Source organism: Myripristis murdjan, chromosome 4 (assembly GCF_902150065.1).
Source record: "Myripristis murdjan chromosome 4, fMyrMur1.1, whole genome shotgun sequence".
NCBI classification, from domain to species: Eukaryota; Metazoa; Chordata; class Actinopteri; order Holocentriformes; family Holocentridae; genus Myripristis; species Myripristis murdjan.
In genome coordinates this window covers 5,943,523-6,008,964 of record NC_043983.1, presented here as the reverse complement: position 1 = coordinate 6,008,964, position 65,442 = coordinate 5,943,523, and the positions used below count along the sequence as shown (strand labels likewise).

The window sequence follows — 65,442 nt, the reverse complement described above, 5'->3', positions numbered from 1 at the left end:
ATACTTGCACTCGATTAATGTGCCACCCATGGTCACAGACTGCAGAGCAGGGCTCTAATTTCTGAAATCAGTGACCATGTCTTTTGGTTTTGTGTTGTTTAAAATCAGACAAAATCAGACGCCTCAGCTCTGTTGCCTTCCTCAGTGTTTGTTAAAAAGCCCTTAAGGGCAGCGTCATCAGCAAACTGAATTCGTATGAGGTGGTCATGCAGCTGATACAGTCACTTGTTTACAAAGTAAATAACAATGGTGACATTATACACCCTTGTGGCACTGCAGTGTTTGTGGTTGATGACTGACCTCGACCTGTCCACACATACTGTTCTCAACCTGTGAGGACATTCAGGATCAGCCGTCCACATTATGGACCTGTACAGGTCCATAATGAGGCATGCTCAACCTACAAGCACCAGTACACACTGCAGTGGTCGTATTGGTATTTTGCCTACAGTTGACATTACTGTACTCTATAATTTCTTATCGCCCTTTGGAAAACCAATATTAATAACAACATAGCCTCAATAAAACATCAAGGATGTTTTTGTAAAAACATACTGATTATCATAAATAGCATTGTGGGCCACTGAAAAAGTCCCCATAGGCTGAATGTGGCCTGCAGGCTGTCAGCTGAATAGCCCTAGGAAACAACAGTCACTGTAAATAACTTCTTCTTTTATTTCAATTGTTCTAAATAAACAGTAATTACAATGAAAAATTATGAAATTTTGCTGTTTTTCTTTTTTAGGGGGTTTAACATCAACAAATTTCACATTGCGGAGGTGGAGAATGTCCTACTAACATGGCTCTAGTGTCCCTGCAGCCATTCCTATTAAGTTATCTGAGGTGGAGTAAGGCAAAATTCAACAACAACAACAACAACAACAACAACACAATTCAAACTGTGTGAATTAAAAAAAAAATCATAAAAAATTTCCAAGAATATGTATGGTGCAATTTCCATGCCAAGTGATGGCAGTTTCGGGTAGCCTCACTTGTCCTGAAAAAGACAATATAAGGCATGCCTGGCTGAGACATATAGTGAGTATGCCATAAGCACAGACATTAAGTGACTGAAAAATGAGCAAAACTAGCCTGGGTTAAATAATGAGTTCCTGCTTCTTTTGCTTGTTTTTGGAGAAGGCTGGTATACAGTAAAGTTACTGCCTGTTACAGACATACAAACTTAACTGCCGCTTTGACTGACATGTGGGTGAGAAAATAATTGCAAAAGTTTCATTTTGCGATGAACTATGACTTTACAAATGAAAGGTCTGACCTTGATCTTTGTCACATCATCTTTTCATCTTTTCTGACTCTATAGTACTGGCTGTCCCATAAAGCAGAAATGTTTAACAACCTAACATCCTTTTTAAATAACATACTGGATTCCTTAATGTTATTGATTTTTAAATTCTATTTTAATAAATCATAAGGGTTCATTGAGTCATTCCAGCTGTTTAGACCCCTACCCTCGCAGGAGAACCATTGTGGAGAGAAACCGTGTTTTTTCAGGGTGTGGTGGCAGTGTGGTCGATGTCAGCCCACAGCGCTAGAGCCTTACAGTTAGAGGGTTGGACCGCTGAGGGCTTGAGGTCTCTGGATCAGACCAACCACAGCTGGCTGCTGAGAAAGTCAGGCCTCCTCCACCAAATGTCACACTGCTGTTTTAGGCTTGCTTTAACCAGCACCATTATTTATGGTAGCAGTGGTCTTCATTGTTCTATTCAATGGGGTGTGACATTATGTCCTGTGCTGCAGGTAAAAAACAGGTCACTGGCTGACAGTGGAGATTTTATATTACTGTTCATCATGTCCATCAACCCAAAGATCACCAATTTATTCTGCTCAGGAGAGCAGGAGGGGAGGTGGGAGTGAAGAATAGAGGAGAACAAGAGAAAGAAGAGAAGAGTTGTGCTGTATTGTAACTTCCAGAGCGCTCAGTAATGGAGAGGCAGCCTGCCACACACATGCAAACTAAAACACAATCTTCTAATTAGTAGTCCAATCAATCCCAAGCTCCCACCCCCTCAGCTAATTAGCCTCCCCCAGATAAACAGCCAATCAGGCTTATACACGGCAGATCTCATCCAATTGCAATGTTGGTCTGAAAAAACAACAGGAGGTGGAGAGAGAAAATTACAGGACAGATTATACATACACACACACACACACACACACACACACACACACACACACACCATATCCCAAACCCCTGTGACAGACCTCACACAGACTGTAAATCAGAATAAACAGGACACAACAGACAAAACACAGCGTTTCTTTAATGTTCTTACCTGCTAAAGCTCTGCTGATGAATGTTATCTCTAATTGGTGTCATTAGATGGTTTTCATCCAAACATTTTTTGAAGAATCAAATCAACAAGAATGACTTGAAACGGCAACATTCAACAATTTCCTGTACATTACCAAAAGGTTTTTCATACATGCTAGAAGCTGATCTTTCAATCAATAAAGAAATCATGCAATAATGATGGAAATGCATTTGTTGAATAAATCATACATGCTTGTCGTAATCAGCTTGATTTAGTTTCACTACGCACAACTGTTGAAAAGTGGCTGTGGACTTGCTGAAATGTTTTCTGAAAAATCTCTTGAAAAATATTTGTCCACCATAACCTCCACAAATGCCATATCTGTTGTTTCTAATGTATGCATGTTCAATTATGGTTGTATGGCCATTAGTTAGTACACAGCAGCGTAGATGTTTCTAAGTCTGTATACAGAAATCATAAAATCTGGATAAAATTAGCTGACACTAAATAAAAGCTTACCCAATATTCATCAACACCAAACAATACTTGCTGCATTTAGCTGCATTTTTCTGATGAATGATTTTTTCTTTTCAACCAGTTGACGGGAACACAAATGATTCACGTTTAATATTTGTGACATGTCATAAGTATGTACAATATTCGTAATACAACAATGCTGTAAGAATGCTGTAAGATACAATTATTTACGCCTTAAGAGAACCAGCAAAACAAAGCAGGTGCAGGTAGAGGCAGATCTAGAAATTTTTACATGAGGTGGCAAACAGAGTTTTGACAGATGCCTTAGGGAGTGGGAGGGGTGGATTTAGGCAACATCAATGTAAATTAGTTTAATTTACTTAGACTGGAGCATCAATAATAATAATTACCTACAGTTACTTACAAAAAATCCCCTCACTAAGAAAGATGCCTCAGAGAACATCAAAGAATACTGTTAATTTACATAATTTACATTATGTTATATACTATTCTAAACCTGTAATACACACCATGTGCACTGCAAAGCTACCTCCCCTTAACATCAGATCTCATACAAACCAATCAGTTTTGATTAATGACCTTACTGTAAACCTAGCTGTCTTGAACATTAGTAATACTAACACTAAAACTAACAATGCCTTATTCTTACATGTAACAAGTGAACCGACTTGAGTTGGCTGACTCAGTAGTGAGAGGAACACACACCAAGCACTCACAGGTCCGGTCCTGCTGTGTCAAGCACAGACCTGGAGAAAGACTCAGACATGTCCAATAAAGTAAAACCTAAAACAGTAAAACCTAATGAACAGAGAGGATGATGGCAAAATGCCGCTGTCACACATCTCACTGAACAAGGCGGTCCAAGCTGCTGCACTTGAGTGAGCACCAACAACTGGGGGAAGGTACGGGTCAGCAACACATAGGCTTGTGATTGCAAAGCCAGTAGGCAAGTTTCTGTTCAGACAGGGCTGGTGTGTGTTACATGTGGCATGCCAACCCATGCACTGGGCACAACCAATACAGTCTCTTCTTTCTTTCCCATCATGAGGAGAGGGATCAAATCCATTCAAATGAATTGTCCTTGACCTAAATGAGCTCTTTATGTGTACGTTTTAGGACATCCTCAGACCGTAGCTTCAGTTCTCAGACATCAAACAAAATGGTATCATTCCTCAAACTAAAGGGCTTCAAGTCTTGAGAAAAGCAAACTCAGACCAAACTCCATCAGACAAAATGGTAAAATTCAAAATTCAGTAAAGCTAAAATGGGTGTAATATATTCTCCTTTCCTAGTATTAGTTAAAATTCTAGCTTATCTATGTTTTTTTTAGATAGTCTTTTAAAAGAATACAAAAGCATGGATTATGTATAGTCTAATTAATACAATATTTCTAAAAAAAAAAAAAAAAAAAAAAAAAAAAAATACTGTTGAAGTGAAGTGTGTAGAGTCAAGAATAACAACCAGGTTCTCTACCCCAGGCTTACTCTGTGGAGCCCGACTTACAAGAACAACTTTTATCTGTGTGCATTTTCACCAACTTTAAGAATTTACATTTTGTCTTCATTTGGCTCAAGGAAATTGTTACTCATCCATTGTATAATATTGGCTAGACAATAGCTCAAAGGATTTAGGGCATTGGTATCATCTGGTGCTAAAGATGTATATAACTGAGTGTCAGTGTCAGTGTTGACACAACAATGAAAATTCACTCCATGCTCACAAATTTCCAAGTGTGAGCACATTTAGAGAAAACAGTGGAGGACCAAGAATGGTACCCTGTGGAACCCCAGACAACAAGCCATGCTTGTCTGATGCATAATCACCTAAATTAAAACCAATTCAGGGCTGTGCAAGAAAGACGATTCCAATTCCCAAGCCACCTTAAAAGTATCCCATGATCAACCATATCAAAAGCAGCACTTACATCAAGAAGTAACAATAGACATTTTATTATCAGTACTCTCTCTTAGACCATGGATTACTTTTACTAGTGCTGTTTCTGACCTGTGATCCCATCTTAACCCAGACTGAATCTCACTGACCTGCAGAAACTCACTCAGCTGTTTGAACAGTACCTTCTCCAATATCTTACCCCCATAAAAGGAATAAAAGGCAGATTTGAAATAAGAGCTATAATTGCTCAGGAAATAATCAAAACTGGGACTTTTGACAAAAAGGCTTGACTATAGCTGTTTTGAGCAAGACAGGGAAGATGCCAGACACCAGAAAGCAATTTAAAATTCCCAATGCACCATTAATCAAACTGTCTAAGACCTTTCTAAAGAATGTGATTAAATTTCACCCAGAGAGTAAGTTGACAGCTTCATCTGCAAATAATTTATTTTACCAAATGAATAAAATTGAAGATCTGCTCAGTTCCGCTGTCAATAGTCACAATACCAGCTTGAATATTTACAATCTTTTCCTCATATTTAAACTGTTAGGTCTCAAATAGGCCCAATTGCTCAGAAGGCAGGGGAGGATTTAAAAGGCAACCAATAGTGGAAAGTAAAATTCTAGGATTGTTTTGCTTTCATTGATAATCTTAAGAGAAATAGTCTTGCTTCTCACAGTCTAATGTTATAAACATGTTATGAGGATGTCCCGATGGATTGACAGTTTAGGTTTCTCCAAATTTACCTAGTTTTATGGCATTCCCTTTTTGAGCAGATGTATATTCCCATTTATTCAGGACATTTCTTTTGTCTGTATTTTTTTTTTCAGAGGTACTGAAACTGTAAGTCAATAGTAGATTTTAGTTTACTGCTGAAGTGATTCATTTTTTCATGTACTGATGAGATTCAACTGAGAGAGGTGAACCATTCACAAAATAGGAGAACTTGGCAGCTGCAGATGGGTTTAACAAGTGCCTAATGAGTCCCCCCGTATCAATGTCAGGTTGCAACTTCCACTAGTCGTCCAGGGGCCTGCCCCTCTACATGAGGTCAGTGCTCACCAGGCCTGGAACATACAGTGCCTTGCAAGAGTGAAGAGTACATGTGGCCCATAGCCACAGGTTTTCTAAAGCCTTAAACACAGTTGTGGAAGGGATCCTACCTTGCCTGTTGATTTAGGTCTCCATGATGGGGTCTTCACCAACATATCTCTCCTGTTTATCAGTATTTTCAAGTGTTTCAGATTAATCAACACTGCTGTCAGCTCCAGCAGATTGATGTGACTGTTTTTCTCTGAAGGTCACACACCACCTACGGACCTTGCAATGCAAGTCCCCCCTCATCCTGTATCTACCCCAGTGGTGTTTCTGCTGCCAGTATTCAAGGGTCCGCCCCCATTCGTGAAGTTCTACTTCAACCAGCGAGTCGATGGTTATCACGTGATGTTTGCATCATCTCAGGCCTAAACGTAGGCTGACAGATGCACAAAATACATTGTTGTCCTTTCTGAAGCAGAATGGGTTCCACTAACTGAGCCAAGAGGCAGGTCTCCAGCAGGGGTCCAAGGCCAGTGCAGAGCGCAGTGTCACAGAAAAGACTGTCATCCACAAAGTGCTGGAAGTCTAACACTGCTGGCATCTCACCACTGGCAGCACTGTTCAGTTACACTGTCTGCGGCATGCTCAAGGTAAGGCACTCAAAGCATTGCAGGACGGAGGCTGACAGCAGCGATTGGTAGGGGGTAAGTCAGGCAGTACTTGAAAGAGGTGCTTCAGATGATGCCATCCTAGGCAATGTTGTCATGAGAGCTGAAGAAAAGTCAGTGAGGAGAGGGAAGCTCTCCTGAGTTCCATAGCCGAATAGCTTTTGTTTGAGATTTCAGAGCACAGAATGCAACACTGGTGCTGAAAATGTGTGCCGTTTGTGAATGCAAGCCTTTTCCCTTGTCTCTTAGACTCCACTTCCTCAGAGATACAGACAGAAATTATGTTGTCATAATTTTGATGTGCCAACAGGAACATATGGTGTAATGAAATTAAACTTGAAAACAACAAAACAGCACTGCAGTCACTAGGTAAAATGGGCATATTTGTGCAAAACATTGCTTCACTATACAATGAATTTCTTTGGCACCTCATAAAGTGTGTTTATCACAGCTGAAGCTACAGCTGAAGAAAAGTATCCTCCAGTGCCACTCTACTGTGTTGTACAGTACTCCAAATGCCATGTTCCAGTGAAAAGGTTCAAGTTGGATTGAAGTGTAAGCTTTAGCAAAAGAATTTTTCCAAAACTGAGAAAGACAATCAACTTCCAATATGACAATGAAATACTCTATCTCAAAATGTGAACTAAAGCAGTCCTTAGAAACAAAGAAAGAATTTTTTTTTAGCTTGACAACCAGGCATTTTTCAGTTTATCCAGCGGATTCAGAATGGTTGCATAAGGCAAAAGATCCAAAAGCCGAGTTATCAAACTGATTACACTGTAGCACTTCTGTTGAACTGCTGCTGTTGCCAATTTCTGCTTTATTTAAAAGTAACACTGTAGAGACACAGAGGATGATGTGACGATAGTTTTGGATCACTTTATTTGTTGCAACCCAGATCTCCTTGGCAACTTTTGCGTGGCTACTCTGGCTAACTTTGCTAGCTTACTGTTCTCTCCTCTTCTGACAAAGCTGCACCCCTGTCTCAGATTAGCCATACTCTGACAGAAACCACTGGTCTAGGCCTTGTGTGCAGTGCTCATTGTAGCAAACAGGATTTTGGGAAACTAAACATATAGCCAGTTTGTATAAGCTGACTACCCTGTGTCTCCTGCTTTCTCTGCACATTGGTGGTATATGGAAAAAAAACAAAAAAACAAAAAAAAACTTTGTGTCCATTCTTGGCCAATATGGAATTTATTGGCATCACAAGGAATAGCCTTTACCTGAATTCACCTTTCATGAAATTAGCAGGCTGTCGTAATGTTTTATAAAATGAACACTGGCTCTGAAGAAATTCACTATGGCAGTGAGTTTCATACTTGTTAAAAAACACTTTACTGTATTTTCCATAGACCTGGAAATTATCGAAATCACAAATCATTGGTTACACTTTTATTTTCTATTTACATTCAATTTGTTATATAAATATAATACAATTTTCAGAAAAGCAGTTGAGTAAATACAACAGCTAGATCACAATATGGACAGGTCAAACACGAGAGTTGGGGGGGTAATATATTGATTCGACTGATTGCAGTGTTGGTTTAAAATTAAATGTATTTGCATAAGACATCTTATTCTATAGAATCAACAGAGGGCTCGACAGGTACACGCAGATGGCTGAATGGGCAGTAACATGGGTTTGTCAGCCACAGGCAGGCTTTAAGTGGTTTAGTGGTTGGGTGGGGGGTGGGGCTCTCATCCAGGATATTCAGGAAGTAAACAGTCCACATAGCGTCGTCATGATAACTAAAAAACAGAAAATTCAAAACTACTTTGATACCATTGCAAACGATAGAATTAAATAAAGAATTTTATAAACCAATTTTTTCATCAAATGTCTTTTGCCAGCCAGAATTCCATTACAGTGTCAGCCCCAATACTGTGTATGTGCAGAATGGAATAGTTAAGGAAGAGGAAGGATCAGAATAGACAAAGCATCAGTCCGGTTCTTGACAGCGGCCTGCAGTCAGAGTGAAACAGCTGAAAACATGGCAGCAGCATCAAACAGTCCACCATGTCTTGAACTGGATCCCAGTCTGCTGAAACCAAATGTACAGAGCCAATAAAGATGGACATCCAAATGACTTCATAACTCCAGTGCGGTTTCATGTGCAATCCTGTATCAAGTTTCCGCCGGTCAGTGTGAAAACACAACACGAGCTAGGACTGTCCAGTTGAAACTCTTTGATGCTTGGTTGCTGAGACATAAAACAGACACTTGAAGTTCATAAACCGCCTGACCACTGCATCTGCAAGCTCAATTGATCCATGATACATTCTCAAAAAAGTCTAGCTGTTCATTTTAAATAAGCCTTCTTCCATTTTACTACGAAGTACAAAACAACTGTTTTTCCTGCTGTCCATAGTAGAGTATTAATAGTGAAGAAGGAGAGGAAAACTGGTCAAGTGCGTGGAGAATTAGCTGAAGACCAGGGCTCCACAACATCCAGAGACCCCAAGTCCTTATGTCTGCTGGATGATGGACCTGCCGTGTTTCACGATGCATGGCTCAGGCATTGTTGATGATGATGAGTGCAGGACTGGCTGTCTGCTGACTGGTCTCGCACATGACGCCTTGGTTGGCTGGCTTGGCAAAGACTCGTGGTGTGTTGAGGTTATAAACGCCCGTCTGAAGGAAACATGCCCGCAATGCCAGGCACAGCACCTCCTGAGCCTTCAGCTGCAGCTTGTACTGCGTCTGACCCAGCCAGGTGAAGGAACTATGGACCTCTAGAGACTCAGGATTGAAGGAAGGAGGGCTGGACGGAGGGGGGAGAGAACAGGTGCGGGTGGTGGGGTGGGTGCAGGACACAAGATGACAGGAGAAGAGAAATCAGGAGAAATTATGACAGAGTGCAATGAAGTCACTGGCAGACATTCAGGTACAAGGAATGTTTCACTTAGAAATTAATTCTTTCCTTAACATTCAAGATTGAAGATTGCTAAGATAGTTGACTGCACTTTGCTTTGATTTGGTCATTGAAAAAAAGAAAACATTAGTTAGTGCATGCAGCAAATTAAATAATACATTACCTCATCCTTAAGAGCTGTGCCTCAAGTGGTATTACTAAAAAAGGCTGTGCAAAGAGCTGCTGAATAAGTTTGAAAACTTGCGAGCTGATACTGGAAAAACCTTGAAAAAGTGCTTGTGCATCACAGTTCAGGTAGCCTTGTGACAGCCTCGGGATAGGTATTGTTTTCATACAGGACCAAGGATTCACCGGTCTTTGGTTCACTATGAGGCAATCTAACAAAGTTAATGGAGTTTACACTGAGGGAGGTAGGTAAGTTTCATTTTGGGGTGAACTGGTCCTTTAACGGACAGACAGTCCTCTGACAGTACACAAGTCAGCCAAATTGTGAAAATGGTTATGCATGAACCCTCTGTGCTCCATTGTTGTTCCAGGACTGGCTGACATGATCCTTAAAGGTGACATTTGTATAAATTTGAACATTACATCTCACTGTAAAATTAATGATGAAATCTTAGTTAGAATTATTTTTTCCATTTGCCTTTCACTTCGTCCGCCATCTGCCACAGCACAGTTTCAGCACAGTTTGTGCTGAACTGTGCAACCTGGTGGCACCAAGCAAGGACCAGACTATTTGGTTCTAGTTAAAACCTGCACCCTGAATTTATGGCACACGACTGAAAAGCACTGACACAGAACATATACTCGTACTGTATTGAGGGACTTACCTGGTTTTGTGCCGCAGGTCAATGACGACATCAACTTGAGCCAAGGAGCAGTTGGAGAGGGTCAACGTGACTGGAACCACACAGAGGCTGGACAGGGAGAGCACCAACATTACTAACCTGAACCTCCAGCTGATTCCTGAATTTTGCTTTGCTCATTCCAACCACAGTTACATTCTCAGCTGGTTCATGGAAACATGGCAGGGCCATTTGCAGCTGTGTTCTAATCTAAATTCTGTTTGGTAAAATGACCCTGGTATAGTACCCTGACACATAATTATCAGATCACCTGGTGCTGTGTTCCTTACTTTTCTTAGTCATAGTAAATAGTTTAGTAAACAGAGAAGAACATCTGTCAACACACTGACCACTGCATTAACTCCTGTTCAATCAGATATAGCTACAACAACACAATATTGTGTGTGTGGGTGTGTGTCTCACCTTTCCTGGACAAATGGGTGGCTGTAGGTTTCAGGGTAGGTCAGGTTGGTTTTTATGAGGTGGGACAGTTGTTCAATGGAGGGTTGGATCACTGGAGGAGGCAACTCCGATTTGAACTTGAGCAGCACCATTTCCTGAGCCTCCTGCAGCAAAACCCAACAGATGGACAAACAGTTGAAGGACATGAAACTAGATTCCTCCTCACTGAGAACTTTGACTATTCAACACTGATAATGGCACTATGAATGGCAAAATACACTGTATATAGCTATTGCTATCTAACATGTATTAACTACTTCTCACAACATGTATACACACAGAGTATATATACACTCACAGAACAACCTTGATATCTGACATTGATCTCTCTCTCTTACACTTTGTTCTTGTATTGTCTGTTGTTTTGAGCTGTCGAGGTAGTCACTTTTTTAAATCTGTGTATGCGGTCGGCAGTGATGCTGTAAATTGTTTTGTTTGGGCCATGAACCTCATGGCAAGACACACACACACACAAAAATCACTCATTGATTCATTCATACACCCACAGATGCACAAGAATTCCATTTGAAAACACTTTTTCTGCTTTGTTGCCTTTGCTGATACTGCTCAACATATATGCCAATTAGTGTTTGTGTGTGTGTGTGTGTGCGTGCGTGCGTGCGTGCGTGCATGCATGCCTCTTTCTGAGTTGGGGAGCAGGCCTCTTTCCCGATGGTCTGAAGCGCCACATGGAGCTGGCCTTCCAGAATCAGCTGCTTGTTGTCCTCAACCACATAGGCCTGTAAAGACACACAGAAACACTAAGCTGGAAGTAAAAGCACTCCTCCCACACTCACAGATTCTCAGTAAAATTGAAAAATTGGGGCTCATGCAAGAAAATTTTTACATTTTTTATCTTAACTTTTTCATGCTTTTGCATGAGGTGGGCTTGTGTGAGTCTGCCATGACAGATTCAACACCCCTGAAACTTAATTATCTGAAATCACCCTTATAAATATGAATTGCACCTGTTTGTAAATGAGTACATATTCATGAGACTTGTGAATTAGCACTGCGGCCATCCCAAAACTGCCATACAGGGCAGACATCAAGCCAGAAATTAATAAAAAAGTAATTCAACAGAGGCAAGCCATGTTATACATGTTATAACTGCCTCTTCCATAGACCTTAAACACACCAAACGACTTATGAGTGCATCATTCAATTCATTTATTTGAGGTGTTAATAGATAATACAGTTACCTCAATAGTCAGATTCAGTTGAGTGGAATGAATGCAACTGTCTGACTAAAAATGATGGATTTAATTGCTTGGAATTTTATGGTCATATTATGCCCTGTTTGAATTTCTAACCACCAAGACCCCATTCATGTCAGCTGTTTGTTAGAAGAATTAACTGCAGTAATTAATTCACTATGTGTTTGCTGGCTGTATGACCTTCAGTGGGGTATCCACTGAAATATGAAAATATAATGACAGAATTTTAGTTGAACTGTTCCTTTAAGTACATGATGTGCCCTCTTCTCTATGCTACCCAACTCTGCACCTTCCAGAGGATGATGATGTTGAGATCCAGCTCATTACACTTCTTGAATACACTTGCGAGGTCAGTGGTCCCGCCTGCAGCCGCGCCCAGCCCCTGGGTCCTGCCGTGGGAGGATGACTCTGCCGAAGCTGCACCAGCTCGCCGAGACTCCGATGTCTGACAGCATCGGAAGAAGAAGTCGCCGCACGGTGTGGTGGAACTGATGATCTGCAGGGTGGAAGGAGCAAGAGGTGAGGGGATGGGAAAAGTGGGAAAGATAAAGGACATGGTGAAGGATATAGGAAGAGTAGAGATTAAGAGCAAAGAGAAGGGAGGAGAGGGTGGGGAGGAAGGGAGGAGGGAGGAAAAAAGTGAGCATAAGCAGAATATGGGATTAGAGGTACAACAATACCCGTGGGTGCTGAACATGCTACAGCAGCCCCCCTGAGGTGGCAGAGGGGAACACACCCAAGGGACCTAATACTAGATTCAGTGCACCAAGCACTAGATCATGTGAATGTGAAAAAAAAATCAAACATTACCTGGGTAAATGTCACAGTGAAGTACGTTAACAAACACATTAAAGAATCCCCTTATTCCAGTGGCTTATAGAAAATAAATAAATAGTTTTCTCTTTTCTTAGGAAGATTAAGATTGATGGTCAAAACACACTGGGCACATGACAACAACCCCTGATTTCATTTGCTTTATTTTAGGCTAATTAAGATAGGCCATATTAATAGTGAATATAATTTGCCTATACCTTAGACATATGCAAACATGAAAACGGTGAAATGACCCTTCAGCTATTAATACCTCTTGCTTCTCCTCTCTCTTTCCCCTTATATCAGCTGTTTGACTTTGCCAGCCAGCTAATGTTTCAACTATAAACGTTAGTTACATCTCCTGCTTTACGATTCATCACCATTCCATCATCTGAAACCGAATGCCAGATGTTTGAGTTCAGGTTTATTTAGAGCCCTTAATCACAGTTACAGTCTCAAAGGGCTTCACATGCCAACAGTTTATGGGGAACGAAACGACACAGCCTGACATCAACCCTACAGTTCAAAAAATAAATTATCTCTCCATCTCTTCAGCTCTGTCCCTCTACCCACACTTACATTCTTTGTAGTTAGCCAAGCGGCTACTTGAACGGTGTGTTTCCAGGAACTGGCCAAACTATACAAGCAGGCATGACAACTACAAGTGCTTGGAGGTTTTTCCTCAGCACAGGAAGTGGTCCAGTGCTTGTAAAATTATTTATCACCTAGGAAAATACCTTTTCAAAGGTCAAAGAGAGTGGTAACTGGAATATTTTCAAACTTACCCTTTCGTTTCCCAGATTCAGGTCAGCAAAAGAGTATTTCTCTACCGCATCTGATGTGTCTGGAAACGACAGACAAAATAGTCAAACCACTGCTCAGCTACACAAGTCTGATCAAGGTGGTCTGACTTGGTTTGCATTTTATGCATAAAGGTACCTTGATGGGGTTTGCATCGGGTGGCCCTGAAGCACAGCTTGGCTCTTTCTCTGCTGGTGAGTTTATAGTCTGGAGAGGAAGATAACAAGCAAGAGAGGTTAACAGCTACCTCACACTACTCTAATACAAATTCTTCTGAACAGCAGCACACACTCTGTCCAAAGAAAGACAGGCAGAGGAGTTGAAGAAGAATATGTAGAAAAACAACAGGGTTCCAGCACTTCGATTCCTAATAGCTCCTATTAATTGCTAATAACTGTTATTTAACCTGGACGGATCAAGAGTGGGTTTTGACTGCAACGGCAGCAGCTCAAGCCAGCAGTTAGTGTAAGTCATTAATCAATAATTTGTCTTGTGGGTCAGTCCTAAATATGAGGGTGCAATGCTGAGTTTCCCCACTACACATAAATGGGGGATGCTGTTGCATTGCATGCATGCTTCACCCTAATATAAACCTACAATGGTGATTGTGACGGTTACAACAAGAGGACAGTATCTGGACAGTCAGGACCAGAAGAGACAGAGGCAGTGAATAATTTGTCACTTTAGGGACCTTTTGGGAGAGTGAAGGCCAGAGTATACTTCATAAAAAATAGAACTTTTACGGCAAATGCTCGGTTACATCAGGAGAAGCATTCATTTGAGTTGTTTTGGTGTTCCCTGCGCAAAGTCCTTGGCTGCACTTTGTCTTATGTCTTTTCTAGCTCTTTCACCTCCCCACGGTCTGCGACTGATCCAAATACCACATGGCTGGTTGCATCATGGCTGGGAGGCCAGGAAGCTTGTGTTTCCTTCTTGCTTCTTCATAGAGTTATAGAGCCAGCACATCAATGACAGCTGAATACTGCTGAAATTCCTCGTTATGAGTTTTATTTTGAGATATTTTGCTGTGCATGTGACTGACTGTCTGGGAGGCAGGTATTATATAATGTAATAGTTTCACCACTTTGGTTTTACCAGTTGTCCCGTAAGATGGAAAACACCTTAGCAATCACTTCCTGTAAAATAGTCTGTGAATAGTTGTAATACCTGAGCCAGTAGGACGACCACACCCCCCTGCTGTCCGACAGTCTCATGAGAGTGGTGTCCTCACTGTGTGCTAGCTGCTATGTGATATGATGATCTTGGCTCCCTCCCAGCCCATGACATGGTTTTCCCTCTTGCAATGGTCTGAGACTGCTAATTTTAAGTTTTCCTAATCCGCCTTGTTTCATGCCCCACATATTTCTCTTTCACATTCTGCTTCTCCACTTACAAGCCTAGAAAAAGCCCGTAGCAAACGTGTGCTGAGAGGGACCAACCTTTTTCCTTGGCTGGGTTGATGCACTTGTGAAGCCACCAGTGTTTACTGCTGCTGGACACCTGGACGATGTGGAATTCACGCACGCCAGCTTCACTCTGATGAGATGCAGGTAAAGAATGAGTGAAAAAGGGGTAGAAAAGCAGAGAATGTGACAGAAAGGAATGAGAGAGAAAGTAATATTCATTGTCACCTTTCTCCTAGGGGTGTGCAATACTGAAAAAAATTTTTGGGGGATTGTGATGATATTTTGCATCCCACAAAAACATGTTTGGTTTTTTGGTTTTTGCAAAATGAGTGCCACTCTTGAGTTTGTCATTTCATGCATTGTTAAAACAATAATTAAGATATTATAGTAGATGATCTATATCGCAAACTTAAGAATTAATATAGGATTCTGGTTAAAAATTGCCAGAATTACCTTTTAAGGAGCTGCTAAACCACCAAAAGTCATGCCTATAAATGAATTTCAATGAAGTTCAACAGTGTTATGGTCTAAATCCTTATCAAATGTTAATGTTTACGTATTACTAACAAATATGTCATCTGGAACATGCAGTGCATTAACTCAGAGAGAGATGTTGGTGAGTTTTGTGCACTGAAGGTCTGGCTGTGTGATGCTTTGTGTCTCACCGTGTTGATGTTCTCAACATCGATGAAGACCAGCATGCTGCCGCTGGTTTCCTCCTCTCTGGTCTGACTCTGACTCTGGTCCAGGGGGATACTGCTGCGGTAGGCGGACGCTCGGACGCTCAGAGACCGACTGGCGCAGATAAACACTGTGTGACGCAACACCCGGTGGCTGGAGGGGGTTGGAGTGAGGTGCAGAGTGGTTGTTTTGAAAAGGACAGCCAAGTGTATGTGTGTTTGTGTGTGTGTGTGTGTGTGTATGTGCACATGTGTGTTGGAGACAGGGGTGGAGGGGGATTAGAGGCAGGGGCAATAGAAAGAGGTGGACAAGGAGGGTAGGAGAAATCAGTCCTATTTACACAACATTTTTCAAGACATACAATTTATATACAGTGGTCCCTTGTTTATCGCAGGACTTACGTTCTAAAAATAACCTGCAATAGGCGAAATCCGCGAAGTAATCAGCTTTATTTTTTACAGTTATTATAGATGTTTTAAGGCTGTAAACCCCCTCACTACACACTTTATACACTTTTCTCAGACAGGCATTAACATTTTCTCACTTTTCTCTCTTGTTTAAACACTCTCAAAGTTCAAACCTTTGCAAACATACAGCACTTCAGAGTCACACTGCTAGCGATCGAAGATTTATGTAAATTTGGCAAGCTGAACGCATTCTGTACTGTACAGGAGACACGGCACGGAGGAGAGTGATTGACAGTGGTCTACAGTCCCTTAGCCAATCAGGATGCAGAACACAATGCGCTGTAAAAAAAAAAAAAAAAAGAAAAAGCATGCAAAATTGCACTAAAAAAATCCGCGAAACTGTGAGGCCGTGAAAGGTGAACCGTGTTATAGCGAGGGACAACTCTATATAATATACAGATTATTACATTATAAATACATAAATCACGGCCCAACACACTCAGAATGAGAAAATGCCTCAAAATCATTGGAGGGGAGGATCACTCCAGTTAACTCACTAGTGGCAGTGAGTGAGTGACTTCGAAAATCAAGTTAACGTCAAGATGAGTGATTTGACCTGATAAAGACTAAATCAGTAAATCCAATTACAAAGGCATCTGAGCACATCATGTCACGTCCCTTCCCTGCACTTCATCCCTCAGACTTTACCTGATTTTGCCTCCCTTTTCAGTGCTCTCATAGTAGAAGAGGAAGTTGATTTCATGGACTCCCTCTTGGTCTGGTCCTCGGAGCCACAGGGGCAACTGCGTCGACTCCCCTGGCCGAAGAGTCCCGCCCTCTACCGGTATCTCGACCACGCCGGACGTCTGGCCGAAATCCTCCGCCGACACCAACTTCACAGCTGCTGTTGAGCTTGACTGGCCCCCGTGGTGCGTGACCAGGGTTTTATAGGCAGAGCAGTTCTCAGCTGATGTCGGGCTGACGGGGGTGAGAGGCGTTGTCGCCTGGCCACCGAAGGTAAAGAAGTCCGGGTGTGTCGACGCAACCCGCAGACCGCACAGAGCAACGCTGCTGACGTTACAGAACTCAACGTACGCCTTCCTGATCTCCCCACAGAGAAGGGCAGTGGGAAACTGCAGGAAGAAGACCTGAGACAGACAGACAGTTTGAGAAGCAGAGAACAACGGCATGACAAATGCATCATCTTGTAACTTACGTACTTTGTCAAAGTCAAGCAAAGTAGAGAGACAAAGGAATGTCAAACATCTTTTTATGTTGTTACACTATTAGATATCATCTTTGTTATTGCATTTAATGCATTGCAGGTATTATTTTGTAATGAGGTGTTGAAACAGATTTTTTGGTGGACTCTCTTTCCTTGAACCTGCTTTATTTACTTCTACCTTATAATGATATCCTAGGTATTGCTGGAATGCCTTTTGACAATCCCCAGTGCTAACCCAGCTGAAAAGTGAGACTGAGCAATAGATTTTTAATCCACTGAATGAATCCACACCATTTAGTCCGAGAGTCTCAGTCTCCGTGCTTCAGTTTCCTGTGTTCCACTTCTTTGGTTCCAATTTAAAATTCAAGGACTTGTCAGTGCTCAGGACACCTATCATTAAAATTAACTATCGTGCCTTTGAGCAGGATGACTAGCTGCTCATTTTCTCACTTTTAGGATGTTACTCACCAATTAATTCTTAACCTAATCTATGCTATACCCTCTACATGTGTCAGTGACAGTGCCACCAAGAAGCCAAAGGCAGATTATTTTGGTGCCGATGCTGTTGTTACACATTAAGTAACGTACCAAAAGTCAGTGTAGCAAGTGTGGTCTAATTTTAATGTTATATTTCTCTATTTACAGATTTATAAAACAAGACACTGTCTATGGTGTCTATGGGTGAGAGTGAGTCCACGGTACCTCCATCAGGGGCATGGCTGGTGTTATGATGGGATCAAGACGCCGATCAGGACCATGGCGAACCAATGTCTTGTCTTCTTTGGTGTGGTTGAGCCGTGGGCCACGGATCTCCAGGTCCTGTCTGCCACGAACCACCAACAAATCTAATGTCTGCTGACCTGAGGACATGAAGAAAACCACACTGTGTATTATTGCAATGGGATAAATAGCCTCCAAAAGGCACAGGAGGATGGCTGATCCTTTTGTGTGTTGCTGTTTGTTTCTTAATTTCATGAGATTGTCTCATTATGACTGATATAGCTTTTTCAAGACCTGAGGGAAAAAAAGAGTCATTAAAATTACATGAAATGCAATGTAATACAATTTATTCACATTTTCCAGCAGCCTAATAGCAATGGTGTGGTTTGGATACAAGCCAATATTGATATTTAGCAATAAGAGTGAGTGATACCTGCTTGTCTGTCTGAAAGATATCTGTTCATATTCTAATATTTAGCAGCTACAATGATTTGGGAAAATATTAGCCGGTAATATTGTGCATGTTACCTTCAGTGCTATGAGACATATCTCCAGAGGAGCTGGTAGCGAGGTTGTAGGCCACACCCAGGATGTTGAGCTGGCCAGTCTTGTGCGGCAACAGCTTTAGACGAGCCTGGGACAGAGGTCAAAGGTTACAATGACTGATGAAATCAAAACAAGACTTTTGCTCAGGATGAGACTAGCCTGCTATGAGCCCTGCTATTGGTCCGTTCCCAACCAAGCTCAGGTCTTCAGCAGCTCTTCAGCAGCTCACTAGCCAGGGCCCGAAACCTGCTGTGTTTACAGCAGAAAGAATGCCAATGTCCTTTCCTTACACTCCATTATTTTAAAATTTTATTATGTTAATATTATTGTCAACATGGAGCAGCACTTGGCAGAAGGAATCATTAAATTGCCTCTCCACATGCATCTCCAGTGACCGGTTGTGACTGGACCTCTCTTTCCTGCTCTACATGCAGATGAACACGTATCATATGAGTGAGAGTGAGATTGAGAGAGAGTGATGTATTGTCATCTTTAATACACTAAAGAAAGAAAGAAAGAAAGAAAAAGAAAGAAAGAAAGAAAGTAAGAAAGTAAAAATAAAATGGCATTTAACAGGCACCAGGCCTTTGAAAAAACGAGACATTTTTTCTCACTCCAGCCTCATTTTAATGTGCTCTCAATAACTGAAGACACAGTTCTCATTCTATAAGTTATTACTGGCTTGACCCCATCATGTTGGTTCAGGCTCAGATTATATAATTATTCCAGCGGATTTGAGAGGGACGTGTTCTCCACTGAAGTGGATAAATCAGGTGTCAGCTTGTGATCCGATCACTCAGGATGGATGTTAATACCAGGTGGAAACAGGATCAGTGAGCAAGAGGAGAGGGAAAGTAAAGAAAATGCAATGACAAGCAGCTCACCACTTTGGTCTCCTCTGGGCTGATAAGAAACTCTGGGATAACTTCACTGGTAATGACATCACTCTTCTGTGCCGTCTGCAAGACAAAATCAATATAGGTGAGGTTTTAACACTCTTTAATTTTTTTTTTTTTTTTTTTTATTTCATCTAAACATACTTTATCAGCTGAGTTCTGTTGCGATTTTTAAATCACTGGTTTCCAATAGAGGAGGACTGACCCAACAAAACAATATCCTTTATGATACAAAGAGACCAAAAAAGACCAAAACAATTACACACTGAGGAAACATGACTAATAACCAGTGTAATAATCAGTTGGTAAGGTAACATCAAACCCGTCCTCACCGTGGGAGCCAGCACCTCCTTTTCATTGGTGATGGCCTCTCCTGTCGCCTCTCCTGTCAGAACATCCTGCGCTTTAGAGAAGTCCTTGGCAGTGAACTTCCAGAGCAAGGAAAGGTCTGAAAGAACCAGAGGAACCTTCAGAGGGTTCCTGAAGGTCACCTCCACTATGATGGGCTCTATAGATGGAGAGAGAGAGAGAGAAAGAGAGAGAGAGAGAGAGAGAGAGAGAGAGAGAGAGAGAGAGAGATAAAACGTAGGTATTTGTGCAGTGTTTGTGCAAGCTCCCTCCTGGTTACACTGCAAGAACACTCTTCTCGTTTACACCAGTGACTGAAAGACAAACCTGCCTCTCAAACCTAGCAATACGAAAAGCCTGTACACCTCAACTGTACGGTACTATACACTATTTTATATTATTACGACAGCACAGCACATCACATTGAGCTTTAAAGAGCAGGAGAGCAAAGTAATGCTTTCTTTAAGCTAAAAATATATATCAAAAGTCAAAACAATTTTTTACCTTCTACCAACCTAGAAAAAGTCATCCATGCTTTTGCTCATCTGTCCAAGTTACTGAAAAGTCCCTGTAATTTTGTCTCTGCCATAAGTCGGCCTCATGGCTCTAATTCATACAGAAAGCGACTGTTACCTTCTACCACAGCCAAAGGGAAGCGCAGGTTGTCTGTCTGGCTGTTCAGGCAACACTGGGTGGGCTGAAAGTTGACTGGGACGACACCTCGGTTGGCAGCGGCCACAACCTGCTCCTCTAGGTGGCACCACATCGCAGCCAAGTCCTGGTCATACTCCTGGTCCAGCGACACGTGAGTGGCGGCTTGTTTTTCACCTGCGCACAATCAACCAAGATGAGCAATTAGATAATATAATGAAATGAAAATGTTTTCCAAGTAACAAACCTGCACACATTCACACTGGGAGATCCACTGGAGTTTGCCATTGCTGAAGGGGCACTTCACCATCAACAGAGAGTGTTAAGTGAAGAGTTAAGTGAGGACATTTGGGGCAGCCCTTATTTATACAGGGTCTAGTTTAGAGTTTGTTAAGATTAAAGATTAAAATGGAATGAAGTTTAGGTTAGGGTAAGGTTTATGGTTAATTAGCACAAGTAGGATTGACTTTTGATCAAGAGTACTTTAGTCTCTAGTTGTTAGGGCTGCAGTCAGTGTGGTAATTTAAACTGTCTAAAAATCATTTCTGTCACAAACCTACAACCAAACTTGGGAAATCTTACAAAGGAGTCAAATACAAACTTATTCAAAAGGATATTTCCTATCGTTTACTTGATAAAGGTGAAAATTATTTGTAAGCAAACTTTGATGTAGCTAAGATAATCCTTCTAAACAATCCTTGGAAAAGGGGCCAAACTCACCTCTGTACAACATCTTTGAATAATATATAATATCTTGCTGAATATTTTTTGTGTGATTGTGTGAATTATGTGCCAGCAGTGCTTTTATGTATGCATGTAATATGCTCTAAGCTATGTTTGCTCATGCTTAAGTTTTCTCCATAGAAGAGCTGATCAACTGGGAGGCCAAGAAAGTCTTAAGGGATTAATAAACTAATCATTAATTATGTCTCCATGTAATTGGAATGACTGCACTTCCATGCAGTGTGTAGCGTTCTCAAGTGTACAAGATCTCTGCCAAGACTGCAGTTGACCTTGCACCATCAGGTGACTCAGTATCCTAGTTGTCCTATTGAAGTCTCTTTGAGTACACACTGAATCCTCTAGTCACTGAAAATGACTCAGGTAAGAGTGTGTTTGTTACCTTCTGCAAGACGCCGTTCGTGGCCAAAGTATACCCGTGTGGCTGAGCTGTTGATGCAAGGCAGGGGGAGCTGGGGAAGGCCAGCTTCACTTCCCTCCATTACACTCTGAAACACACAGACACACGACTGAAGAATTACAACCAAACACACTTAGAAATATTATCGTAAAATATGTGCATAAAAAGTTGGGTGTGAGTTTCATCAGGTTACATTCAGGCTTGGAGAATGCCTGGTGAATAATAGTAGTGTCACCGCACAATCACAAGTGAAAATGAAAACAACTGCAGACCTATCAGAATTTAAAGCCCCCCTCCAGTGATGATTTATATATTGTATCTTCACACAGGAGGCTAGAGTTTGATCATGCTCTCAACAAATCACAAGAATGCTTGGAATTAGACTGAATTAGAAAAGAATGGTACACATGTTCAAGGTGAGAGAATTAGTATAAAAAAATAATAAAAAAATATGACTGTGGTTTTTATGTTAGTGTGGCCTATGCAGTATGGGTTACATTATTCTGAAATGCCACTGGTGCTTGAACCGTGGACTGTTAGTTTGCATTGTGCCCCTTCCATTTTATTGTGATTTAACGTGAGATGGTACATGCCATAGACTTCAAATGGTGCAACTTTGGCTGTAAATAGTGACTGCTGGGGTTATGTGTGGCTTTTAGCATGGGCTATGGAGCTAAGGAATCACCACTTGTGACACTATTTGTATTGGTGAGGTTTTTTAATCAGGAGGGGTGTGTTGGTGTCAGTAGCTGGTGTCAGGTACTCCAGTTACATTACTGGGTCATGTTAGGTACTCCTCTGTTTCTGCAGGGTCATGTTACCCCTAACACAATAGGTTTCAGTAACATAACAAAGAAATGTTGTCAGGGATGTCACGGTGTCATTATGATTTTTGGTCAGTAACGTTAACATATAGACATAGAGGTATTACGTGATGTTACCTTGTAAACATAGAGGTACTCTCTGAGGAAGGCCCCCTGCTGTGTGGCCGTCTGCTGGCTGTCATTGGTCAAGATGTGTCTGAATGCTGACACAGCATTCTCTGGCTGGCGCAGTGTGAAGGACTGACGGCCAATAGTGAAGTTGATATGGTCCTCTGCCAAAGACCAGCCCTTCCCTTTATACACCTGCATGGCCTGGCAGTAACACCGCAATGCATGCCTCTTCTACATAAAAAGAGAGGAGAAAAGGAGGAAGGATGGTAAGACCAATAGCTGTGAGGTTGATAATACTGGGGGGAGAAGAAGGGGCACACTAAGAGGAAGAGGAGATGTGGGCATGGAACAACCAGGGAGAAATCTAAAAGCAGGTGAAAGTGGAGGGCTCACCTGTCCTGCTTTGCTGAAACGATGGCCAGCTAGGATCATATGGAAGGCAAACTTGCGCACCATGGGGTTACGCATGTTAATGAAGCAGTGGCCTGCCTGCTCCAACAGCAAAGCACTGCGCAGGTCTGAGTCCTATAAGAAAACCACAATGCTGTTGTTTGATTGTTTTTTTTATTTAACAGCTGAGGATATAATTATTGCTAACCCTTGCAAGTGCAACTGATATTTTTCCATCATTCAATCCATCTACAAGACATGGAAATTTTACTTTGGAGACATCAACAATGCTTAATTGAATTTCACAGCACTACTGTATAATAAAAATCATTGGAATTCAACACTCAAACATCCTGTGAGCCAACAAATGAGTCACTGGAAATAGGGTAGCTCGATGCTTGGTCTATTACTCGTGTCAGATTAGAGCTGTGGTTCTAGGTTATTAGATTTATCTGCTAACGTTAATAGATATAAGATGAATTCTTTAATAATGGTGAATCTTCTCTATTAGTATTAAGTCTCCTATCCCGGATTTGTACATTTAAATAAATCAGAATGAACTTGTTCAGTTATCTGCTTTTTCTCACCTCACTGGTCATCTTGATGAGGAGAGTTGCAGCATCAGAGTATTTCCCCTGACTCTTCAGTATCTCAGCACTGAGCAGAGCACAGCGCTCTGCTAGGACCATGTTCCTGTTTAGTGGTGGGTGGAGGATTGAAAGGTTAGCAAAAAAAAAAAAAGCAGCCATAACTAGATACGAGTCTAATTCCTGTTACATTGCAAAGGCCCTTAGTGATGTAAGGAGCAACAAAGTGTAACAGCTGCATTTCTCATAAAATGTCATCCAAATTTTCTAACATGACACTATGTATCTGAATGTCATCTGTTCCAGGCAGAGGTGCTAAATACAATTATTAATTAATGAATAACTACAAATGAAGCATTGCTCTCCACTGTAATCACAACTGTGGCCAACTTATGGCCAATTTGTAACCAGATGCCAAAGCATATTAACTGCAGCAGTCGATACGTTCCCCAGTGTGCCAGCCTGCCTTTGGATTGCACTTGGTCTGTTCTTGGCTAATAACAGGCAATGCAATTAGGGAGGCTGCCAAATTTTGATGGTGACTTCCTCAAGTATTAGAAATGCCTCCTGATATATAGTATGTTCACTGATCATGGACAAAACAATTAAATACTCTTGTACTCTCAACCTATCTGAAGAGCACACATACATTCTTTTTCTGTTAGTGTCAAATAAGAAAGTCTAAATTCAAAGTATTCTCTGGACCACTGTAACCACTTCAAATGTGCTACTCAGGGCCTTTAACTCCAGAGTACTGGTTTTGCTGCCCCCTTGTGGATTTTTACAGATATTTTCAAGGAAGTCTTCAGTGTGCTGGTACTATGTAAGCAGTGAACTTCGTGTGCCAACTTGCATTCATGTGTCTAGCAGTAACTATGCATAAGCCTTGGCCTGCTGAGGCAGCAGGAGCTACCAGGAACACCAAATATACTGGTGCAAACGTGGACAGCATTTTCCCTGGTGCTTAGACAGTTTGACTGGAAACACTACCATATTGAATTTCATTTATGCGGCGGGAGACAAAGAACCTTAAATGTAATGCCACCAGAAGAACCCATTCCAGAGGTCAAAATAGACAGAACTGCAACTCATTCAAAAATCTTAAATGCAATATGCTGCTGCGACAAAATGTAACATTTTTCCAGTAAGTGAACAGAAAAAGAAACACTTTAGTGAACCAGTAAGAAACTTCCTAGGCATGAAAAGCCCCCAAATCAGAGCTGCTGACTACTCAAACCACCAAATTATCACTTCAAGAGGAAAATTAAGAGTCCAGTACAGTGTTTTGGTTGTTAGGGGGCAGTGCTGAGTATTTGCTAAACAGAGCAAAATTCAATATGCTATTGTTGGTTGTAAAATTGAAACTTTCAAAAGCTTTGTGTCTCTTCTTATTCACCATTTTTCACCAAACCACAAATAAAATAAAATAAAATAAATAAAAGGGTTTATTTCAATCAAAATGCTGGCTTTGCACTGGCACGGTAAGAAAAAAAAACCTCTCCAATTAAAATTACGCAAATTATGCAAATCCTCTCCCATAGTAAAGGTTTACCACAGGAGAAACTGACCTTTAAATTCACTAAAAGGCAAAATGCTTCAAAGTAAAAAGCACTGAACCTTGATAAAAACATTGCAAAAACAATCACTGCTGGCTGAATGAAAGAAACATGCATACATCCAAATATTACCAAAGTAACAGAGAGCAAATGGTACGTCATACTTGCAGACATCTCTGTAGGTCTGTATTGCTGTGTCCATGTAGTGTGCTGGGTATGGCCTTGGAGCTCCAGTCTGCAGGAATGCTGACACTGCAGCCATTTCCTATAGGCAGATGGCAAGAGAAAGACAACACAGCAGAGACAGAATAAGACAAACAGGGACAGAGCAGAAGGAATCAAGAAGAGAAGGGGGAAGAGAGACAGATAATGATTTAAGAGGTATTCAGTTCTCATAAAAGCATGCACTTGTACAGAAAGACAAATGGTGATAGCATGGTAGACTAGATTGGTATCAGTCATGAGGTGCATTCAAGATTCAAAGGCTTTATTGTCACAGTCACAGAGAAACAAGTTATCCATACAATGGAATTCTGTATTACAAAAGTGTGTGTGTGTGTGTGTGTGTGTCTGTGTGTCTGTTCTCACCAATGCCCCTGCAGCGTACAGCATGGCCTGGTCAGACAGGAAGTCTTTCTTGGCAGTGTGGTAGCAGCTGTAGGCCAGTTCATAATGTTGAACCAGGAAACACAGGTCCGCCATTTTCCTTATCTGTAGCTCCGGGGCTTCTGGGGGATAGCTGACATGACAGCGACGAAAGGTCAAACCAGCTAAGTTTAACAAGTTTAGGGTTGGTTCACTTATGCAAGCCAGACTAGATCTTTTACGCTTTGTTCAATACCTGATTCTCGCTAGGATCGTGTCCCAAAGTCTGAGAATTTTGAATAACAGACCGCTGTCTCACATCTAGTCATATCAATCTTTAGTCAGCAAGTGTGCAAGTTTCTAGTTATTTCCAAACACATTAGCTGATAACACACTTTGTCAAAAAGACACCAGTCTTTAGTTACTGCAGTGAGTCCTGCTGCAAGCTGGTACATTACTTTAGCTTGTGATAAAGTCTTTTTAAATTAACATTCGTACATGGCTCTGTAAGTCAACTTTTTTCTATCTCCACTTCACGTCACCTTCACCCTGTTAGGGCTCATTTTGTGACAGTGGTCATCTCAGTGTAAGTCACTGATTAAGGTGCCTGCAGAGTACAAGCAAAATCACCATAAAGGTGTCTTCTGATATTGCAAAGATCCAAAACAAAAGGGTAGTTCATGAAGGGGAAACATGTCGTAGGATTTTGTTGTCCTTTCTAACATTTCAGATGTTAATCAAAAAAACACTCTCAAACACTAGAATTTGTGGGTATGAAAGTTTGTTTAGGCTGAGGTGTTGTGGCTGAGCTTACAGGAGGCCAGATGTGCTCTTTAGTTCACTGATGCTCTTTTCTGGAACTTTTCCTCCACCAAACCACTTCTTGGTAGCGGAGAACAGAGATCGACTCAGGCCCTTCCTCGACACCAGCTGTGGAGAAAGTTATGAAAACTTTGTAAAAGCAAAGTGTGGACAGCAAACGATTTGACATGAAAACAACATTTTCAGATCTCTCTGGATTACTGCTGACTTGGAGTGAGAAAAACATCTAGGAATGCAGTCATCATCCACTAGATGAGACCATCAGAATATCAGTCCTATTGCAGTGTGGGTGGTGAGCTGCAAGGTTCTACTGTTAGAGATAATGTGGGTGTGCACTGGATAGCAGTGTTTCCTGGAAAAAAATGCAAGATTCGAAAGAATGACAGTGAATTGACAAAATTGTGAATTATATTTTAATTATATTTTAAAGGTTCATTAGCAATCAGTGGCTTCCAATGACATCTATCGAGAAGAAGTAAGAACTGCAGTAACGCTGATAGGACTTATCACCACCAAGTCTGGTACACATCACTCCCAAAACTCCTGACAGGAAATAACTTTGAAATAAACAGTCTGTGTAGGTGAGCATATCTGTCAGGCATTATTATTACTGTGTGGGTGTTCTTTATAATTTCCATCAGAAGTGGTGCGAGGTCTTCCTGAGGACTAAGACAAAAAAGTTTCAACACAAAACAAAAGCTACATTAATTTAAAATATTATTTAATATGCAGCAAAACTGTACATATTTATTTAGTTATTAGCTATACAATTCATCTCATCAGCCAGCACACAAATTTTACAATCTTTGTATCAAAAATGTATATACTCTGATACAAGCCGCACATAGCACATGCAACGTTTGCATGTGCTATGAGCATTATGATGGGCTATGTGTGTGCATGCATACCTGATCATTGAGCTGTCTGATATTCTTCTCTATGTGTGGCAGCAGTCCTCTGAATGTGAACTCCTGTATGAACTGTCGGATGCGATCATGGTCGCTGAGGGTAAGGCAGGCCCCATGGCTCACCACCCCTGCCACCGGGCCCCCAGTGCCTCTCTTGGGGTCAGAGGTCATAGCATCAAGGGCGTCCAGGCTCCCCGAGTCACTGGCTGCATCCAGCTGGAGAGGATGGCCATCCAGGCTGTTGGACACACCATCTGATGGGGAACAATATCACATCTGAGTTCAGACGCATCAGCATGACCTGTACTATTCATTCACGATCTAGCACGTTCAATCTTGTATTCAACCAGTTTGGGGGCTGGGATTCAGCACTGCACTCCAGCAGCTGACATGAGGACTACGGCTGGCTGAGTTGAGTTCATTGTACACTGTGACTGTAACTGCTAATTTAATTTCTACTATCTCAGACAGCCCACTGATGCATTTGTGTTTGCTGTCTGTGCTGACAGACTTTCATTATGGCATGTGGGAGATATCAGGGTCAAAAAAAGAAATCACAAATGTTCTGCATTTAATTACCACTTCAAGTCTGCTCTGGATGTTTTCTTCCCTGTTGGCAGGTAATAGTTATCCCTTTTGGCAGCTTATACTAGAGTTATTTTGCCAGCCAGGACAGTCCATTTATATAGTTATATACCTTAGACCAGTGGTTCGCAACCCAGTCCTCAAGGCCCCCCTATCCTGCAGGTTTTTGTTCCAGCTCTACTCTTGCACACCTGACCCAATTAAGGTCCATGCACCTTCATGCATGCCCTCTTCAGGTAGATTTGTTTCAGCAAATCAGCATGCAGCCCTTAAATGGGTCAGGTGTGAAAGAATAGAGCTGAAACAAAAACCTGGAAGACAGGGGGGCCTTGAGGACTGGGTTGGGAACCATGGCCTTAGACCACTAATCCACCAGGATGTCCCAGATTTAAATTTTTTAAAAGAAATAAGTTTTTTTTGGCTTTCTCTGATGGCTCTAGTGTCAGTCATACATATGCACTGGTGCAGCACTCAGAAGTTGGGTGATTCATTGTATGTGTTACTGTAACTGGTACAATTCACCACTGCCCCCGGTGTTTCTTCCAGTGACAAGGTGAATTATTGGCCAGAATGGCACTAGTGCATCCAGACTGAGGCAGGGTCCACCCAATCAGGCTGACGCAACAAAAAAACAGGACAGCAAGCAATCATGAACAGCGCTGGTCTATAAGTGAATTATTAGTACAAGTATTAATACAGGCTGACCAACCACAAACTGTAGGGAATCACAATTTTGCCCCACTAGCAGACAGCTCTAAGGATGGCTGTGTCAGTGGGTTAGTCGGCCCGTCTGTTCATTTAACACTGTACTCCAAGGCAACATATTTTGAAACCTACTGGGCGGTCATGGAATTTGTTAACCTTGTTAACCTTGTGAATACACATGTTATCAATAGATGTAATTAGCGATTATTTGGTGAGTGCATTCATGTTCCCCAAAGGAAGAGTCCTCTTGATTTTAATTATCCCTCTACTTTCCCTTTGGCGCCATGGGAAATCTTCTGGGGAGCACATTCATGCTACCCAAAAGATGAACCTTGTCAACTTTGGGGACCTCATGATCTTTCCTACAGTGCCACTCTCTCAGGTCAAAATCTACAAACCCCATTCTCCAACATGCACCAAGTCAGAGGGATACCAGTAGTGAAGGGCCAGAGCTAGTCTGAACTACAATCTAGACCACATGGACTAAACGGATATAAAAATGGATTCAAATTAATGTGACCTAGATCCGTCATTCACGTGATCATAAAGGAGGAGACGATAGACAAAAGCCAAATAGCAGCCTTGACTGGTATTTAGGGAGATGATTCAATTCAGTAAAAATCCAATGGCAAATACTATCACCAGAATGTGCTGGAAACAAAAATGTGATGTAAGTAAAACCAACATCACTACTGGTCCTGAGGACAAATGGAGTCAAAAAACATAACTGAAAGGCTGACCTTTCTCTGTTGTGTCATTCAAGTCCCTTCCAGATGCACTGACATTATTCTCAACGGTAGCATTGTTCACTGGCTCATCATATATGTCCTGAAATAAAGCAAAACAACAGTCACTGTGTTAACACATACATCACACTTATGACAGTAAACAAAGCTGAACCGAGCAAATTTACATGTTAGAGGCTCCAAATGGCTTGAGACTGAATATGATCCTATGGGAGAGAGGGAGGTGGGGTGCAATGAACACACTGCAGATAATTACTTCATCGAATTCATTTATAACCCATGACAAATAGGGTCCCTAATCCCCATCCCTCACACAAGTAAATTGTCTAGTCATGACCGATTGATGTAGTAACTTTTTATTTTGTAATCTACTAATTACTTGGGATCTACTGGGAGAATGTTATCCTTATTGGGAAATTATCGAAAGTGGATTGTAAGTAAAAAAAAAAAAAAAAAAAAAAAAAAAAAAATCACAGAGTTTAGGAACGTATTTGTACAGTAGATGTAGAATGAATGTCTATTACAGCTACTTCATTTAAGCTAGGCAGTGACAAATATAGCTTATCTTGTAAAGAGGATGCCTTTTGACTACAAGCAATAAAGTGCAGCACAGAAACACAAGTAAAGGCCTGAAGATTGTGGGTATCATTGCCCTTTGCAGGAGCCAACATGCAAAAACTACCCAGTGCAGCTTGACCATCCCATTTTCGCTTAGGGCAGTAATCCATCACTACTAAATGAAAACAGAGATAGCTGTGTTTCTTACCTGAGTGTGCATGTTGTTCCTGTGCAGGTACTGACTCCAGGGGTCTGGGATCTGTTCATCCGCCCCAGCAGAGAACGTGCGCGAGTTCACTTTCAACAGATAGCAGCCTTGAGCACCATATCTCTGTTTCATATCCTCATACACAGCGTCTGCCCTGTGTGAGTGTGTGTCAAAGAGGGGAGGAGGGCATTCAATTAGAATTAATGGAATAACTGAAGGAATGGTTAAAGTACAATTCAAATTATAAGTAAAGGTACAGCTCGTTCCAGTGAAACATCTAAAAAAAAATTCAACGGAGAGAGAAAGAGGAAGAGAAAGAGGTTTCTGAACATTAGAGAACTAAGTAATCTTGTGAAATTACTGTCAGCTAACGAACCTGAGTAAAGGTTTCCCTTGCAGTGAAAAACATGCATTAGAAAAGCAAAGTGGGAATGTTATTTTATGTAAAAATCCAGAAAAAGATTGCTGCACACATGAATGTGAAGAAGACAGTTATTTACACTAGACAATGAATGTTACTGGGGATGATAGGCACACATTTATCCATATAATCTGTGCAGCAGCAGAAGTCAATCTTATGTGCCCTAAAGGAAGCAGAGAAAACGGAAATGGACCCAAAATTGAACCCTGAGGCACTCCTTTGTGCCTATGCAAAAAAAAAAAAAAAAAAAAGCGTAAACCATTGTTCAGGAAAATTTTCAGAGTTATAAAGAAAAATTTGGCCTGAAAATCTGCACACATCTCCAGAAACCATCCGTATGCACATTTTGGAGAGTATGAGAAATAACGACTCCAATGGCAAACTAGTGACCTACATGAAATAATGTTCAATAATGTTCACTCAGTTAAAATCAAATACACAACCATATGATGATCATCTATGAGAGGCTCATCGCACATGAATCCCTTTTGACTTGCTGTATTCCAAAAGCCTATACATCAACATCATCAAAACGTACCTCTTGGTTTATAATTAGGCCTATATTTGCCAAAGAAATATTATACAAGGATAGGTGGTGTATAATGATGTACCATGGCTGATTTGACACAGGTCAGTCATACAAGATGCATTATGCCAGCAGCGTTGAGAAGCATAATAAACATAACACACTGATAGAGTGAGAGAAATACACTGAATATTGTTTGGTGCAGTATTTCCATAAACAGGGTGAAATAGTGGCCTGTAGCCAAACCAGTGTCTCCCTCCTCATCTGACATGACTACAGTAATGTCCACTTGCGTAATTACTAACACTGGAGGCTCAGCTAGAGAAGTGAGCTCTACTGTCCCTGGCTCCACACCAGCACCAACACTGAAGCGATGCCCAGTAAAGCTCTACTTGTTGGCACCTTTGTTTATGTCAGACCACTTTTTATTTATTTCTGTGAAATGAATCTGATCGAGCCCCTAATAATAGAGCAGAACTATTTTTGATATTATAGATAGAGCACTTAAGTTAGAACACGTAGAAAGTGCTTTACAGAATTTATATATCATTTTAAAATGTATAAATCATTTAAAATCAATAAGAGGTGAGCAAAAAAAGGGAAATGCAAAGCACAGATGACCGATCAAGTAAAAGCAAATGTAAACAGTCTATTTCTGTAAAATCTTTCACAGGAGAACTCTAAGTCGGCTTATCCAGTCTTGAGACAGACAAAATTCATAATAAAATATCACTCAGGACCTGTTGTTTTCAGCCATAGTTAAAGGAGCAGCAAGAATCTGCCTTCCGATAAAATACTACATCAGCTCATTTCAACATTCACAGCTGTAGCATCTGGTTGGAATAAAAACCCTGTAGATTTTTGGACGTCCATGACATATGGTTGTCTATCATTGTTCTATCTGAAACTGCTAGCATATCACCATCTTAAGTTATTGCTTGGTTGATTGCATTGATCTTTGTAATTGTGTCAGCAAGTTTGACGTTAGTGTGTTTTTATGTATGTGTAGGAGTGTCAAGACGAATTAACACTGATCCATATATGTAGCCATATATACATGCATATATATAATCTGCTAAAAGTACCTCTGTTCGTCACCCTCGCTCATGTCATGTAGTAAGACGTAGTACTTGAGCGTGTTGGGGATGAACCACTTGGGGTTTGTGTATTCTCCGCTGTGCTGAATCCTGTGCTGCTCCTGGGAAAGCTTGAGGAACTGCTCCACAGGAACTGCCTCACTGGAGGACACCACCAGCAGGCCTGTATGGGGTACCGCTGTCAAGGACTCAATGACAAACCACATTTGCCAAATACAGAAAAAAGGACAGAGGAAATTAACTAGGAGATGATTTGAAAGGGGGGGGCGTTTAATAAGGTTGAATAATGTAAGATTAAGTTTTACTACATGTTGTAGGCCTTTAGCAGTTACGGTAGCATGCATGTTTTTTTTTGTTTTTTTTTATTAGAACTTCAATATAATACAAAATCCTTGGGAAAAAAACTGAACAGAAGCACTTAGGCCAACTTCTGTTGGCAAACTGTCAAACATCACCAGTATATAACATATCACTTGAGCGCTCAGTGAAGGACAATGTATCACTAATTCAATAAAACAAAAAGTGGGTAATGGCGCATCAATGGCCCTGTTTAGGTGAGGTGCTGCAGCTTTCTGTAAGCACTTAGTTTGGTACATTATTTTTCTACACATTGTGCACATGCTACTGAATTCAACACAATGCAATTTTAAATAACCCCATATAGAATATTATTTGGATATTGCCCAACCCTTGCGTAAATAACTGGAAAAGAGGAACAAAAAGACAAAGCGAGAGCAAGCTGACACACTGCATGACTTTTGAAGGATACAGGCGAGGTAGTGATTGAGGAACTCGTGGTCAGAGGCAGGCATAGACTGCAAGAAGTTCTCTCTGTACGCTTCAAACCAAGGTGTAGTCACTACAGGCACACAGACAACATGAGAGAAAAGATTCAGTCCAGAGGAACATATCATCAACGACTATCTTGGAGGTAAAATTAACAGGAACTGCATAAAAATTGAAATGATAATGACACATCCATGGGAAATGCATATCAATGCTGAATATGCTGGCGCTGCTTTTCCTGAAAAAAACATCATACACACAAATGCTTTAGCATTTTTAATAAGATTTACCATCTGAATTCAAACACAACAATGCGGTCCACGCGGAGGCATACACCCACCAGACAATTAAATGTCTTTGTTATGCTGTTGACAGCTAGAACTGGCTGAATGCAGTACCAAGCAAAACTCAGCAAAACGTACTAGTCGAAAAACAGTGTGACCAGCTCAACATAGTCAATATGGTTTGCATTACAAGTATATTGCTACACTGGCTACATAAGACCAACATAATGTATCATTAGCAGTAGAATTATTAACAAATTAGAGCAGGGATAATAGTGTGGTGACTATTTGATATGCTTGTATTTCAATGTCTGTCAGTGGATTGTGCTGGCAGCACAGTTGATTTTACTAGCCGGCCAAAGTACTGACTCACTGTAGTTCCAGTTAATAAGCCTAGGCCAGATGTTAAGGCTAAAAGTATTTTATTCCATGTGCAGACTGTAAAAGTTTATTGAGACAATGTCCTACAGGTCCAACAGCATTCTTATTGTAGTCTTTAAAATAATGCTCTTAAAGCTGCACTAGTAAAAATTTTGTAAAAAATGTAAAAGTACACCCACCTTATCAGCTGAAATCACAAAGTGATGCTACAACAGAGAGAAGTGGCCCACCCCCCCAATCAAGACACTATACATTCAGCCTATTGCCTACACTGAATTACTTTTTGGTCAGTATAGTAACTAGAGGGAAATCTCCACACAAGCAAAGACCAATTGAAATTGAAGTGTGGAATCCAATAACGTGTCCTAAACAGCAGTGAGAGAATATTCCATCCAGAGACGGCTGGACTCACCAGTGATGCCTAAACCTCCTTTACTGCCACATACAAAGAAGGAGCAGTATCACCATGGAAGATTTCTGGCTACTGCAGTCCTACAAACTTTCCTAAAGTCAAACAGCTACTGCTATCTGCCATGTAAAGTTGTCTTAGAACAGCTTTAGTGGCATATTTGTTGCTTCATAGTTACAACATGAATAATATATACATGAGTTCACAAAAAGTTGTGGCAATACAGCTTTGGTATACACCATTTCACTCTTTAAGTGGAAAGATCAACTGATTGATTTCCTCAAATAAAGTCATATGGTTCTCTTGCAAAGACGCAATAATTAAGGCAGCCACTACCACTATTACCACATGCAGACACTTTCAACATAAGGCAGGAAATAATATAACAATTATACAACATAATATTGGAAAAATCAGTCTTATTTTGGTTCACAGAACTTCATCCCACATTAAATACTTACCACTGACACTCTTGTCCCACCTAGAGGAACTGTCACACTGATAGAATTTAATAGCAAACTGTTATTAGAGCCTGACCGATATATTGGCACTATCAGATACATTTTATTGTTAAAATGTAAAATACCCTGTCTCCATTACAGTGTTTGATAACTACTTTTGAAGGATCGTTGCAAAAAATGTGTGTCTATTCATATATATATCAGCCAATAAATTGATTATATTTTTTCATCAGACAAAATAATCCAGTATCGGTCAGGCTCTAAACACGTTCACCTCACATTAGAAGACACAGGAATAGGATGACATCTTGTTTCTTCAACATGGCAGCAGTCATGTGTTTAACTGATTAGAAAGCCCATATCCAAGATGATCTTTATTGATGAATTTAAACTCAAACCATTTTCATTACCATGGCCTGCTGACATTGATGCAATCATTACTATGTTTATAACTTGGGTTGATAAACTTCTGTGACACCAAACGGGCAATATTACGGCCGACAAAAATTCTAACTACCAAGTGGAAACCATGCGGAAACAGATAAATGTTTTCTCCTTATCTGTCATTTTTACCGTCTGATATAACAGTGTGGTTTACATTCACAAATAATGAATGTGCTGTCCCGGATCAGCACTGTGCTTTATCAATGGAGGGGCGGGGGGTATGTTTGGTAGATGGAGATGCCATTACTGTGTCCACTGTTTCCATGATGAAAAACATACGATGAGGCAAGGAAAGTCTTCATACGAAAGTCAAAGAACATGTCACACAACGACAGGGGAGAAATATCTACAACTCTAGAGAGTGCCCACCACCTCGTGAGACAAAGCATGTGAAAGAGAGGGTCTACTGGACAGTGAAGGTACATGGACAGCTAGAGGGAGGGAGAGGACTAGTAGAGAGCTGAAGGCCACCACCCATTCCAAAGCAGCAACCACAAGAGAAGAATACCTGTGTAGAGCTTGGAGGTGCTGAGCTCCAACAGTGTTTCTCTCCAGGCACTGTACCAGGGGGCGCTAGCTTTAAGAGAGCGATCTGACAGGTGGAAGCAGAGAGCCAAGGCTAATGTTAGCAGCGTCCCATTTTGCTCAACGTCTCCTGATGAAGTGCAGCATTCAGTGATCATTAAGGGGGGAAACCAGGGAGGAGCTGACTATCTCAAGCCTATTTTTACACCACAACATTAGAATTTAACTACCTCAGACATAACAGTAAAATACTAATTGTGAAAAGGTTTATTTTCTGCTAATGTTAAAGACCATCTCTCACTTACTGCTATATAATGCATACTGTGTGGTGCAATAGTCTGGGTCCACTACCAGGAACATTTCATTTTCATTACTTATCAAAAAATAATACTATTCCTACACAGTTCATACTTCTAATTGAGGAATTTGGAACTGATACAAATGGATCTTTGATAAATCTCTGTATGAAATTGAAATGTATCTTGTATGTAGACCATTTGCTAAGGTTTTCTCCAGCAGCTGTCACACCATATATTTCACTCAAATATTAACACGCTGGATTGTTTTCCTAGCCTACAGGAGATTAGTACAATGAGCGCCCCTGGCAAGAAAAATTTAAGTGAAAGCAAAAGAGATAATCCCAAGGACGCATATAACACAAATCCAGAAGACACTGTGGACAAGAAAAGGTACCCCAATGTCAGCTGTGTGGAAAAATTTGGCTTGCGGCATGGCTCAGGAGGTAGATCAGTTGCCTGGTATCGGAGGGTTCCTGGTTTGTTCCCCAGCTCCTCCAGAGAGAGTGTTGAAGTGTCCTTGAGCAAGACAACGAACCCCTTACCTCTCCTGATGGGCAGCTCAGCATCTTGCATGGTAGCCTCTGCCATCAGTGAATGTGTGTGTGTGTGTGTGTGTGTGTGTGTGTGTGTGTGTGTGTGAGACGCAGACATTGGAAAGCGCTTTGAGTGGTCGGTAGATTCAAATAGGGCTATAGAGATGCAGTCCATTTACCATTTGTCTGACACAAAGAAGAGTATTGTTTGTTGCAAACTATTAATCACTGTTGCATGTATCTATCCTCATGCTAACACTAACGCTGTCACAAATGCAGTTTAAGAAACAGGCAACATCTCAGCTCAATCAGACAGACTCTGCCCACGAGGAAGGAAAAGACTCTGGACTTGGAAACGTCAGGGATGCATACAGGAACTACACAAAGCCGCCCCTTAGTGATTCGGATCACAACACAGCCCACTTCAAATGCATCCGAATATTCCCAAACAATAAACCATGGCATAACAAAGAATTAAAAGATGCACTGCTTATACAGAATCACACTTTTGAACAGGGGCACTCACTGCAAGCCTAATCCACTCAAGGGGAAATAAGGCAAATAACTAATGAGTGTAAACATTGGTATAAAATGTAAGGTCGAGGGGGAAAACGATAACCAACGACTTATTAGCTCAGATTCTTTTGAGTATCTCAGGTTTTTAAATTGCTGGCAAAGCCTCTTTATTTTTTGTTGTAGTCAGCAAATCCCTGAAATTAAACATGGCTTTAAATTCAAGTTCAAGATGATTTGGAGCCCTAAACCGCTACAGTCTCAAAGGGCTTCACAGGCCCACAGTTTATGTAGAACAAAACAACACCCCCGACCTGAACCCTCATAGTGGGCGAGACAAAAACTCAGAGAGAGGGAAGCTCTTTCCGAGCTGGGCAGGAGGGCAATGGGCAAAAGGATAAACAAAAAAGCATACAAATCTTGAATCAAGAACATTAACTAATTTGCTTCACAGCTATCTACTACTCTGCCTGTTTGTGACAAAATTCTCTGTGTCTGTTGACTGTGACCCTGATTTTGTTAATCTGATAGATTCTTCTCATCTAATGCAATCTGTGACAGACCCCACTCGTGAGAGATTATACTCTCTATCTAGTTCTGTCTACTGGTTTTCTTTTTAAAAAGTGTTTCTGTTCCTGATCATGAAGCCATTGTTTTTTTTTTTAAAAAATGTTATTTTCCTTCCCTATTTGCAGGCCTCCCACACAGGTCTATTCTCACATGCTTGCCTCAAACACTGCTCCCAAATTGTGATGAGCCACTCCAACAACACTGAGTGACTAGTGGATGGTTTTAATAGAATTTGCCTAGGCATATTAGATCTGTTCAGGCAAAAAAAATACCGACAACACACAGCAAGTCAGCAGTGTGTTCTAATAGTAAAAGCAATAATAGTTTGTATTTAGCAGCTTCTGCAATCTATGTCTGACCTTTCTTTGACGCACACACCGCTAAGTGTTACTCACCATTAAAGTTGAGGTCATAGTTTCCCGCCGTGACCACATTGGCCACGCCGCCCTCTGGTGGCTGGCAGGATAACACCACTTCGCTAAGCAGTCGGCGCTGGGCGGGGCTGAGGGTGCCAGAGCCCGGGGTGGGCCGGGTTACCACGTTGTTGACACTAATGCGCAGATTCTTCACAGGCTGCACCATGTTGTTGGGGTCCCGTATGTGACCTGCACCACAAGACAAATTAAGAATGAACATCAGCTCGTATAAACCGGTGTAATCCCACACTGACAATGTAGCATTAAAGAGCCATACCAGTCAGTTTCTCAAAACTATCTTCCAATTGCCCTGGTGGATTTGAATTTTTTTTTTTTTTTATTTGACCTCTATCAGCAGCAATCTGCCCTTCCCAATTACGGTGCTGTCCCTGCTTTTATCCTTGACAGTTGTAGATTAACCATAACAGCCTAGTTCCAGTTAACCCAGCTCTGCAGTTCAGTCTTCACTGAAACTACCGATCTGTCTGCATCTATGAAAACAGGCTTTCTTAATATCAGATCATCCTCCAATAACTGGCCAATATTACAATAACATGACACACAAAAACAGTTGTTTTTCTTGCTTTAAATGCAATCTCAGAACCCATCAGCTATCACCTGATGACAATTTAGCCTCTGAGGGTGATAACTAGGACTGGGCGATAAACTGATATTAGATTGGTATCGTGATATGAGACACAATATTCTCTGGGATTTTGGATATCATCATATCATCATGATCTGACAAAAGTGTTATCTTCACCTGATTTTAAAGCCTGCAACACAATGAAGTGGTGGCATTTTCATTTTCTGAACTTATTAGTCTGTTGTAGCTGTGCTGTTATTTGCCTCCACGTGTTTCATCATCATATCTGCATTATGAATGACTGTTTATCAAATATGTCTTGGATTGAAACAGCTTCTGAAAGCACCAACAGTCATCCCTAGAACACTTGAAATTGAGCTATTTGGTATATATTTGGTAAATATATTGTGATATTTGATTTTGTCTATATTGCCCAGCTGTAATCACGGGCATTTTTGGGGTATTCCCATGTAGCTGGAATCAAGCTGGAAACAACTCCCATTTCTTTTGATATATGATACATGAGTCAAACGTTTCTCCACACAATTCAAAAATAATTGGAAATGAATGGGGAAAAAATGAGAACTGATAGTTCTTGTTTTGTTTTGTTTTTTTTTTTATATATTGTCATAATCCACTTTGTTTATGTCTGTTTATGTGCTAAAAGTAGCTGATTTGCTATGGCAGTGAATGGACAGACAGAAATACAGTATTCTGGGTTGGCAGCCAGATAGAACTGTTTTTACTTATGGCTAATAAGCCACAGAATAACTAAAAATACAACATCAAACAACAAAATTACACCAGAAACATAATGTAAAATCACTAATCTGTGGTTTCAAACAGTGCTTTAGGCTAGACTTTTCCTTCAAGGTTATCAAAAGGAATAGACTCAATGGCCAAGATGGGCATAACACACAAAACAATTCCAGATAGACAGAAAGGTCCAACTTGCTGCTCTTGGTGTTTGTACATTATTTTGCATGGAAAACAAGAGGAAACACAAAAACTAAAATGTGGGTGAAACCATGACTGGGAAGCTGAAGTCAGCACAGACTGCATGGCTTACTTACTAAGAAGCTGCAGTGAAAGTCAGAGCCAGACAGATGTGACAGCTGGTTGATGATCTCACCTGACACTAGCTCATCACAGATAATACACAAAATCAAGACAGCAGTCTACATACTGCCCTTAAAAGCACTTGAAATTTCAAAACAGCATTATCATTAGTTTGTTGAGCAGACTCCATTATTTAGTTTGTACAGCAGTGAGTTGGCAGAATAGTGTATCACAGCCCATCAGCCTGTGGTGCAGACCGTGTTCACAAATTCACAAGTTTATTGTTCAGTCTTTTTCACAACTATTTGTCTCACACGCTCTGCATCATTTTCTGAGAGCCAAGTGACACGTGGTAATGAAAATATCACCTTAGTTGTAATCTAGCGACAAGCAACCTGTACTATTGCATTTTGACAGTCCTGTCCAGGATTACTGCTGCATAGTGATCATCATATAATTTTGTGCACACCAGTGGGGAGAGTTAAACACATTCAAGGGCGTCTCTTGACCTCTGACCTCAAGCTCTCGAAATGAAAATGGGTTCTCTGGGCACTCACAGGTCTCCTCTTTGCAGACATGCCCACCTCATGCTAATCCCATGCAGTTTGGGCCACAAACCCTGCAGTCCAAATGTGTTCTTTTGGCCTGCTGTAAAATGGTGTGTTTGTGCAGACTGGGGCCTCAACAGTCTTGGAGTTGCATCAGTTGGCTTTGACTGGAAAGCTGGGACTCTTGTGGATCCAATGAGCCACATTTGATTCATCTGTGATGATGTTAGCCCCCATAGCAGACATTTCATTGTAGTCCATTTTTCGACAAATTTGACATCACTGTATAAAATGACCTATTGTGACCTTTAGCATAATCACAGCCTCTTGAACCTGTGAAATCCACAAACTAGAGGATAATTAAAGAAAAAAAATCTCAATAAATCGCAATAACAAATTGCAATACATAAGAATCACAGTACAGATTGCACCCAAGGATCATGACAGTACCGAATCGGGAGATAAACATAGCAGCCCAGCATTAGAGTACAGGGTTTCAAATTGTAAACACCTGCTTGATATCTTAGTGGTGACCTAAACAGCCTTGCAAGTAGATCCTAAGTTTTAAGACTAAATCTGTATCCCCTTCAAACTGCAGCATATTCTGACCTGACAGCTGGTTCCAACAAGCCACCCCATGTCTCGACCTGGTCTTGAAAGCTGGCAAATGGGGTGAAATCACGCCTGATCTTCTAGTGAGTACCTAACCCTCACCGACAACTGAATTTATGTTAAACATCCTATTATCTTTGGGGTCAGTGTGACCCAATTCAACATTTAACATCTCTAAATACATGATTAACATCATTTGTTTCGCTTTCCATTTCATGACTTCTCCTAATTTAATGGGGACAAGTGGAAATTCACATGATAATGTGTTTTCAATCTCCTGAACACATCTGGTACTCATCGGTGTTTCTTTGGGTCAGTTTGACCGCAGGCTGTTTTAGCTGTATGAAACATATGAGGAATATCAACATTTTACACACATTTGTTTCAGCTGTTTTGGATGACACTGAGGAACTAAAACAAGCCTGTCAAAAAACTTTCATCTGCTTTAGCGCCCAAACCTAATATAACCACACCTGTAGTAACACACCTGCATAACATAACAATACCTATATTAAAATAACCACACCTGTAGTAACATAACCACACCTGTAATAACATAGCTACACCTGCAGTAACATAGCCACACCTGCAGTAACATAGCCATACCCATAATAACATACCCATAATAACATAACCAGACCTGCATTAATGATACCTGTCATAACACACCTGTGGTAACATAACACAACTGTAGGAATGTGAGATCTGATAGTTATTGTGACATTTGGTAGGGAAAAAGTGATTCCAGTCAGAAGTTTAGTGTAAAAGGGGGTGAGCGTCCGGTGTTGTGTTTTATTTAAAGGGCTGTTTAGGTAGTCAACAAGACACGTAAAGCACCTGACACATAAACTCGGGTAACATTTATTATAATAATTTTCTGGAGGTGTACATTTCTGGGCTCAAATTAACCCCAGCTGATAAAAATGTTAGTAAATGTGAAGGTAGCAGGAGGGCTAAGCCTCCATTAGTGACTTTGGGCCTGCAGCTCCAGCCGGTTAGCCGACAAGGCAGCTGGCAATACTAGCTAGCGACTTGTAGCCGAGAGCCGAGAGGTCTGCTGGGTGTCATCCACCGAGACAGCCGGTCAGGTGAGGCGAGCTCCTGCTTGGGTGTCAGGCGGCCCTCTCTGATGTCAAGTCGATAGAGAAACTTAAGAGTCGCCCCAGGTTGAGCCCCTCCTCCGCTGCCGTCCCGTCGCCAGGCAGCGGCTCACTGTCCGGTCCGCTAGCCCGGCCTGTTAGCCCGCTGCTAACGTCAGCTGTCACAGAGGCTAGCTAGCGGCCCGGGGCTACACACCGAGCGTGTTTTTCTTCAATGAAAAATGTGTAACAGCTACAGGAACACCACCCGAGGTGCTTGGTGGGCATGAATCCCTCTTACCCTCAGATGTTAGCCTGCAGAAGGGCCGGACCAGCTCTGCGAAATTCAGGTTGTTTTTGCGAGTCACTTTCTCCGCATCTTCGCTGCATAAGACGGCCACCATCGGGACAAACGAGTCCTGGATGAACTCCTGCACAGACTGGACACACTGGGCCATAGCGGACCAGCGTCGAGACGAGCTAACAATGCGAACTCTTTAATTTTGGATTGATAACGTTAAAAAGCCTGCCTACTTTTGAGTTGAAAACAACTCCCCTTCTGTCAGCAGACAACAGCCATCTTGAATTGTCCAGCTACTTCCTGTGTGGAGCTGGAGTGGTCATGTGACACCAGAGCTCACACCAGCAGACTCATGCTGCCTCCAAGTCCTGTCGGAATGATGGGAAATACCAGCTTCTTCTGAGAAAATATCGTTCACCTCAACACCTAATAATGCAGATTACTATCAAACACGGCTCACTTCTTGTCTATTAACATTGTGAACTAACAAATACAACACAATGTCCCCAAAACTATAATAGTCAATGCAGTTAACATCATTTGATCATTTTGTCTTATACTTATTGTTACAGTGGTATATCAGTGTTAAATACAGTACATGCAATTATGGTAAAAATGTAGAAAATGGTGAATGTAGTAACCTTGGTGTGTGTGGACACTGAGTGAAAAGTACACTGTTCTGTTATAGTGGTTTGCTGTTTGTACTATTCGCCACATGGCCCAAATGGCTCTTTGGATTGGCCTCTGATAAACTAAGATCACGAGAGAGGTGTTCATGTAACTCCACAGCAGCAGGAAATTACCTCTCTTTACCTCTTCGTTTCCTGTCTATCTCATGCTAGTATGACTACATCATACTAGCATGAGATAGCAGGTGCAGTTGAAGAGTCAATCAAACAGAGCCGGGGGTGATAAAATCTGAGGTTGTTTTCTGATTAGATCGCCGCCTCATGTACATGTGAAAAGAAAATAACTTTCCAATCTGTCCCCAGCCAAACCACCTCCCTCTGCATAGAAAGGACTTCAGATTCTCACATTGCCATGATGACTTCTACACCCAATACCAAACATTTTAATCAAAAATTGCGCATTTTAGTTTACCATCGCTTCAAACATTTTCTGTACTGTGTATTCTTTTTGCAAATTGGCTAGTATATATGCCGATACCAATGTACTGTATGTGTGTGTAATATCTCCATGATGGAGGCGTGGGTGGAGGCCTCCTCAGCTGATGTGTATAAAGTTTCCACTATGTGCCTGACTATTTAGCTTCATGAGGCATCAAAGGAGAGGCTGTCAGTGGTGGAGGACCTGAGGTTAGTGGAAGATTTGACAGCTTCAAGTGCGGAGCTGTTAATGGTGATAGAGGGTGCTTTCAAATTTGGCACTTGACCAGAACGATCATATTTTAACCAACTCAAAGGTTTCATGAAAAGGTTTTTACCCACTGATAAAGCAGGGGGGCAGCTGGTGTAGGTGGGTGATCACAGGCACTGTTTGAAGCCTGGAGCTGAGGACAGTGATGTCCAACTTTAAATTATGCCCCCACAAACTTCAGAGATACCACCCTCACTGTCAATATGCATTAGAGAGGCCCCAAAGCCATCAAAGAAAATGCATCTTGTTCCCTCTGCAGCCAGATAAATTGTCGCAACATCCACCTGAAAAGAGGAATTTGCAGTGAGCTATGCAGTGCTTTATATGCTCTCAGCCCTACTGCCACTTCTGTAAAATGATTATAAACTAATGATGACAATGATAACAATAGGTCAGTGATTCAGTAAACTGGCATAATATTCCATATCTTGAAACTTCTTGAGATTCAAGGTGTTTCTACATCAGATTGGTGCAGAATGATGGTTTTGTCTCCTCTCTGGGTCAGACTACATTGTACTCCTCTCTGCTATGTGGGAGGTTCAAGTTGATGGCAGAACATGCTATGATTTTGTGACGTTGATTTATTATTTAATGTGTACATGTTGCATCTTAGTACATTGTGCACACATCATTTTAAATATATTTATGGGTTTCTTTGCCTGCCCTGGGATCTGTAATTTTTGGTTACAGGGCTGTACAGTGCTGGGAGATATTCATGCTTTGCTAATACAAAAAAAAAAAAAAAAAGAAAAAAAAAAAAAAGATCACAGTTGCACATGTGCAAAATAACTTTGGGAACATGTGTTGCCAAATGTTTCCAAAGAAATCTCACTGCACATGGGATATGAAATCAATACTGTAATTCGTGAACTCTTCTCTTGCTTTAGGTTTGCATTACTGAAGATTTCCAATCAACCCAAGTTGGTTCTAGTCTAGTCCCACTACATTCAAGTGGTTGATGACATCCAATTCAATATTGCTGTCAGTAATTTCACCTATAATGACAAAAAAAAAAAAATGAAACATCAACGTGCATAACAAACATACTACCTCAGGAATTCTCTGCTTTATTCTTATAACCTATGAAATGCAATTATGTGAGGTAAATATAGATGGTAGCTGCGAAAACATACAAATCATTTATTTCAGTAAACTTCAACTGCAACACTCAAAATTTTACACAGTGCAAGTATCAACATTGTAGCAGTGCACATTGATTCTCATGTCCTCCCACATCAGCACATGGGGAGGGATGATCAAGAATAAGCTGAAAAAGATGATGGATTACTCATGGGAATTTCACCAGGAGAGCGGTAGTTTGGTGCAGTTGTGCAGACCTTCATGATGAAATTAAGTCAAGGTTCATTTGTAATTTTTAATGGCATACTGTTCATTTTTATTTTGTCTTCAGCTCAAAGTCGTCGCTCTGCCTGATCAGGCTGTGAAAGAGTTTCTCAGAGAACAGAAAGAAGTCTCTGTTGCGTTCCCAGTCCTGGGCATCTATGATCCGAGTCACTAAGGCTTGTTCTATGGCAGGAGACTCACAGGGGCGATGCTGCACCCCGTGACTCACATTGCTCAGAGGCTCAAGGACCAGCAGGCCCAGGCCAGCAGCTTCCTCAAGCCTCCTGCAGCCAGTAGACATGTTGAGGGTCTCAGAGCTCAACATAACCGCAGCAGCCTCTTCACCTCTTCTTGACACATTAAGTCCAGCAGCCTCACTGGATCCGTTTGTTTTGTCACTTCTGCTCACTGGGTTCGTTGAATTGAATGTGTGAGTCTGATCAGACCCACTTGGGCTAACTGGGATAACATCACCAAGCCTGCGACTTGAACTCCTTATAGTTCTTGTACCGAGTCCGTGGCTGTGCGAGCAGGTGACATGGGGTATGCCAGATGTGTTAGCAGTAGCTGGGCTTGGTCCAGCGGCCAGGCTGCCTCTGGACCCTGGTGCTCCTGGAGCTGCAGTCTCCTGGATGTTTCTGCGTAGGTAGGCTGTGTAGTCCTTCACCAGGCGAGCCAGCCCCGACTTATAGGACAGACGCAGAGACTCTGCTGAGCCTGGAGGCACTGAGTGCAGCCGGACCTGGTGGAGAAAGGAACACAAACGATGAAACAACTGTTTGTGGTGGAGCATGCATATCAAAAAAATGTATTTTATAATCAGTAAGAAAATTGTTTTTAATTTTCATTTTGTTCACAACTTTGATGTTTAGCTGTCCAAGGGCCATGGCAGTTATTATATATTTTGGGTGGTGGGTGAGATCCAATCTGGTATCTGTGTTTGTCTAACAAATTTGAATTTTTTCAATCATCATATACCCTTTAGTCTCTTTTAGCAGCCACTAATGTAATAACTGCCAATAAAGTTATGATTTTTTCGTTCTTTATGTAATAAAAGTCAATAATGTAATAACTTACCAATAATGTAATCAAATTTATAAACTAACAATGCAATAGCTTTTTGCTAATAATTTAATAAGGTGTTACATTATTGGCCAGTTATTACATTAATAGCTGGGTTAAAAAAAAATGTAATAACTAGAGCTGATAATAAACACAAACACACACGTGTGTGTGTGTGTGTGTGTGTGTGTGTGTGTGTGTGTGTGATCAGGTTTTTGAGCACCTGTTTGAAAGAGGCAACAGTGTAAGTGTCATGGCAATGTGACACTTTATAGCTAATAAATAAAACTTGAAAAAAAGTGATACAAGTATATTATTACAGTATCCGCTGTAGTTATTATTTTTGATTTTTTTTAATAATGTAATAATCAGCCAACCTTATTGCATTAATGGCTGATTATTACATTAGTAGCTGGGTAAATACCTATAACACCTTATTACATAAGGGTGGTTGTTGCTGCTCATAATAATTACAGGGTTTTCTCTATATTTTCCAGACACGCTGGAAAAGCATCAGTTCCTGTGTACCAGAGGAATTTTTCCACAAAAAGGCCTACCTAACTCTGGGGTCTCTGTTTTTGCAAATCAGTGGTGCACAGTCCGAAGTACAGTCACCTGTGCACACTGCAAACACACAGCACCACAGCTGATGTTTGGCAGTTCTGTGGCATTTGGTGCACGTGTCACAGCTGAGAACAGTGGCTGCATGAAGTAGAATGCATTAGCAATAGGCCTGCTGAGACTGGCTTCACTCAGCACCAAATCACCTCCAACACTGAATATAAGGTATAATGTCCTCTTATTGGTAAATTGGCCAGATCTTATTGATTAATCTGTCATAACTCAGATTGATTCATTTTATTCATTTCCATTTTCATCACTTTAAGTTAGATGCTACCAAAACACAACCTCTAAACCTAAAAGGACAGCATAGATCTTCTTCATTAAAATCTCTGTGTAGTCTTCCTCTCCTCAGCACTTTGGTTTCCAGAGGGTTGGTTTTCTGGCTGCACTGACCTGATGGATCCTTATGTGCAGGTGAACTGCCGCCCCTGCCAACCACTGTCGCATCGATTCTGAACTCATCCTCTTCTTCTTATTGGTCATCCTCTCGTAGTGGTCGAGCAGCTCCAGTTTCAGCCAGTTGTCATAGAGCTCCGTGGTCTCAGACATCTTTTGCTTGTTGTTGGCGATGCCGGGGATCTGGCAGAGGTAGCTGTGGATGATCCAGCCAATTCTGGAGGAGCCACTGATGCCGAGGATCGTCTGAGCCTGTCTCTGGGCATATGGTTCCTCAAAAAAAGATCCCTGCATTCGGACCTGGTAGGATACCAGCAAGATTGGAAAAATGAATGTCAATTCCTTGAAAATGTTTTGTTGCCTTGTGATACAAAAATAGAAGTATATTTGTTGTTTAGACACCTAGACAATGCAGTCTGGATGGGGGTGGAAGTGATCAAGGAAGACATTTCCCTCCTTCCTCAACTTATCAAGTGCTCTTGAGTAAGGTACATCATCAGCACTTGCTTTGCCAAAAGCATGTAGTACCAAAAGCATGGCATACCTGTTGTCAGGCCATCCTGGGCCTGACAACAACCACAAAAAGAACACACAAAAACATAAAAACACTGTTTATCCACTGTATCTCAGCATTCTGCAACGTCATATAGCTCAGAAATCGATCTTGAAATCATACACACATGACTTAACCCACACTCTGTGAGTGGATCTGTCTGAATGATGTCAGATGGGCACCACACTTTACACAGGGTTCATAAACATTTTCACTTTTCAAATGTCAGGCTTACATGAGGTTACCTGAGTGCCATTCAAGAGGTTACCCTTGTGTATCCTCTTATCAGCACCCATGTGATGTGAGCTGCCTAAAAACATAGCCTCTTTGGTCAATTAAGCATATTGTGCTTGGACCCTGCTTACTGCTTGTATCATCTGCTCATTTGTTTGAATTAAATAGATCCACAATCATTTATAGTCTCTGAATAGAAATTACGTGAAACCTCCACCTGATTATTTCCTGGAAAGGAAACATATTTCTCTCACTTTTGTCCGCATGGAGCACCTTATTTGCATTTAGCCCCCTTATTATCTTTGGGGTCAATTTGACCTGATTCAGAGTTTAACATTTCTAAATACACGACTGACATCAGGGTATCAGTGTTTGTTTTTTTGTTTGTTTTTTGCTGTATAAAACATGAACGAAATATCAGTATTTTACACACATTTGTTTTAGTTATTTTCAAGGGCATAGAGCTGGAACATTTAGGTCATCAACAAGACACATAAAGTACCCAGCACATAAACTTGGTTACCAATTTAAATTAAATTAATTACATTTTTAATTAAATTACCGGGGTCAAATTGACTTTAGTTGATAAAAATGTTAGTGAATTTGAGGGTAACAGGAGGGTTTCATAAAATTCTTTGAAGCCAGTTTGCAGAATAATTTCATTTCCAATTTTCACAAGTGTTGTAACAGATTCTGTTTGTCTTTACCTACTTGTTGGGCCACCAGGTCAAAAAGAATGGACAGAGCCAGAGCGATCACCCCTACTCCTCCATAGCTGACCCTGCTGCTGCCTCCCAGCACGCCAGTCAGGTTGAGGTGGAAGGCGGCCCGCTGCTCCTCGCTCATGCTCCGCTGCAGGGAGGTGTACTGGTGCTGCAGCGATGCCGAGGAGTCCAGGGACAGGAAGGAGATGAGGACAGGGTCCATGGAGATGTCAGGGACAATGCCGGCATCTCTCGCCACCGAGAACAGCTCCTGAACGGTGGCAGGAGTAGGAAGACACAAGCTGCTGTCCAGTGGATTCATGTCTGTGTCTGTCTTTTGACTGGAGCCTCCTCCCCTCTGGCTCTCTCAGTTTATGGGCGTGTGTGTGTGTGTGTGTGTGTGTGTGTGTGTGTGTGTGTGTCCCTGTCTGTTATCTGTAGGTCTGACCCTCTGTCTGTTTGTCTGTTCACAAGAGGCAGTTGTGTCTGCTGGTGTGTTTTCTTTATATAATTATATAAATATTATATTAGGTAATTTAATTTGTTATGGGAGTCTACATTTTGTGATCTCTGCTATTTGATTTTTTTTTTTTTTTTTTTTTTTTTGGCCCATTCTGTTGGCATGTATTACACACCTGATCTGTCAGTCTCTCCTCTTTGCGGTCCCTATTTAGACTTCTTCCCTTTGTCTCTATTATCTGTGGGTTTTTGTGGGAGTTTTTTCTGGTCCACTACAAGGTTTAAGTCAGGGGGTGTCGCCCTGTTTGTTGTAAACTTGAATGTGAAAAGCCCTTTGAGACTGTAAACAGTGATTTGGGGCTCTGAATAAACTGAAATTTGAAATGTGTTTGTCTTACCAAGGCACTTGTGCTTAATAACAAAAATTCCTATAAAATGTGCAAGAAAGTTACAATATTTACAGGTATAGTTCAACCCTCTGGAGTTATTGAATATGACAACAATCCACTGTCATAGTTTTATGAACAATCATTCACTCATATGACATAGAAACAAACAAATATATAATCTCTTTGATACCAGCCATTGACAGTATTATGGATGTATTGAATTTCTTTTTCACGATGAGTGACGGATTAAAATTATTTAGTTGTTTTCACAAAAAGGAAGGAAAGGGAAAAAAATACATAGGGATACGTAGAAAAATATGTGTGTAAACAAAGTGTGTGGTCATGGTAGCAAAAATGATTTGGAGACAGCATGCAGTTACAGTTACAGAAATAATTTACTGTGTGATAAACTAAAGAAAATACACTTACAGAATTGAACTGAATTGAATTGAATGAAGTAATGCTAGTGGTTGAGGAGGTCTGGCAGCAAGAGGAGGCAGAGAGATGCACAAAGGCAGTTTCACAGTCTAAACAAGGCCAATGGACTACCTGGGAAAATCTGGAGCATCGTAAACTCACTTGGAGGGATTTTTAAGAGATGGAAGGAAGCTGAATCAGCTTCATCATCAGAGCCACTTATGATGTTCTTCCCACACCCAAGAACCTAAGCCAGTGGGTTAGAGAAGATCCCTCATGTGCTCTCTGCCAAACTCCAGCATCATTAAGACAAATCCTCACTGGCTGCAAAACCAGCCTGTCTCAGGGCCGTTACACCTGGAGGCACAATCAGCAACTGGCAATCATTCTGGAGAGAGGGAGAGTTACCACCACCCTCCCCTAGTGCCTGGACGTCAAAGCACCACCCCCTTTGTGAAAGCAGGACAACTTCCTGGGAAACCATCTGCAAGAGTGGAAACATCCTTCCTGGACACAGCCCGAGTCAACCTGGATCAGAAACTCATTTTTCCACCAGAGATTATCACAACTAATCTCAGGCCAGACTTGATCTTGTGGTCAACCTCGCAGAAGCTCCTGTACATCGTGGAACTAACAGTCCCATGGGAGTCTGCAATCGACACAGCCCATGAACGTAAAAGCCTGAAGTACACGGACATAGCAGCTGAGACAGAGCTGCGTGGCTGGAGGACACAGGTGCTCCCAGTAGAGGTTGGATGCAGAGAATTTGTAGGATTTGTAGAGGCTCCTGAAGAGCATGGGGGTCTGGGGCCAGGCCCTCCGACAAGCACTGAAATCACTTTCAGAAGCTGCAGAGCGAGCCAGCAACTGGCTTTGGATGAAGAGAAAGGACCCCGCTTGGGCTGCTAGATGTCAAACATGAGGGGCAAAAGCAGAGGGGGGCACACCTGGGACGCCATGTGTTGCCGTTGAGCCCATCCGGAGGTGTCGTGGTCCTATCAACGAAACACCGATGAAGGAGGGTGCCCATCTGATGACCCCAATGAAGCAAATGCCCTTCACTGGATAAGACATCAGGTATGAAGTGATTACCCCTTCCCCACTCAAGATACAAACACCAGGTAGGTGCTGATTATTCTTAGGGATTGTAACAACTGTCCATTTAATTATCTACTGGAAGGATTCTATCTATTTACTTTAACTGTATACTTTTTCCTTCTTTGTAGGGCTGTGAGTCATGCTGCCTCTGTAAATTACACACTTTGGTCTGGGTTGGGGTCATTGGCGATCAGTGCATGCTGGAACATGTCAACACCAAATGAACTGTTTAGTATATGAAGCAGCGAATGTCTGAAAATATCCCAAATGGACTGTGTGGTGGATCAAACTGTTGTTTGAGTATTTTGGCACATTTCAGTGTCCACCCATCATACAGACCTGTGAGGCCTTTTGTGAACTATGAATCCTACAGGAAAGGAGATTTGCTGATACTAAACTTGGGCTTCAGCCAGACATTTCTCCAGACGTTGAACACAGCCTTGATACTCTACTTGGTGAGTCACAAGGGATCTTCCCATTATTACTGCTATTGTTAATACTTTTGGTGATTTTATTGTCAATATATCATTAGCAATCATATTGATGCTACTAATGATAAATATGATTAGACTCAGAGAGATGTACAACCCATGATTGAGACAGTTTGAACACAAAAAGCAGTAATAATTCACACATTGTGGACAAAGAAATGAGCTAAAAGATGAACATATAGCCTAAATTCAATAATACACACTGTTACCGGCATCCTTAGACAAACTCAGGCTGCCTCAGGAATGCGCAATACACACCCATTGTAAGACCTCAGAGGGAGCAGAAAACACTCTCAAACTAAAACTGTCATAACTCAAAAACGGTAAAAGATAGCAAAATCATGTTAATACAAGATTTATAGATCCAAGTCTCGTGACTCGTTTAAACTTTCAATCAAGTCTGTAACTCAAACGGTGACCGAGCTGTGACACCTCAAACAGGGGTGGGTTTTCTGGATTTATCCATTGGATTGAATGAGGATTTCTCTGTCTGCCTGCATTTTGGTGTGATCGTGCCACAGTTGCCAGTACTCAAGTCAGTCACACACTAGGACGTCCTCAGCTTTTCAAAATAAAAGCCCAACATTCTTTCAAAATAAAAGCACCGAAAAATACCCTTAAAACTGGAACAGATGGACGAATTGTCTGCGTTTAGACATGCGCGCCGCCCCCAATGTGCACGCAGGTGCGAAGGCCCGTCCAACGTTGCTTGCAGCTTTAATTACAACTGATATTGGTTTAGCTGTGAACTTTCCACTTCAGTAAAAAGAAGGAATAGAAGACTAAGACAAAAAAGGAGGGCGATAAAGGCCTTGGAGGCTCACCTCAGTTCTACAGTTTAAAACTGCACCAGATGCTAACTTAACTTAATGCTAAAGCATTTGATTAGAGAATCCTATTGCATGTCCCTCAGGCAGAGGGACGTCTTATATCCTGTAACATTTTACATGATATGAACACTAGGGGCTCTAGTTTCGCAGACCAGGCGAGGCGGGGGCGTAGCGCAAATGTCCTTCGCCAACTGGGTGTGGCCAGGCGGATTTTCCAAGTTTGGCACGCCGGTCTCGGTGGCGCAAGTACTCCGCCGTCCCTCCTACCGGTGGAGGGGAGGAGAGAAGGCATGGAGTGGGTTTGACACAGCCGATTCACATGTAACCAATCAAATGAGCCCCTGTCCTTGCCTTTAAAATGCGCTGCGTGAAGGCGTAATGAAAGTTTACACAGCTGACATGGAGGTCTATTGCCGCAGGCGGAGCGGAGCTCAGGAGACCCGCGCGGAGCGGAGACCGGCGATCAGTGCGGACACGTCACCAAAAACTCACAGGCAGGCTTCCGGAGTGTCAGGCACATGAACGATGCAATAAATACCGAAAAAAACACTATTCAATGCTACGATCACAATCAGCACATAAATGTATCTCCATATCAACTGTCCCGTCACAGCTGATGTCAGATCAAAGGAGATTGGCACCGTTTGTGCTGATTGTGAGGTTTTGGTGATGTGCGCCAGCCAGCCAAACTTCCACTGCGCCGGCTCCACTCCGCCTTGCGCTGAAAGTAGACGTGGTTTCAGATGGCGAGCTTTTGGCGCACCTCGGCGAAGCCTTTTGGCACGAAACTGTCACTGCGCCAAGCCGAATCTGTCGGCACCTCCCCCCGCTGCGCTGCCACTCCCATCTCGGCGAACCTCCGCCTGCGAAACTTGGAACCTGTCCGCCTCTGCCGTTTCGCCGGTCGAAACTAGCTCTGCGCGGGGTTCGCCTCACTGCGCCACCCCGCGCTGCGCCGGGAAACTAGAGCCCTAGTGCTTAATATTCAAAAATTAATATTTCATTCAAAAGAACAAACTTTACAGGCTTACTGACCGTGAAAGAATGGAAATTAGCCTATAAATGTTAAAAGGATACTGCTGGTACAACCTTCAAAAAACTGGTAATTCTATATTGTCTTGTGCCTTAAACATGTCTTTTAGCATTTGCTCATGTTGCAGGAAAAGAGCAATTTTAACACATTGCAAGACCCTCCTGAAACTGTTTAAATATTTGAAACCAGGTCTGAAAGCTTTTTATTTTTTTCAGGACCCATAACTCATGAAATTTATTCTTCTGTAAATTGTGGTGAGGCCCAAGTAAAAGAGCGGGAGGGAGCCTTTGTCTTCTGCTCTCTGTCTCTTCATGGGGCGCCCCCCCTGCAGAGACTTCGGCCTCACCAGGGTCCTCCTAGGAGACACAGCAGGTGCACAACAATGTTATTATCATTAACAGAAACTAACAAATTAACAAAAACTAGGTGTCCAAAAACATTTTTGTCATATGAAATACAAAGAGAACTAATGAAAAATGCAAATGTATCTTACCCTTGGTCCAGAAAGAGGCTGATGCTGAGGTTGCACCTGGTGTTTCACATGAACTTGAGGAAGCTCCTCAGGTAGTGACGAAGGCTCTGCACGTGTGAGTCCACTCCTCTCCCTCCTGAGTTCAATCAACCAATCAAACATTATTTATAAAGCACCTTTCTAATAAATCAAATTGCAATTCATAGTGCTTTACAAGGGATTGATAAAACCATGGACCTCATTTTCTTGTATGTCACTGGTGAGATCATGCAGCCCATCGTGCACAGCACCATCGACGTGGTGGGCGGAGTCAAGGAGGGGATGCCCTTCCTCTTCCTGGCTCCTCTCCTCGTATTCGTCTTTATCAGTGCTGGAGATCCTGATTATTTCAGGATCATTGTTTGCTACAGTTTGAAAAGACAGGAAAAGGAAAAGACAAACCATCACCGTGGTGTAAACTGTGCTGCAGCCCAAGTAAAATAAAATCTCTCAAATAAAATAGGTTGTAATATTAATCGTACTTTAGTCTAGGATGGTGGATTCAGTCCGAGTCGCTGTCCTCGGCCCACCTTGGCTTCTTAGGGACAGGCCACTCCCAGCTCCTGTGTGTGGAGTAAGAGAGTCCAGAGGTTGAGGGAGCCTCGTCCTCAGGAGAGCATTCATCCTCCTCCCGCTCCCTCTTGGTGGGACGTCCCCCAGCAGGACTCTCTTCCACCCGTTGCCTCTTCACAGGAGGGCCCTCAGCAGGACTGTCCTCCTCCCGCTGCCTCTTCACAGGAGGCCCCTCAGCAGAGTCCTCTGCGTCACTGGGGCTCCTCTCCAGACTCCTCCTAGGAGACACAGCAGGTCCAGAACAAGGTTATTAGCATTTACAATCACTAACCAAATAACAAAGACTAGATGTGAAAAAACATTTGTGTTAAGCAAAAGACCAAAAGAAAATTATAGCTGCTGCACAGCAATGGTCGGGGCCAGGCAATTTTAGGCAATTCTGAGCAACAAGTGGAGAATTGGAAGATGAAAAGAAAGGTGGCATTTTATTATGCATTTTACATCAACTGAGGCTTGAACTCACAGTTTCTGGCATGCAGGACAATGCTTTATCTCACTGAGCTAATTGACAAGTGTCAATTCATGTGAGGCTTCACAAATTGACTAAGCCAGTCACTGTCTTAATGCCACTCCTTAGTGGGCAGACCCCCTTAGTCACTGTGAAAGACAGTGACTAAGCCAGTCACTGTCTTTCACAAATTGACAAAGACAGATTTCAAACTACTGTAGAAAAAAAAAAAAAGTCATCAAGACAAAAATCTGACAATGATTATCTGGCATGGGACTGGACCTTTCTGTAAAGTTTGGTGAATTTTCACACATGGGAATGTTGCACAAGCTGAGGCTTGAACTCACAATCTTCGACACTGAGGCCTGACCTCTATCTCACTGAGCTGAACTTCACATGTAGTGTCACAAACTGACTGAGCCAATCACTGACATACAGGACAGCAGGCAGCCATGCATGGAAAGGCAGATTTTAAACAGCTGTCAAAAATTTAGTTATTAAGACAAAAATCTGAAAATACACATATTGCATCTAGACAGCATGGAGGTGTTGATCACTTGTTTTTAACAATGATTGATTTCCTCCATAAGTGGAAAAACTGATGTTTAAAAATGCCATTCTTGCACTGACTCCAACTGTTCACATGAGAGTAAAATTCAAAATGCTGTCAAAAATTCAGTTTTTGAGATACAGTTCTGAAATTTTATACACACATTATCTACCATGACTCCAAAATATTGTCCATTTTTTTTTCTTTTCTTTTTTTTTTTTTTATTATTACACCAAGTGGACATAAAGTACAGACAGTACACTGTAACAAATTGCTGTAAGAAAACAGCCAAATCGTGACAGTAACATACAGTTTTCCATGAAAACAGTACTATACGGTAGAAAACAATGCATTCTGGGCAATATTTATCGACGGCTAACCGTTTTACATAAAATACTGTAATATACCGTAAATAACGTTGCATTCTGGGAGTGATGTAGAATTCATGGCAAATAGGCCACACAAATACAGAACACTACCGTATTTCTGTAGGAGAGGAGCAGCACAGTCGACGCCAAAGAAATTTATTCTTGAGGAATATCCACCTGAATCCTGCACTTTATGCACAAATCGAGCAGAACACACGCTAAGTTGAAATACATTTTATCTGTCTGGTGATATTTGCTTGTACTATCGGGTGAGGACCGGCCATTTGGACTTTTCTGGAGAAGCTAGCACAGGACTCCAGTGGTCGAGTACGGCTAGCTGAACTGTTAAAATAATTTCAGAAATCGCGATTTGAAATGCAGTTAGTTAATTGCAAAGGCTGCTACATGTAAGCCATACATGCAGCGCATCTCACCCAGGGCAAACTCATGTTATGCAGGAGCACAGGGTGACGGAGAGCAACACGTGTTGGAGCCAGTAGCGGCATTCAGTTACAGAGTGGGCGGTAAGTAAGTACCACGGAGCCGAAAGCGGCAAATAAACAGTGTAATCCCCACTAAACCTACCGCTAAACTAAAGTGAGTCGTTGACAACTTTTTCGACTTCGTCAGGTGATTAAGTATATTTTATTTTTTGGAGACAATCTTGCTTTTTACTGTGATAGCTGACTTGTTTAGCTTAGCAAGTTTACCAGTTTTAACCAACACAAAGTCACCGGCTGCGTCTGAAACTCCTGCCAACATATTAAACACGCTATTGTGTGGGGTTTATCAGTGTGTCTGAAACTTTAGTGTAAAACTACAACTCGTGAATTGCAGATTATTAATGGGGATTTATTCCAGTATACAAGTACAGTTGTGCTAACTTTTGCAGCCATTCTAATACTTGTCTCTAGCCTTTGGTCATCATATCCAAATTACTAATGATTTTCTATCAAAAATCATGTATGCAAATATCTTACAATAACATCACAACATTGATATTGAGGTATTCGGGCAAAAATATTTTGACATTTGATTTTGCTCCTATCATCCAGCCCTACTCTATATGGTAGTAGACTTTATTTCGATCCAACCTCTAATCTCAGACTGCTGTGTTTTTCAGGCGCTTCATTGGGATGAACCCAGAGAGAGGTACCAAGGCCAGCCGGGGCAAGATGGTCTCCAAGAGGACAGGGAAAGTTGTTCAGAAGAAGCCTGAAACAGTCAATCCCCGTGTGTCCAGTCTTCTGAAGAACCTCATAGACTTTGAGTGGAATTTCATATAGGTCAGTGAAATCTCTCTACATCAACGCAGCCACGATTTTTTCACACTGTTTGTCTTAAGTTATGTGTTCTTGTTTGCCTGTCTGCTAAATTTGCTATATTTCACTTCAAAAATTTGTGTATTTATGCTGTAGAACTACTATTTGGCATATTTAAGACCAAAACGCTACTGAAGCCCTTCCAGTTCCATTATTTTGCAGCAAGGAGGAAGGAGCTCCTGGTGGAAGGGTGAGGCGGGTTTTAGTGCAGATTTTACAGAGTGCTTCCCCTGCAGATGTAACCAGCCAGCTACTCTGCGGCTCTCCTTGAGACAGACGTAAAAAGCCTCACTGATAGAAATAGGGCCTGCATCTTCCTGAACACTGTCTCACTTGGCTGTAAGTGTTGCGTATCCCTGCGTGTTTGTCACCAAGGTAAATGTACACAGCCCCCTTTTTATTATCCTACAGTGGTGCACCGACGGCTACATCTCGGAGACTGTCTCCATTTAGATCTGCAACAGAGGTGATGGTGGTCCCAAATCTGCCCCGAGACAACACAGAGACCTTCATCTCGCTCTTCAGTTTCAGATGCGGGAAATGAGAAGATTAGTTAATAAAGGCATACTTAAATGATAATCCCAGTATTTTTCAACCTGGGCCCTGTTTTGCCACCTTCTTGAGTCTAAAAGACTGATAGGGTCAGATTTTTGGAATTGGAAAAACTATTTTTGTTGTTCTTTTGTCAGGGTAATACTTTCCTTTTTTTTAATTCAGTGTCTCTTGTTTTATCTTTTGCTGCCACTCCTCATACAATCTCCTCGTATCCATATTTTGTCCTCTTTTCACCTTTGGCCCTGTATTTACCTTTTCCCTGTCTCCTCTTGTATTTTTCCAATCAGAGCATGCAAAGTTGGCTTGTCACAAACCCTACTGATGTTTCACATTTCAATGAGCTAGTGTATTCCTTTATGATGGTGAGCTGCGATTGTTGTTTGATTGTTGTGTTTGATGTTTGCCCACTGTGGATTGACACTGACAGTCCGTTTTAACCAAGATAATGATTGTTCAACAGTTCTTCATTACCATTGGTTTCTGGTGGATAATTGCATTTCACCCTGCTGCCTTTTTAAATAAATCATGGGTTACATCGTTAGTCATATTTTGTAAGTCTCTTCTTTTGAATAGGTCTTTTTTCATTGCTACATTTTAGTTAACTAAGTCATTCATTATATATTGCACATATCACATTGAAATTGCTAATCAAGGTTACTGTAAAGATAGTGCTTACTTCATAGTGATTGTCTGTCATCAATACTGCCAGTAATATGCTCTTTTTAGAAAAATGACTACATAGCACTGTATTTGGTATTATGGTGAAATTCCATTGCTAATTTCAAAAAACAAAAAACAATACTGTAGACCCTGCCACAAGTATACTGTAAATTCAACAAAAATCAGCACTATACTGTGTTTTAGTACATGACACTATAACAGTAATAAACTGTAAATAAGTTTACAGTAAGCAAACTAGCAAAAATGGTAATTTACTGGCAACCTTGCTGCCAGTAGTTTACTGTAAATCAGGAAAATACAGCAATGTACTGTAATTCAGTGTGTGGTATTATTACAGTAACATACTGTTGAGTTGATTACAGTAGGAGAACTGTTAAATTAACAGTAAAATACTGGCAACCCTGCTGCCAGTATTTTACTGTTAATCTACATGACAATTGTTTACAGTGTAGACATACGGTACAAAACCTCTTAACAGTTGTTCTAGAGATGGGTCTGCTGCTAGAACTCTGTGTGGCATTTATCTGGTCTCTGATCTGAGCTGCTGTTAACTTGCGATTTCTGAGGCTGGTGACTTGGATGAACTTGTCCTCAGAAGCAGAGGTGGCTCTTGGTCTTCCTTTCCTGGGTCGGTCCTCATGTGTGCCAGTTTCGTTGTAGCGCTTGATGGTTTTTGCGACTCCACTTGGGGACACATTTAAAGTTTTTGCAATTTTCCGGACTGACTGACCTTCATTTCTTAAAGTAATGATGGCCACTCTATTTTTCTTTAGTTAGCTGGTTGGTTCTTGCCATAATATGAATTTTAACAGTTGTCCAATAGGGCTGTCGGCTGTGTAGTAACCTGACTTCTGCACAACACAACTGATGGTCCCAACCCCATTGATAAAGCAAGAAATTCCACTAATTAGCCCTGATAAGGCACACCTGTGAAGTGAAAACCATTTCAGGTGACTACCTCTTGAAGCTCATCGAGAGAATGCCAAGAGTGTGCAAAGCAGTCATCAGAGCAAAGGGTGGCTATTTTGAAGAAACTAGAATATAAAACATGTTTTCAGTTATTTCACCTTTTTTTGTTAAGTACATAACTCCACATGTGTTCATTCATAGTTTTGATTCCTTCAGTGAGAATCTACAATGTAAATAGTCATGAAAATAAAGAAAACGCATTGAATGAGAAGGTGTGTCCAAACTTTTGGCCTGTACTGTATATGGGTAGGGTATGTGTGTGTGTGTGTGTGTGTGTGTGTGTGTGTGTGTGTGGGTGAAGTAACAGACGGTATGGTGTTATTATATCTGATATGGTATAGATAATATAATAAAGATAACTAAACAAATAAAGTAAAGATAAAAAATAAAAAGTGAGTAATAATAATAATAATAATAATAATAATAATAAAATACACATACATATATGCATACACAAACATACACATACATACGCATACACCTGTTATATGTATATACAATAATATAATAAGAGCTAATATAATGCCTTATGATGTGATGGAGCACAACATGATATGGCACAATATAATATAATATATGTAGCACTATAAGGTATAATATTACATAACATAATAGTTCATTGTTATATAATTAATATTATAATTATAACACTATAGTTATATAATTATATTATATGTAATAATTGTATAATTGTATAATTATATTATATATAATAGTTATATAATAGTTATATTGATTCATGTATATATTTATATACTGGTAAGTGATAATATTTATTTAGATATGTTGATATATATTGCAGCAGGGGATGAGGTCAGACTGGGGCATCAGGGGGGCAAGCAAGAGTCCCCCCCGCCAGGTCCAAGTGGTACGGCCGGGTGCCCCAGTGGGAGAAAGACGAAAATGGCAGTAGATAAAAGCCCCCCTCCCCCCTCTTATTTATTTATTTTATTTTATTTTCCCCTTATTATTAATTTTTTTTTTTTTTTTTTAATATGTTTTTATTTAGTGGCGATCATACCTTGGGCCGCACCCAAACCCAGAGGTGGCTGCTGGCTCGTTGCAGATCTACCCTCCTGTGCCTCTTCCTGGTCAGGGCAACTCCCAGACCCTTAGGAGGGGGTCTGCCCACTAAGGAGTGGCATTATTTTGTTTTATTTTATTTATTTATTTATTTTTTGGGGGGAGAGGGAGAGAGGTAGGGCCCAACCACTCCGCCCCCACCTGCCCCCACCGGAGATCCCGTTGCGCCCCCAGAGAACCAGGCAGGGAGTACCTGCTCACCTCCACCCTCAGCCAATTCAGGACCCATCCCCTGCCTATATTTTATTATAATGAATACCGCTAAGATGATTTAATATAATAAACGATAGTTATGCTGATGATATGACAATAACAAAAATGACAACAGTTATAACAATCATAATTGTAGTCATAATTATATTAATAGTTCTAATATAATATAATAATAGTAATAATAATATAATCAGTATCATCATACTATCGCAATCATAATCAGGAAAGAGAAAATATTGATAATGTATTAAGCTTAATAGCGAGCAACTAATAGCATATAATGTAATACAATATAATAAGATATAATGGTATTGTTAGGGGCTGCCACTAATGATCACCTAATGATAATATAATATAATATAATATAATATAATATAATATAATATCAGTAAAGATAATACTAATATTACTGTTATAGTTAAATAGATAATAATAGCCAGTTAATTTTAAGGGAGGGAAATGCCAAAGTAACTACTAAATGAAAGCAGTTGTTGGTTGCGGCCCAAATGATAATATATACAACAACGGCAACCAAAAAATAGTAATACTAAAAAAAATTAAGAATAAATAAAAAAAATAAGTAAATAAATAAATAAACAAATAAATAAATAAATAATAATAATAAAAAAAATTATAAAAAAGGTTAAAGAAAGTTTCTTGTTTGGTTACTGGGACTTGAGTGTTTGGGTCACAGACACATTTTTTCATGAACATTGAAGATTTATTTACCAAGAATTTGCAAGTGTATGTTTACAGTACCATTTACAGTCAAACATTTTGATGCACTGTAGGCTCAATTTTTGATAAATTAAAAATCTGTGTGGATTGTTTGTGTAGGACAGTCTGAAGATGCTCTGTATCAAATTTGGTGGCATTTGAGCAAAAATTGTGGGAGGAGATAGGTTTAACAAGTTTTACAGTTTTTGAAAAAAAAATAGAGTGATGGAATTTATAATTTGCAATAGGTTTAAGTGTACAAAAGTTTCTTCAGTATTGGGGCTACATTTTGGTGAACGTTGCAAAGCTGTAGCACATATGGTTAATTTGTTATGAAGTTTTAAACTTTAAAGGCTTGCGCCACCATCAGGACTATTGGCTTGAGTTTGCATCTGAATGTATCTGGCATGGGACTGGACCTTTGCAGGTGGTGTGTGTGTGTGTGTGTGTGTGTGACAGAGAGAGTGTGTGTCTGTCGGCAACACGCCCAGTTCCAGACAGGTTTGTGACGTCACAAAGAAGTCCATATGCACGTACAGGTCCGTGAGCAGCGGTGACGTCACCCATTGTTAGATGTCAAACCCCAGCAAAAGTTCCACTGCGTTTAAGGTTGAGAAATGCCTGTGAAAATGTAGCTTCTGCGGACGCTACCCCGCTATTTGATCAGTAAAATTGTTTCGCTACATAAAAGCTATTTGGTCGAGGCAACGGCCTCGGCCGGCCGCTTGACGATGTCACATGGTCGGCCATGTGACATCATCACTGCAGTCACAGCAGGTCACAGCTGTTGTGACATCACAGTCACAGCAGGTCACAGCTGTGTGATGATGTCACATGGCTGACCATGATGATGTCACGCCGTGGCACCGGTCGGCATGACATCATCATGGTCGGCCATGTGACATCATCACACAGCAGGTCACAGCTGTTGTGACATTATAGTCACAGCAGGTCACAGCTCTGTGATGATGTCACATGGCTGACCATGATGATGTCACGCCGTGGCACCGGTTGGCATGACATCATCATGGTCGGCCATGTGACATCATCACACAGCAGGTCACAGCTGTTGTGACATCATAGTCACAGCAGGTCACAGCTCTGTGATGATGTCACATGGCTGACCATGATGATGTCACGCCGTGGCACCGGTCGGCATGACATCATCATGGTCGGCCATATGACATCATCACTGCAGTCACAGCAGGTCACAGCTGTTGTGACATCATAGTCACAGCAGGTCACAGCTGTGTGATGATGTCACATGGCTGACCATGATGATGTCACGCCGTGGCACCGGTCGGCGTGACATCATCATGGCCATGTGACATCTGTTGTGACATCATAGTCACAGCAGGCCACAGCTGCTGCTCAGAGGGTTTATAAGAGAGAGACAGCGAGCAGATCTTACCCCCCACCCTTGACTAACCACAAACCGCCAAAACCTAGCTGAAACATGCAGAAATCACATGTACCTTCCCAGATGAAAATTCACTGGAAAGAACGTGCAAAGGAACAAGAAGAGAGAGAAAAAGAGACCAACATGATCCAGGAAGACCCACTCAGAGACACCAAAACTCTCCAGAAGCAGGAATCTGAGCAGAGGCTGATGGAAGACACAATGTCCCAAGAACACACCAAAAGGTCCCCAGAGCAGGCATCTGAGTCGAGGGGCGAACAATGCCAAGAGCCCAAACCCAAGGGCCCAGAACCCTGGACCAATTTCCATCAGTCCAGGCAATTCTGGATCATGAGGGAGAAAGATGAGAAATAGGGAAGGGAAGGGAAACAGGGAAGAAGAAGAAGAAGGAGATGGAGGGAGCTGGATGGATAGATGGAGAAGGATGAGGAGATTCCTTCAGTTTACCTGTGAACGAGTGAGGGAGGGGATCAGAAACCTACGGCAATTTATCTCTCGTTTCCCCTTTTTATTTACTGTTCATGTTGTTTTAGATTGGGTCTTGTTGCTTTTAATATTATTAATGTGTTAATTTGTGTCTTGTTGCTTTTAATGTTTCTGTAAAGCACTTTGAATTACCTTGTGTTGAATTGTGCTATTCAAATAAACTTGCCTTGCCTTGCCTTCGTACCTACTCGTTTCAATTCCCCTCGATTCTACGGACCATGACACGGCTTCGGTCGTTAACTGTTACAGTTGAGTTCCACATCAACGTGGGTCGAGTCTACATAGTAAGGTGGCCCCGCCACTAAGCACAGAAAAGTCTCCACCTCTTCATTTGACCACGGTACTGGTCCCCAAACAGTCCCCAAACACACACTAACACCCCACCGCCAACACACCTCCACAACCCACCCCTACCCCCAACACACCCCCAACAGCCCCAACACACAACATGCCTCCAACATAAATAATAACAAAATATCATTAAAAAATAAAATACATTAAAATATATCTGTTGAGTATATATAGACTTTTAACCTCTGAACCTTTGCAGACTATGAAATATATCTGCACAACATATGTATGTATATATGTATGTATATATGTGTTTGTGTGTGTGTGTGTGTGTGTGTGCGCGCGCGTGTGCATGTATTTGTGTTCATGCATGTTTTTGTGTGTGTGTGTGTACATAATGATAAAATAATAGCTGATGAAGTAATATTCAAAGTGGATACATATTCATCATTAGTGTTGATACACATATTTTGAAAAGTGAAAATTGCAAATCTCCTGTTAATGTAATAAATCTCCACTACATGATGGTGGGAGATGTATTGCATTAACAGGGTCAGTAATGTATGGATAGTAAACTATGACACTAAAAGCTGCAACAAGCAGCAGCTGGGTGAGCCACTAGGTGGCAGTCTGAGCCCTGAAGACTGTCCAGTTCAACTCAGCACAAGAAAGCTCTTCAGTCACAGTAACATGAGTAAATGTAGTTAGTTACATCTACCTTCTTACATTTTGTTCTCTCTTTCCCTCTCTCTCTCTCTTTCCCTCTCTCACACACACAGAAATTCAAATTATTTGTATATTTCTTTGTTATGATTTATTTCTTATATGCAAAAACATTCCACATTACCAAATTTTTGATAAAAAGATGAGAAAGGAGATAAAAACTACAGCAGAAGCAAAGCAGCTTGACATGAAACAGGAACTCACTGAGGAACAAACACCAAGCTGCTGCTGATCTGAAGTGAAGGACAGAATAAATGAGAAAATAGATGTGCGCTAACTTCCTAAAACTTGTCTCGTTTCTCCAGGTATTTTGGAAAAAATCACAGTTTACATCACAAAATATTTTAAATATTTCTCATGACATTTCCAGATGACTTTTGACAGTAAATTGATAGATCTGCCTAGATCTATGGCAATTTCATATTATAAGAAATAAACTCATCGACTCAACAGTTGTGGTGTTATATTAATCTTCAAAAAAGTATATGTGAATGCATAGGTTAAACAAGGATGCACTGTTTGCTTTACTGGTTAGATACAGAGAGGGGAGTGAGGAAAAAACCTGAAATGTAAATATATTTTACGGACATCTAAGAACTTTTTGCACAAGCCAAATCACATCATCTGCTTACATCTCCTGATTTGTCATTGGTACAGGTTTAATTAAATGGAAATAATGAGGGATAATGGCTTTTACCTGACGTCGCGTCATCAGTGTATGTCATTAAAAAACATCTCTAATAATTCTTACATTCAGCACATGAAAACAGGACAGAAATGAACACTATGGCAAGCGGCAGGACGAGCTTCATTAAAAAGTCGGTGTTCAGTTGGCTCTCTGACAGTGTTTGAGGCCTGTTGCTGGAGGAGGAGGCCGGGCGTGGCTCCGGGCTCATCGGGCTGCCCAAGGCGGCCAGCGGGGCAGCAGGAGCCGGGGGCACCAGCAGCGCCAGGCCCTCCCTCCTCTGCTCCTCCAGAGCCGCGATCAGGACGGCCAGCGAGCGTCGGGGGAAGTGATCTGGTGAAAACAGGTTGCAGTCGGGGACGAAGAATTGAGGCAGGAGGCCGCTGCGTGCGTAGCCCTCTAGCGCCCCCAGTAGGTGCAGGAAGCATGGAGTCCTTGAACCTGAAGGGCCGTAATGAGATGATGTTTATCACAGAAACATGGAAACACTGACTGACTGGCAGACGGAGAGACTGGAACACCACTACTACCATTAGTACTACTGATACTACTACCACTGTGACTGTCACCACTACTGCTACTAGTACTGCTAAAGAACTACTACCTCCATCAGTACTACACCTATACTGTACCTGCTGTACTACTGACTATTACTGCCCACTAGTAACACTATTACTACTAAAAACTACTACCACTACCACTACTATTACTGTTACCACTACCTCTTCTTCTACTACTTCTTCTTCTACTTCTACTTCTACTACTGCTACTACTACTACTACTACTAAACTACCATTACCACTATTACTACTAGGTATTTTTTAATACTAATACTACTCTACTACGATACCTATGACTATCACTACTATTATTATTGCCATTACTACTACTACTGTTCCTACTTCCACTACCATTGTGACTTTCACTGTAACTGCCACTACTACTATTACCACTACTACTACAACTACTGTTGCTAATACAATTACTACTACTAC

The 65,442-nt window shown here is 41.3% G+C and overlaps 1 protein-coding gene across 2 annotated transcripts; it reads right to left on the bottom strand.

Moving 5' to 3' along the window:
• Nucleotides 1–7,691: 7,691 nt before the first annotated feature.
• Nucleotides 7,692–42,137, bottom strand: trappc8 (trafficking protein particle complex subunit 8). 2 transcript variants are annotated; one of them, XM_030049403.1, is made up of 30 exons: nucleotides 41,842–42,137; nucleotides 37,636–37,845; nucleotides 35,309–35,392; nucleotides 32,805–32,894; nucleotides 32,024–32,198; nucleotides 29,992–30,145; nucleotides 29,220–29,307; nucleotides 27,190–27,443; nucleotides 26,274–26,389; nucleotides 25,463–25,613; nucleotides 25,039–25,139; nucleotides 23,319–23,424; nucleotides 22,735–22,866; nucleotides 22,348–22,572; nucleotides 21,389–21,494; nucleotides 20,248–20,442; nucleotides 19,599–19,774; nucleotides 19,255–19,329; nucleotides 18,353–18,458; nucleotides 17,807–17,964; nucleotides 16,588–17,027; nucleotides 15,457–15,625; nucleotides 14,825–14,921; nucleotides 13,524–13,592; nucleotides 13,370–13,428; nucleotides 12,061–12,267; nucleotides 11,193–11,294; nucleotides 10,516–10,658; nucleotides 10,078–10,164; nucleotides 7,692–9,136 (listed from the first exon to the last, which is right to left on the bottom strand). In XM_030049403.1, exons 1-30 carry the CDS (start codon nucleotides 41,996–41,998, stop codon nucleotides 8,887–8,889), a joined length of 4,482 nt encoding a protein of 1,493 aa, XP_029905263.1. In that variant the 5' UTR covers nucleotides 41,999–42,137; the 3' UTR covers nucleotides 7,692–8,886. The 2 variants fall into 2 exon arrangements, with proteins under 2 accessions (XP_029905263.1, XP_029905264.1); XM_030049404.1 differs by lacking the exon at nucleotides 35,309–35,392.
• Nucleotides 42,138–65,442: the final 23,305 nt, after the last annotated feature.

Excerpts from the sequence above, each read along its gene's own strand:
- trappc8 (XM_030049403.1), bottom strand. The coding sequence starts at position 41,998 with ATGGCCCAGTGTGTCCAGTCTGTGCAGGAGTTCATCCAGGACTCGTTT. Across the intron at positions 26,390-27,189 it reads TCAGACAGCTCAATGATCAG|CTGGTGTCGAGGAAGGGCCT; the intron begins GTATGCATGCAC and ends CTTTCTCCACAG. Across the intron at positions 19,775-20,247 it reads CCCTTTGGCTGTGGTAGAAG|AGCCCATCATAGTGGAGGTG; the intron begins GTAACAGTCGCT and ends CTCCATCTATAG.